Source organism: Lotus japonicus, chromosome 6 (assembly GCF_012489685.1).
Source record: "Lotus japonicus ecotype B-129 chromosome 6, LjGifu_v1.2".
Lineage (NCBI taxonomy): Eukaryota > Viridiplantae > Streptophyta > Magnoliopsida > Fabales > Fabaceae > Lotus > Lotus japonicus.
Genome location: NC_080046.1, coordinates 24,492,889 through 24,564,977, shown reverse-complemented (window position 1 = coordinate 24,564,977; position 72,089 = coordinate 24,492,889). Strand labels below are relative to the sequence as shown.

Genomic DNA, 72,089 nt, shown 5'->3' with positions numbered 1-72,089 from the left:
TAGGGTTTGAGTTGTTTCAATGCTTTGATATTCTCATTTATCTCTTGTACTCTAACCTGTTATTTAGTGACTGTAAGGCAGATTAACAGGTGAATCATGCAATTTGGCCTGAGGACAGTCCAATTCCCATGGAGGGAGAAAGAGATCAAAGATTTAAGTAGAGAGCTTGGTTCAAAGCATTCGCATCATGAGGGAGTCCTTTTTTCACCGTTTTTAGTTTCCTTTTAATCGTGTAGTTTATATATAGCACTCGTGTTCCGGTTTCCATGATTCCCTGACTGTTTCAATACTTGCATGACTATTGTAAGAATTGCTTGATTTATGCTACAAAAATGAATGATTCCATGATTGAAATTGTGCTTGCACTCATTGATTCCATGACTTGATATGATTGCATGATTCACTTGGAATTCTTGAAGCATAACATGAAAATTACTTGAAAATCAGGGTTATTTGAAACTTTTTAGCCTGTGAGGGAGTGTTCCTATACACTGTGAGTTGAGAGAGCATCACTTCTTTGCATGGTTGATTTTGTTTGAGTCTCTGATATCATTGGCTGCATGGAATTGATAGGAAAGGATCAAGGCATATTTTGTTATGTATATATAGCTACTTAGCTAAATAGCCTTCCTATTTCAATAGAAGTCTATTTGTTACCCCTTTGAGCCTGAATGTTGAATGTTTTGTGTATTGTTCTTCACTATAACCCTATCCCTAAAAGAAAAACAACGACTTTCCTAAGCTCGATAGGCTAAGAGAGCATTCACTAGTGTGAGTTGTATGCAAGTTGGGGGGAGAAGGCTCTTGAGCTGAATTTTTTGTGCAATTTCAGATTCAATGTATTTGTAAACATTTTCAAATGTGAGTATGCTTGAAAAGAAAAAAAAAGGGCAAAAATAGAAAGAAAAAAAAATGCAACAAGAACAAAAAGAGAATAAAGAAGAGATTGATGAGAAAACAAAGGGTTGAGTTGAATTGAACATGGTGAATGGGAGTTGGTTTAAAGCAAGTTGAGGGGAGTGAATATCATGAATGTAAAGTGTGATTTCTCTCTTGACTTGTTGAGTTTCTTTGCATATCCTGAAAAACAAAACTCTTTGAAGCCTAGCCTCATTACAACCCTGTAAAGACCTTAGTGATCCTTGATTTTACATGTAGTTTTGATGATTGAGGAGACAAGTAACAATCTTGACTTATGTGATTCAGTGATGTACATGAGCGAAACACAGACCTTGCCTGATTTACATGCTATATCCTGACTCGATTGAGTGGTTTCCTGATCAAGAGTAATTGACTGCATGCCTATTGAGTTTCAGGTTGCATAAGTAGCTGTATTAATGTCATGCATTCTCTTGTGGGCATCATGTTTCTGTTTTGGATCATTGATTCAATCTTTGTGAGATCTTGCAAATTGAGCTTTGAAAAAGTTTAAGTCATGCTTGTTTGATTTAAGTCATTACCTTTTGTTTGAGGACAAACAAAGTGCTAAGTTGGGGGGAGTTGATAAGTGCCAATTTTACGTAGTTTTCCATTGTTATTAAGGCACTTGTCTATGTGATTTATGGAAATTATCTTGCAAATTGACTCTCTTTTGATTAGAATGTGTTTAAATGGAGATCCAATCTCAATTGTTGTTGTAGGGACATGAATCTAGTGAAGAGATGAAGATTTGGTCAAAAGATAAAGAGTTTTGGAAGGTTTGGGAAAAACCAGCTGAGCCCTTTAAAAACCAGCTGAGCCCTTTAAAAACCAGCTGAGTTCCTTTTATCCTGTCAGAAAAGGGCTGAGCGGCCAAGAAAGGGGCTGAGCGTCTTCAAGGCGGTTAAAGAAAACCCATCCCTAAAGTAACAGGGCGCTGAGTGTAACACCCCGATTTCGGTGGCGTCACTTTAGTAACCAAAGAAATAACTTAAGCGGAAAAACGTGAATTATTTTTTTTTGATAATGTAAGTTAAGACAGAAAGAGATGAAACTCTAAAACGAAGATAACAGAACTAATATACAATATGATTACAGCCCCCACTGTAAGTTGTAAACCACGTCACGAGTAAACCTCCAGTGACGGAAAGTAAAAGAGAGTAACGCCCGTAGGCAAAAGTACAAACCAAGGTAAAAATACTGTGTCCGCAACACTAAACCTCAAAATCTGAGAACAAGTTGGCCCAGCGGCCTAAGAAAAGACCCCCTAAATCCAACCAGCTCTCTGTGATCTCCATAGGAAACCACACAAAAAGCTACCGGTAGGAAACTACCCTGTCCCCAAAACTGAAGCATGACGGTCAGAGCATCGACACTACTCCTACACTAATCCCATCTCGAGTAAGTCGCTCGGTGGCCAGCGGGGTCGACCACCCCTGAACCGTAGTCCTCCTGATCAAGCTTCTTCAACCTAGTTTCCCCCTGAAGGGTGAACCATCGTGAACCGGTCCGCCATACTCAACTGACAATGGCGTAGTCCGCCCAAACACACACAGAAGACGCGAGGGTCAACTCCAAAGAATTATATAAATAATAAAACCAGATATATAGGGTAATAATTATTTAGCCTTTCAGGCTTATACGTTTAGGGATAACATCCTAGGGTTGCATATATCACAATGAATATAAAGATCATAATAACAATTAGCATGCCTCAAGTAGGATAAACAGGTACCAATCACACTCAGCAACTAAGTCAGCATGTATGTTGCATGAAATGCAATGCTGGGTAACAAAATGCATTCCGGAAGAAGGATGGACACCATCGAGTCAGCCCTAACACCGGCCAAAGTGGGACCATTCCGCTCGGGCGTCTCTTACACCACACAAAAGTAGTCAGATCAGCAGTGAACCCGTAGGTCTGCCATTCCGTCTGCTACTGAGGACCACCGTAGTGTCCTAAATATGGAAATCCGGGTCTTATGACCATTTTGGAATCCACCGAGGTCCGGTAATCCGCCGTGTATTAACCTCAAAATGAGTGCATGAATGCAAGTGGTTAGCCAAACAACGTCTCCGACCTCACTCGACACGTCGTCACGTGTTCTAGCTAACTTATTGTCTCTAAAAAGCCTACCCTAAGGCAAACGTCGATTCTGCGACAAAATGAATTAATCAAAAGAAGAAGAATGTACTTGGGAACTCATGGTTCCCGGCTAAACTTTAGATTGCCAATCAATAAACTGCTCATCGAGCGAAAAGGTACCGAAGTACTTGGAAACTTATAGTCTCCGGCTAAACTTTAGATAGCCAAACAATAACCTGCTCAACGAGCGAAAAGGTACCGAAGTACTTGGAAACTTATAGTCTCCGGCTAAACTTTAGATAGCCAAACAATAAACTGCTCATCGAGCGAAAGAGTATAAGCATACTCGGAAACTTGTAAGTTTCCTCAAGACTTGGACTCGACGACACTTCTCATATCTTCAAGACTAATATTCAGGCTCTAAGCTCTTATCTAAATGTTGTTATCATTTGTTCAAGGGGTTTAGAGATTGATTAATGTCTTATGAATTTTCTTTGAGAAAATAGATTTCGTTTAGTCTTATGATACTTCCTATGAGTTTCAGGGATCCCATAATCCCAATTAATTTCTGAGAAGGTCTCGATCCATTAAAATATAACAAGGTCCGAACTTCGTTCGTCCTTTCAAAACTCTCTCAAAATCTCATAAAAATTCGGCATGACTTGCCCGTAATCCTCACTTTCCAGAAACATAGGCACGAGTGGAATAACATCAATGAAACAGCTCAACCAATAGGCATAAACAGCATATTCCAACACATCCTAAGTTAACCATGTAGCACATAGCATGTGAATCATTTAGCACACAATATCATGGCATCAAGTACTCAACAAGTTCGGCCGAAGCCTCAGAAATCATTTCAGACATTTAGCAATTAGGTGCATAACACATAAATCAAGTCGAATTTCATCGACACCTAAAGCATTATCTAGTAATTCAGAGAGTAGCCCTCACCTGTAACTCCTCCAGCGTTTTCCTCACAACCTCCTTCACGTTCCTCGCCTTGATCTCCAGGAAACTCCTCAAAAGAACCTTAAGCCAAAATCACAGAAATCAACACATTGAGTCAGAAACTCAGCAAGCAATAAGTCCTAGGGTTACACGGTACATTACAAACTCTGTGGTACGACAATCTAACGCGTTAAGACAAGTTTTCGAAAAAGTCGGATTTCCTCCCCCCTTGGTATAGCTCTCGGCCACTTTCCTTAATTGGGAGGGTCGATTTTTCTTCGATCAAACTTGGTTCCTAGGTTAACATAAGCCGTAACTAAGACGGTTCTAAGCTCGGAAAAATTTTCGGATCGAAAACTGATATAGGGGCAGTTTGGTCATTATTTTTAGCTCAGAATTTCAAAATTGGATTTTTGAAAGACAAATTGGATGGGGACGTCCACAACGACGTTTATGACGACAAATCCTACTAGCACTAAGCCAAGTCGATAGATTAGAGCGTAAAGGTTGCGACTTTGCCGAAAAATGGGTATTTAGGGTAGAAATTGATCCCGGCGGCATTTCGTCGACATTTGACAAAATCTAATCCGCAGAACACGCTCAGGAGCATGCAGGGAAGAAGTTTAGACGCTGAAATCAGCTGATTTGAACAGTTTTTCAAAAACCTCAAAATTTTGAACTCAGAAAGTCGCAGGAGAAATGGACAGAAACGACGATTCGAAGGAGAGTATAGATTACCTACCTCGAGGTCTTCGATTAGTGACGATCGGTGAAGCAAACGGGCAAGAAACGACGAAGATCTGGATCTCTCTCTCTCTCTAGGAACTCGCGGTTTTGGGGGTGGGGAAAATGGGTTTTTTGCAAAAAATCTAATTTTTCAAGCTATTTATAGGTTTTGGAAAAAACGGAAAAAATGATTTTTTTGCGATTCCGATTTTTCCTGCGCGTTCCTCTGCGCATTCTAAGATAGGTTCTGGCGACAGAATTCCAGAACTCAAAACAGGATTCTTGGAATTAAACCAAAAGATCCAAAATCGGCATAAGTCGGTGTAAGTCGGTTTATCCCGAAAAACTACTTTTTGCAGTGATCGTCGGATGAGAAAACTTCCTTCTGAAGAAAGATTAGGAATGATGAGAGAAGTAGGAGAACGCGGGTGGAATCTTCATTTGCAGCTCCGAATAGAAAAAGTCTTCATCGTCTGTCGATCTTAGGTTTCTCGAACTATCAGGGATTCCGTTTCGGCAAACTTCCGAGAATTGGAATTTGACGTTCGTACTTTCCAGAATTTCGCATCGAAATGATTGTTTAAGGACGGAAAAGAGAAGTTCTAACATTTCTCTGAGGATTTTTGGAATTAGTTTCCATCGTGTCCTAAAGCGTAAATTAACTATTCACTAATACCTTTGACCTAGGATTAAGCGTATGTTAGTCGTGCTATAACTCTTTCGGTTTTTCGATACATTCTTGGACTTTTCCTGAACCTCTTTCCTTCCCAAATTTATCTTAATCAAATAACTTATTTATTTTATTCACTTATCCAAAGCGTTAAAACTTGGGCCTTACATTACTACCCTCCAAAAAGAAAGTTTCGACCTCGAAACTTAAGGGTCAGTAAAAAGTTCTGGGTACTGTTCCTTGATCTTTTCCTTCAGCTCCCACGTCGCATCGCCGGTGTCCTTGTTCCAAATAACCTTCACTAACTCGATCTCTTTTCCCCTCAACTGCTTTATCCTTGTGTCACCAATGCTGATTGGCGGTGTCTCGAAAGACAAGTTATCCTTCAACTCAATGTCATCCAGCTCGATAACATGTGTCGGATCAGCAATATACTTCCTCAGTTGTGTCGCATGGAATACATCGTGAATGTTTGATAGAAAAGGCGGTAGTGCGATCTGATAAGCTACCGGTCCTACACGACGAGTAATCTGATAAGGTCCAATGAACTTTGGCGTCAGCTTTCTTGACTTGATTGCTCGACCAACTCCTGTAGTCTGGGTAACTCGCAAAAACACATGATCCCCTTCTTCAAATTCCAGGGTTCTGCGCCTTTGGTCTGCATAGCTCTTCTGTCTACTCTGAGAAGCCTTCATCTTTTCCCTGATCTGTTTAATCTTCTCAGTTGTCTGTTGCAGAAGTTCCGGTCCTACTAACAAATTCTCTCCATCTTGATACCAACATAAAGGTGTTCTACACTTGCGGCCATACAATGCCTCATACGGTGCCATACCTATGGTCGTATGAAAACTGTTGTTATATGTGAATTCAATCAGTGGCAATAGGGTGTCCCAACTGCCCTTATTGTCTAACACGCAAGCTCGTAGCAAATCCTCCAATGATTGGATAGTTCTCTCAGTTTGCCCATCAGTCTGTGGATGATAAGCAGAGCTTAATCTCAGCCTCGTTCCCAAAGCCTCATGAAGAGCTCCCCACAGATGTGAAGTAAACTTCGGGTCTCTATCGGAAACGATACTTGTTGGCACTCCATGAAGTCGCACAATCTCAGCTATATAAATCTCTGATAGCTTATCCACGTTGTACGTAGTTCTCACAGGTATGAAATGAGCTGACTTAGTCAATCGGTCCACGATTACCCAAATCGAATCATATCCCTTTTGAGTTCTTGGCAACGCCACGACAAAATCCATCGATATGCTATCCCATTTCCATTGAGGTACATCCAAACTTTGTAGCATACCCGAAGATTTCTGATGTTCCACCTTCGCCTTTTGACAGATTAAACATGCAGCTACATATTCTGCCACTTGTCTCTTCATCCCTGGCCACCAAAATTCACCTTCAAGTCCTGATACATCTTTTTCATTCCAGGGTGAATGCTCAACTTGCTTTTGTGACCTTCGTCCATAATCAACCTCCTTAAGTCAGGGTTGTTAGGTACGCACACTCTATCCTTGCATCGCAGGATATTGTCACTCCCTACCTTGAATTCCGGGTCCTTACCCTGAATTACTAAATTCTTATTTTCCGAGTAAAAATTCATCTTGTAACTGTTGGTCTCGGATTTCTTCCATCAATCCATTGGTGATCTTGATCATCCCAAACTTCAGTTCTCCCTCAGATGCTCTCACATCTAAGCTCAAATCTCAAAATTGTTCCAGCAGTTGCAGCTCCTTAACCATCATTGATGAGATATGCATCTTCCTGCTCAATGCATCAGCAACGACATTAGCCTTTCCAGGATGGTATTGTAAGGTAATATCGTAATCCTTGAGAAATTCCATCCAGCGTCGTTGTCTCATGTTCAACTCCTTCTGGTCAAACAAGTACTTTAAGCTCTATGTCGTCCTGCTCGACCACTCGTGTCGGTTCTATGTTGGAAATAACATTGGTTGACGCTACGTGCAATTGCACAACCTTAACCACTTGATCCTTTACTTTTGTTCGTCCAAAAATTCTGCTTAAAATCAGTACACCTCTGGCATTCCAGAGTGAATGTTCAACCTGTCCTCGTGATCTCCACTCATGATTCAAAACTTAACTCGGTCGCTCTATAACTCATAGACGAACTATTCCCTTGGAATCTACTAGTCCATTAACGTCGATTCCAACTTCGTAACTATCCTCATTCGCACCATGAAATCAATCTTCTACTTAGTCATCACTCAAAGTAAAACTCGACGTGAGTCTTAATACCTTGTGCATCGCTAGACCCAGTCCCTTTTAACCTCCATTCATCAGCAACTTATAAGCTAATCATCATCTTAATATCTTACAATCCATCGTTGTCATCTCCCCTCTTTCGAGACTTCCCTTACTCGAACCATAAAACCAACCTTCACTTATTCACAACCCACTTTACAATTACCTAAAATCCTTAACACTTCCCCCAAATCCGAACTTATTCCCTAGAAGATCAAACCATAGCTGTACCTCAGGAAACTTAACTAGTCATTTTATCATCCGATCCCTCAACATTCGGAGGTTTAACTACAATCATTAATGCCAACACCACTAAATCTCTGATTCGAACATGATTTTCACCTCCCAAGGTCAATCTTAACCCTTAAATCCTCACTTAACTTAGTGAAATTCACTTGCTAACCCCAGCATGCAATATCGGAATCCATAACAAAGTTCCATTCACTCTTAGACTCTAAGAAATTTGTCCACATATAACAACCTCAAGTATTAATCTTAATACTAACTCTTTATTTCCGTAACTAGATCGTCCTCCCATCAATCCGATACTTAGTCTCTCGATCAAAACCTGACAAACCTTGAGTCCTACGCACTTAAGACAAGAATTCATAGACTTAAAACCTAAACTTTCACCACGTTTGGACCTCAAATGTCCTTTAATTCTTCAATACTTCTTAAATGAATATCCATTTCTTAAACTATAACTCCTCCCCAAAGGAAATCAATTACTTAACAAAAACTTTACTTCCCAACTCAACTAATCCTCGATCCAATCAAATTAATCTTACCAATCCATCTATCAAAGTCCATTGCCAGTTCTGATTCCGAATATCACCCCCTCAATATTAAGTTGATCAGGCCTAATACATCGAAGGTGAAGATTTAGAAAAACCCACTGGAACAGTCAATGAGTTCCTAACATCCAGCAGTCACAAAGATCTTGATATTAAATCCTCAATGATGCCGCTACGGAACTACACGCTCTCGACATCATACATATACTATCCATACGGAATCTCCCTGAGATTCATCCTTCAGCTTCTAGCTTCTTGTTAAACGCACCGGTGCAAAACTACTTTCTAGGCTTAACGTGTTATTCTAAACCTCGTGTAACTTCTATAGTTTAAACACGAGCAACGGTCAAATAAAGTATTATTAGGCGTAATAACTATAAAGTCAAAGCTCGACAGTAAGGGCAAGTTAGGTGTGTTGCACGTTCTACGAGAGTAATGAAGCGTATTATACTAGAATGAGAAAGAATAGTTAGAAGGTTACCATCGTTTGTGCGCTCTCCTCTGACTAGTCGACCAGCTCCCTCGCCGCACGAGATATAGACTCCTCCCCGTGCAGCAGGATGTCTTCCTCTTACCGTAGGCACAGATGGCTCAACCCTGGTTACATTGCAATCCTTGGCTTGATGCCCCGGGCGATTGCAGTTGAAACATAGAGGTCTCCCGTCTGGACACTTGTTAGAGTGGTGCCCCACCTTCTTGCACCTGTAACACGTTACTTGCTTCCTCGCCCCTTTAGATATGGCAGGAAGTTTACCCTTCATCTTGTTGTCAGACGGTCCCGCTTGGAACGTCCTACAGTTCACGGCCAAATGTCCACGTTGTTTGCACTTGAAGCATTGTGGTCCAGTCACTGAGCACTGAAAGGCGTAGTGTCCAAGTCTCCCACAACGGTAGCATGTCACAGCCTCCTGGAAATTAGTTGCGGTCGTTAACTTGCGTGATCCTTGGGTAGGGTCTCTTCCCTCGGGATGCTGGTATGGCTTCCACTGCCGGTACTCCTGTGGATCTGACCTCACTGGTCCTCCAGCTCCAGCTCGATCCAATCCACTATGCTGGTACTTGGACGCCTCGATTAGCGGTTGAGGTCGTTCACGTGCAGCCTCCTCAGCGCGTCTGTAAGCGTCCTCAGCAGCCTGATTCATCATTGCCTCAATCATGGTAGCTATTGCCTTTGCCATCCTGTCAGGGCTTACCATCCTATGCTTAGTCAAACAAACAGTTAGTACTCATCATCGGATAGCATCTAACATACTATACAATATGATCAAGCAATAACTTCAATCAATTCTAAGCGAGAAATCGCTTGGCAGACAATCAATTTTTACTCTTTGCAGAGTCACACAACCTAGCACAGAAGACCTAGTCCCCAAAGACTCCCGAAAGACTCGACTAAGCTCTGATACCACAAATGTAACACCCCGATTTCGGTGGCGTCACTTTAGTAACCAAAGAAATAACTTAAGCGGAAAAACGTGAATTATTTTTTTTTGATAATGTAAGTTAAGACAGAAAGAGATGAAACTCTAAAACGAAGATAACAGAACTAATATACAATATGATTACAGCCCCCACTGTAAGTTGTAAACCACGTCACGAGTAAACCTCCAGTGACGGAAAGTAAAAGAGAGTAACGCCCGTAGGCAAAAGTACAAACCAAGGTAAAAATACTGTGTCCGCAACACTAAACCTCAAAATCTGAGAACAAGTTGGCCCAGCGGCCTAAGAAAAGACCCCCTAAATCCAACCAGCTCTCTGTGATCTCCATAGGAAACCACACAAAAAGCTACCGGTAGGAAACTACCCTGTCCCCAAAACTGAAGCATGACGGTCAGAGCATCGACACTACTCCTACACTAATCCCATCTCGAGTAAGTCGCTCGGTGGCCAGCGGGGTCGACCACCCCTGAACCGTAGTCCTCCTGATCAAGCTTCTTCAACCTAGTTTCCCCCTGAAGGGTGAACCATCGTGAACCGGTCCGCCATACTCAACTGACAATGGCGTAGTCCGCCCAAACACACACAGAAGACGCGAGGGTCAACTCCAAAGAATTATATAAATAATAAAACCAGATATATAGGGTAATAATTATTTAGCCTTTCAGGCTTATACGTTTAGGGATAACATCCTAGGGTTGCATATATCACAATGAATATAAAGATCATAATAACAATTAGCATGCCTCAAGTAGGATAAACAGGTACCAATCACACTCAGCAACTAAGTCAGCATGTATGTTGCATGAAATGCAATGCTGGGTAACAAAATGCATTCCGGAAGAAGGATGGACACCATCGAGTCAGCCCTAACACCGGCCAAAGTGGGACCATTCCGCTCGGGCGTCTCTTACACCACACAAAAGTAGTCAGATCAGCAGTGAACCCGTAGGTCTGCCATTCCGTCTGCTACTGAGGACCACCGTAGTGTCCTAAATATGGAAATCCGGGTCTTATGACCATTTTGGAATCCACCGAGGTCCGGTAATCCGCCGTGTATTAACCTCAAAATGAGTGCATGAATGCAAGTGGTTAGCCAAACAACGTCTCCGACCTCACTCGACACGTCGTCACGTGTTCTAGCTAACTTATTGTCTCTAAAAAGCCTACCCTAAGGCAAACGTCGATTCTGCGACAAAATGAATTAATCAAAAGAAGAAGAATGTACTTGGGAACTCATGGTTCCCGGCTAAACTTTAGATTGCCAATCAATAAACTGCTCATCGAGCGAAAAGGTACCGAAGTACTTGGAAACTTATAGTCTCCGGCTAAACTTTAGATAGCCAAACAATAACCTGCTCAACGAGCGAAAAGGTACCGAAGTACTTGGAAACTTATAGTCTCCGGCTAAACTTTAGATAGCCAAACAATAAACTGCTCATCGAGCGAAAGAGTATAAGCATACTCGGAAACTTGTAAGTTTCCTCAAGACTTGGACTCGACGACACTTCTCATATCTTCAAGACTAATATTCAGGCTCTAAGCTCTTATCTAAATGTTGTTATCATTTGTTCAAGGGGTTTAGAGATTGATTAATGTCTTATGAATTTTCTTTGAGAAAATAGATTTCGTTTAGTCTTATGATACTTCCTATGAGTTTCAGGGATCCCATAATCCCAATTAATTTCTGAGAAGGTCTCGATCCATTAAAATATAACAAGGTCCGAACTTCGTTCGTCCTTTCAAAACTCTCTCAAAATCTCATAAAAATTCGGCATGACTTGCCCGTAATCCTCACTTTCCAGAAACATAGGCACGAGTGGAATAACATCAATGAAACAGCTCAACCAATAGGCATAAACAGCATATTCCAACACATCCTAAGTTAACCATGTAGCACATAGCATGTGAATCATTTAGCACACAATATCATGGCATCAAGTACTCAACAAGTTCGGCCGAAGCCTCAGAAATCATTTCAGACATTTAGCAATTAGGTGCATAACACATAAATCAAGTCGAATTTCATCGACACCTAAAGCATTATCTAGTAATTCAGAGAGTAGCCCTCACCTGTAACTCCTCCAGCGTTTTCCTCACAACCTCCTTCACGTTCCTCGCCTTGATCTCCAGGAAACTCCTCAAAAGAACCTTAAGCCAAAATCACAGAAATCAACACATTGAGTCAGAAACTCAGCAAGCAATAAGTCCTAGGGTTACACGGTACATTACAAACTCTGTGGTACGACAATCTAACGCGTTAAGACAAGTTTTCGAAAAAGTCGGATTTCCTCCCCCCTTGGTATAGCTCTCGGCCACTTTCCTTAATTGGGAGGGTCGATTTTTCTTCGATCAAACTTGGTTCCTAGGTTAACATAAGCCGTAACTAAGACGGTTCTAAGCTCGGAAAAATTTTCGGATCGAAAACTGATATAGGGGCAGTTTGGTCATTATTTTTAGCTCAGAATTTCAAAATTGGATTTTTGAAAGACAAATTGGATGGGGACGTCCACAACGACGTTTATGACGACAAATCCTACTAGCACTAAGCCAAGTCGATAGATTAGAGCGTAAAGGTTGCGACTTTGCCGAAAAATGGGTATTTAGGGTAGAAATTGATCCCGGCGGCATTTCGTCGACATTTGACAAAATCTAATCCGCAGAACACGCTCAGGAGCATGCAGGGAAGAAGTTTAGACGCTGAAATCAGCTGATTTGAACAGTTTTTCAAAAACCTCAAAATTTTGAACTCAGAAAGTCGCAGGAGAAATGGACAGAAACGACGATTCGAAGGAGAGTATAGATTACCTACCTCGAGGTCTTCGATTAGTGACGATCGGTGAAGCAAACGGGCAAGAAACGACGAAGATCTGGATCTCTCTCTCTCTCTAGGAACTCGCGGTTTTGGGGGTGGGGAAAATGGGTTTTTTGCAAAAAATCTAATTTTTCAAGCTATTTATAGGTTTTGGAAAAAACGGAAAAAATGATTTTTTTGCGATTCCGATTTTTCCTGCGCGTTCCTCTGCGCATTCTAAGATAGGTTCTGGCGACAGAATTCCAGAACTCAAAACAGGATTCTTGGAATTAAACCAAAAGATCCAAAATCGGCATAAGTCGGTGTAAGTCGGTTTATCCCGAAAAACTACTTTTTGCAGTGATCGTCGGATGAGAAAACTTCCTTCTGAAGAAAGATTAGGAATGATGAGAGAAGTAGGAGAACGCGGGTGGAATCTTCATTTGCAGCTCCGAATAGAAAAAGTCTTCATCGTCTGTCGATCTTAGGTTTCTCGAACTATCAGGGATTCCGTTTCGGCAAACTTCCGAGAATTGGAATTTGACGTTCGTACTTTCCAGAATTTCGCATCGAAATGATTGTTTAAGGACGGAAAAGAGAAGTTCTAACATTTCTCTGAGGATTTTTGGAATTAGTTTCCATCGTGTCCTAAAGCGTAAATTAACTATTCACTAATACCTTTGACCTAGGATTAAGCGTATGTTAGTCGTGCTATAACTCTTTCGGTTTTTCGATACATTCTTGGACTTTTCCTGAACCTCTTTCCTTCCCAAATTTATCTTAATCAAATAACTTATTTATTTTATTCACTTATCCAAAGCGTTAAAACTTGGGCCTTACACTGAGCGGCCAGAAAAGGGGCTGAGCGGTCGTGCCAGATTTGCAATTTAAAAGGAAAATTTAAATCATAACAGAGGAGAACTTCTGGGACCAGAACTGAAACCCACAACTTTGGGAAAGATAGAACTCGAAGGAGAGCATCAAGGGAGGTATAGGAGACTTGGGAGAAGGCTTTGGAGCCGATTTCATCGCCGTGGAACCGTCACGTATTCGGTTTTTCATCGTTCTTCTTCTCTTTTATGATTGTAAAGCTATCCATGGAAATGGATAGCTAATTTCTCATTTGTTGGGATTGGAACTAGTTGTTTTGGGAGAGGGTGTTTGGCATCTTTCTCATGTATCTTTCCCGTAATTCCCAATTTGGGATTAGGGTTCTTCATCAATAATACTTCTACATTTTCTAGGTTCTATCACCAACATGTGCTGAGAAAGATAATTGCAATCCTTGGCCGAGCATCCATTATCATCTTCTTACTTGCATTGACTATTTTCATAAGCGCAAACAGCTTAGGTAAATTCTGTGATTTTTATTGAGCTTTCTTTTTCAACATTTTTCATTTCTTTTAATGACGTTTATTTATTCTTCTTTTATTGTATCACAGGTGGGGTGGGAATAGAGAACATGATTGAGAAGATGGAGAACCATGAGTATATGGGGTTTGAAAACCTCTGCGATCATTCTTAGGTGTGTTTTGTCTGTATGACTAGAGAGAGTAGTTATTCCCACTAGTTATTCCAACTAGTTCTTAGGTGTGTTTTGTCTGCATGATGGGTGGTCAATATGATCCTGATAGAAGAGTGGGATGAACCCGATTGATGGTCAGGATGAAACTCATGGAGGATCAAAATTGTCATGATGGATGGTCAAAATAAAATTGCTGTTAGATTATATTTATATAAAAAGGTCAAGAGTTACTTGTCAGAAAGTCGACCATGTTGAATCAACACATCGTTAGCTAATCTCGATCTTAAGTTCCTAATATTAGCTAGTTTAAGCAAGATTATTGATATGTCAAAACAACATAACTAGGCATATAAGACTTTTAAGTTCTTAAGATTATATATTTCGGTTAAGATCAACTTGTCGAAACAACCTAATAAAGCTTCCAAGGTTGATAAGTTACAAAGATTAGCCAACTCGACGTGTTCATACAATTTAAAGTTTAATTGGATGTATGTGTAAAGTGTAAACAAAGTTTACACTGTCAGTGCATATACATTTAATCATTCAAGTAAAATAACTGATTTTATTCCACTAATAATTAAATAGAGATTAATTTACACGCAGAACCACAACACTTAGTTGGGGTATGATACGAGACGTGACGTTGACCAATGACATTTAAGTGGGTGTCTCTTCTTTTTCCCATATTTGTTTTAAAATGAAACAAAAATTCAAATACAATGTCAGATGTCAGTTTTCTATTGGTACATATCAAATCGCGTCAGTCATGTACCATATAATGAGGGTATGATAGAATTCATCTAAAAATTAACATCAATGAAATGAAATAACCTGATTTTAAATTTTGGCGCTCAAAATTTTAATTTTCCCGCTCAATTTTTGATTTTTTTAGATTGAAACACTGATTTTAGTCAATTAATTTTACGTGTCAGCTCTTTTTTTTGGCTTATTTTAATCTTTCTCCTCCTTTCAGAGTTCCCTTCATAATGCTCTGTTTGGTAGGGAAAAGAGAGATAGAGAAGAGAGAGTTTCAATAGAGAGAAATATGTGAGAATTATAGTAGATTTAGAGGTTGTTTGGTATGATAAAAATAGAAGAGAGATAGAGAAGAGAGAAAGTTACTTTTTGTGCACAATGACATCTTTACCCAAAATATATAATATTACGACTTCATTATAAACATATATATGAAATAAATTTGTAAATAAATATAATATATATATATATTTATATAAACACATTACACACTGTTTTGTATTTTTTTATTTTAAAATTAACATTAAATTATTAAGATGAAGTTGTACGTGGCAATTAAAATTGACTTCTTTGCGTATTTTTATCACAAATAACAGTAATAAGGAGTGCAAATTCATATAAGACAAAAGGGTACAAATGGAAAGTTAAAAGCTTCGCCTCCTCATCTCTCATCTCCTTGGCATGAATTGGCCAACCACATGATTCAAATGGAATTGGACTAGATTCTGCCAAATAAAATTGGAGAAAAGAAAGGCTATTTGGGGATTTATCGTCCTATCATCTTCATCACCATCTTCATAATCATCATCATCTACCTCATTAATCTTCTCCTCGGTCTCTCCCCAATCTTCATCAAAAAAATTCCAGAATTTAAACTAATTTCACAATCACAGTTCATAATTCACATTCCTCAATCTAGAATCTCAACCTCTAAGCTTTTCATTAACTGGATCTGAGGTTTATTGAACCAAAGTTGAACCAGATCTGAGATTTATCTTCCAAAAAATCCAAATTCATTAACCTGATTTGAGAAAGAGAAAAAAAAAAGGATTTTTATGGAGATAAAAAATATGGGTTTCGAACCATCAACAGAAAGAGAAGTTTAATTATAAACACCGAAAATTGATATCGTACAAAATAAACGTTGAATATTACTTCTTATAGTTTGTTCAACCATGTCTTCCAGTAATTCCTTGAAACGCTGGTAATTGGAACTTCTTGACAAAGGCTTGCTTTTTCTTCTACTTTGTCTCAACATGGGTGTGATAGCAACAGATTTCAGTATTTTTTGTCGTTTGGACGGTTTCTGGGCTCAATCTTCAACCTTTTCATCGTGTTCATGAGAGCCACCACGAGCATTAGTTTTCTGACGAGAATCACGACCTTAAAACGTGTTTTTCTCCATCGTCTGACCTCCGATTGCGATAATTCCACCACCGTTGTTTCCATGGAAGAAATACGCATCAGCCTTCGTGATCTGTTCATCTCCGACGAGGAACTCTGCCGCAGCCGCCGCCACACCTTCATCTTCTCCGGCGAGCCAAATCTGGAAAACAAGAATTACTTAACCATTAATTTCCAGATTTTTCCAGAATTTGTTTTCTTGGTTCTTTTTCCTTCTGATTTCAATTCTAAGCTTCTTTTAGGCATTTTTCAACATGAAAAGCATACTTTTGAGACTTTAATTCACAGTTTCCAAAATTAATCAAAAACTCAAGTTGGAGAATAAGTTTGATTAATTTGAGCTAAAATTAATGGTTAAGTAATTGTTGATTGTTATTATTATAAATACCCTCAATCATGTGGATATTCATAATAAGGAGCACAAACATGTGAACCCCATGGATAATCATAACTAGGGTAATCTATTTGAGTGGCCATCTCAACCGAAGTTTAGATATTATTCTATAGTAACTTCTCGACCACTTTAAGCATTGTAAGGCCCAAGTTTTAACGCTTTGGATAAGTGAATAAAATAAAAAAGTTATTTGATTAAGATAAATTTGGGAAGGAAAGAGGTTCAGGAAAAGTCCAAGAATGTATCGAAAAACCGAAAGAGTTATAGCACGACTAACATACGCTTAATCCTAGGTCAAAGGTATTAGTGAATAGTTAATTTACGTTTTAGGACACGATGGAAACTAATTCCAAAAATCCTCAGAGAAATGTTAGAACTTCTCTTTTCCGTCCTTAAACAACCATTTCGATGCGAAATCCTGGAAAGTACGAACGTCAAATTCCAATTCTCGGAAGTTTGCCGAAACGGAATCCCTGATAGTTCGAGAAAACCTAAGATCGACAGACGATGAAGACTTTTTCTATTCGGAGCTGCAAAAGAAGATTCCACCCGCGTTCTCCTATTTCTCTCGTCAATTCTGATCTTTCTTCAGAAGGAAGTTTTCTCATCCGACGATCACTGCAAAAAGTAGTTTTTCGGGATAAACCGACTTACACCGACTTATGCCGATCTTGGATCTTCTGGTTTAATTCCAAGAATCCTATTTTGAGTTCTGGAATTCTGTCGCCAGAACCTATCTTAGAATTTACAGAGGAATGCACAGGAAAAATCGGAATCGCGAAATAATCATTTTCCCGCGTTTTCCATTTCCTATATATACTTTGAAAAATAGAAAAAACAAAAAAAAACCATCACCTGCACCCATTTTGGCCGTGGCTTTCAAGGAGGAAGGAGGAGAAGAAGAGTTTTTCCGTTTCTTGCCCGTTTGCTTCACCGATCGTCACTAATCGAAGACCTCGAGGTAGGTAATCTATACTCTCCTTCGAATCGTCGTTTCTGTCCATTTCTCCTGCGACTTTCTGAGTTCAAAATTTTGAGGTTTTTGAAAAACTGTTCAAATCAGTTGATTTCAGCGTCTAAACTTCTTCCCTGCATGCTCCTGAGCGTGTTCTGCGGATTAGATTTTGTCAAATGTCGACGAAATGCCGCCGGAATCAATTTCTACCCTAAATACCCATTTTTCGGCAAAGTCGCAACCTTTACGCTCTAATCTATCGACTTGGCTTAGTGCTAGTAGGATTTGTCGTCATAAACGTCGTTGTGGACGTCCCCATCCAATTTGTTTTTCAAAAATTCAGTTTTGAAATTCTGAGCTAAAAATATTGACCAAAATACCCCTGCGACAGTTTTAACCCGATAATTTTTCTGAGAGTTTCCCTGGCCTAGATATCGCCTAAGAATACCTAGGAATTGATTTAGATCGAAGAAAAAGTTCGAAAACCCTATTTTCCATAGTGGCCGAAACCTATTTGCTTGGGTACCGTGTCCAAAAATAATTTTTGGGTCTCTATGACCTGAGCCATTGCGTAGCTCTTTCAATTGTCGAAATTTTGGCGCCGGTTTCGTGTCATTCCGAGTTCTGTAGCTCGAGTTATGCACGTTTTAGCGAATAAAGTGTTTTTGCACAAAACTTGAATCGAGTCAAAACTCATCCATTCGGGGAAAGCCCTTTCATTCGTGCCTAAGTGTTGTACTCTGAAGTTTCTTGAGCTTTGTCTAACTCTAGTTAGTATTGTTTCGATTATGTCGACTTAATTTGATTGATTTCTGCTTTGTTTGCTCTAAGGTTCGTTTGTGGAAACCTTGGGCTTGACTGAACAAGCTTGTGAGCGAGACCTGCACCGCGAGACTAGAACAACTCGAGGTTAGGGCAACTTACTTACTAGCTATCTCCTTGTAGGCGTCGATCAATTCGACTGGGTTATTGTGTTGATATTGAATATTGCTTGGATATTGTTTATCGCTTTATGGAAAAATGTTTTCTGAGAGGCTTCGGCCGTTTGCTGGTTAATCTAGGATGTGTTGGAATATGCTGTTTATGCTTATTGATTGCGCTGGTTTAGTTATGCTATTCCACTTATATCTGTGATACTGATGAGTGAGGATAACGGGCAAGTCATGCCGAATTTTATGAGATTTTTGAGAGAGTTCGAAAGGACGAACGGAGTTCGGACCTTGTTATGTTTTAATGGATCGAGACCTTCTCAAGGAATTGTTTGGGATTATGGGATCCCTGAAACTTATAGGAAGTATTATAAGATTAAAAGAAACCTATTTTCTCAAGGAAAACTCATAAGACATTAATCAATCTCTAAAACCATTGAATAATGGTAACAACCTTAGATAAGAGCTTGGAGCTTGAATATTAGTTTGAAAGATGAGAAGGGTCGCCGAGTCCAAGTTTAGAAGAAACTTACAAGTTTCCGAGTATGTTGATACTCTTTTGCTCGATGAGCAGTTTATTGTTTGACTATCTAAAGTTTAGCCGGAAATTATAAGTTTCCAAGTACTTCGGTACTCTTCGCTCGATGAGCAGTTTATTGTTTGGCTATCTAAAGTTTAGCCGGGAACTATGAGTTCCAAGTTCATTCTTTCTTCTTTTGATTAATTCATTTTGTCGCATAATCGACATTATCTTCGGCTTAACGGGCGCGAATCCTTATGTTCAACCCGACGGGTTGGACCGATTCGGCAATAATCGTTTGACACGCGTGAATCCTTATATTCAATCCGAGGGATTGGATCGATTCGGCGGTAGTCACTCGGGCACGCGTGAATCCTTATATTCAATCCGATGGATTGGATCGATTCAGCCATCGCCATATAAACTCGCGTGAGTCCGTGAGTTCAATCCGAGGGATTGGACCGATTCAGCGATAATCTTTCGACACGCGCGGATCCTTATATTCAATCCGAGGGATTGGATCGATTCGGCGATAGTCATTAGACGCGCGCAACGTCCGTATGTTCGACTCTAATGAGAGAACCGACTTGGCGTTGTCATTTACTGCGTGTGCGAGTCCTTGTGTTCGACCCAATGGGTTGGATCGACTTGACATGCCTATTTTTGGGATCAACGTTTGAATTGACATTGCATGCATACATGCACCCAATATGGAATTGTTGAGATAATGCTTATTGTATTGTTGAGATATTATTCATTGAATTGTTATTAGAGCCTTGATAACATGCTAAGTATATACCTTAGGGTAGGCAATACAGAACATATAAATATATATATACAACATATATATATACATACCCCCTTATTCTTCACATGCTGTTTGTATTATCTACTATATTCCGTGAGTTGACCCTAGCGCCGTGGCTTTGTTTGTATGTTTGTGTTTGGGCGGTCGGCCTGCTGCCAGACGTTCAACAGATGATTCAAGAAGGTTCGTCGTTCGGGGAGGACCCGGAGCGAAATGACTACTACTGAGCCTTCGACGTGGACCCGGACTTCATGGAAGATCAGATGAGGGTCGAAGATAGTGGTGTAGGATATGGGTGGTTAGAGTTACTGATTTTGGTTGTCATGGTCATAGCTCTGATTCATCAGTTGTATTTTGGGGCAGGGTAGGTTCCCGACTATTAGCTTTTTGTGTGATTCCCTTCCATGAGGATCACAGGGAGTTTGTCGGACGTAGGAAGTCTTTTGAGGCCGTTTTGGGCCGACTTACTTTCGTTGGAGGACTGTACTCAGAATACTTAACCTTTGTTTTAGTTTGTACATATTTGGCCACGGGCACTACCTTTCCGTCACTGGAGGTCACTCGTGACGATGTTTAGTTGCAGCGAGGGCTGTGCTTGTATTGTATATTAATCGCTGTTAATCGCGATTGGGTTGAGTCTTTATTTCGACAAGTCTTTTTATTTAAACAAAACAAAAAAAAAATACCTGCTTTTTCCGCTTTATTTTATTTTGAGTTACTAAAGTGACGCCACCGAAATCGGGGTGTTACATTGTGGTATCAGAGCTTAGTCGAGTCTTTTGGGAGCCGTGGGAAATAGGTCTTCTGTGCTAGGTTGTGTGACTCTGCAAAGAGTAAAAATTGATTGTCTGCCAAGCGATTTTTCGCTTAGAATTGATTGAAGTTAGTACTTAATCATATTGTATAGTTATGCTAGATGCTATCTTATGGTTAGTACTAACTGTTTGTTTAACTAAACAGAACATGGAGAACATGAACCAACTCGCTGGGGCAATGACTGCTATGGCCCAGGCAATGACAAATCAAACTGCGGAGAACGCTCAGTTGCGTGCTGACAAAGCTGAACGTGAGCGACATAAGCGTGAGAGGGAGGTAGCCCTGGACCAGAATAGGGGATTGAATGATTTTAGAAGGCAGGATCCACCCAAGTTCACAGGTGGGACTGACCCGGACAATGCGGATCTATGGATCCAAGAGATTGAGAAGATTTTCGAAGTACTACAGACTAGTGAAGGGGCCAAGGTGGGCCTGGCAACTTATCTGCTGCGGGGCGATGCTGAGTACTGGTGGAGGGGTACCAGAGGAATGATGGAAGCAAATAATGTGGAAGTGAACTGGGCTTCATTTCGTGCTGCTTTTCTGGAGAAGTATTTTCCAGATAGTGCTCGTGACGAGCGTGAGGCACAGTTTCTGACTCTTCGTCAGGGTAGCATGTCCATTCCGGAATATGCTGCTAAGCTGGAATCGTTGGCCAAACACTTTCGATTCTTCCGCAATGGGGTTGATGAACCCTACATGTGCAAACGCTTTGTGAATGGGCTGAGGCCTGACATTGAGGACTCAGTGAAACCGTTGGGAATCATGCGCTTCCAGTCCTTGGTTGAGAAAGCCACAGAAGTGGAGTTAATGAAGAACAAGAGGTTGAATCGTGCTGGAACTGGAGGACCAGTAAGGTCAGGTCCTCAGAACTATAAAGGAAGAGGTAAATTCCAACAGAAGAAGCCGTATCAACGCCCTTTGAGGGAAGGTTTTACCTCGGGGCAGTATAAGCCCATAAATGCTACCGGAGGAACAGGAAACAAGACTTCGGGCCAAGGAGTAACGTGTTACAGGTGCAAGAAGGTGGGGCACTACTCTAACAAGTGTCCAGACGGGGGACCTCTATGTTTCAATTGCAACCGTCCGGGGCATCAAGCCAAGGATTGCAATGTAACCAGGGTTGAGCCATCTGTGCCTACGGTGAGAGGAAGACATCCTGCTGCACGGGGAGGAGTCTATGTCTCGTGCGGCGAGGGAGCTGGTAGACTAGTCAGAGGAGAGCACACGAACGATGGTAACCTTCTAACTATTCCTTCTCATTCTAGGATAACATGCTTTATTACTCTCGTAGAACGTGCAACACACCTAACTTGCCTTTACTGTCAAGCTTTGACTTTATAGTTATTACGCCTAATAATACTTTATTTGACCGTTGCTCGTGTTTAAACTATAGAAGTTACACGAGGTTTAGAATAACACGTTAAGCCTAGAAAGTAGTCTTGCACCGATGCGTTTAACAAAGGAGCTAGAAGTTGAAGAATGAATCTCCGAGAGATTCCGTATGGATAGTATACGTATGGTGTCGAGAGTGTGTAGTTCCGTAGCGGCATCATTGAGGATTTAATATCAGGGTAATTGTGACTACTGGATGATAGGAACTCATTGACTGTTCCAGTGGGTTTTTCTAAATCTTCACCTTCGATGTATTAGGCCTGATCAACTTAATATTGAGGGGGTGATATTCGGAATCAGAACTGGCAATGGACTTTGATAGATGGATTGGTAAGGTTGATTTGATTGGATCGAGGATTAGTTGACTTGGGAGGTAAAGTTCGTGTGAAGTATTTGTTTGCTTGCGAAGGAGTTATAGTTTTAAGAAAAGGATATTCATTTAAGAAGTATTGAAGAATTAAAGGACATTTGAGGTCCAAACTTGGTGAAAGTTTAGGTTTAAGTCTATAATTCTTGCCTTAAGTGTTTAGGACTCAAAGTTTGTCAGGTCTTGAAACGAGAGACTAAGTATCGGATTGATTGGAGGACGATCTAGTTACAGAAATAAAGAGTTAGTATTAAGATGAATACTTGAGGTTGTTATATGTGGACAAATTTCTTAGAGTCTAAGAGTGAATGGGACTTTGTTATGAAGTCCGATGTTGCATGCTGGGGTTAGCAAGTGATTTTCACTAAGTTGAATGAGGGTCTTAGGGTTAAGATTGACCTTGGGAGGTGAAAATCATGTACGAATAAGATATTTAGTGGTGTTAGCATTAACGATTGTAGTTAAACCTCAGAATGTTGAGGGATCGGATGATAAAATGACTAGTTAAGTTTCCCGAGGTACAGTTATGATTTGATCTTCTAGGGAATAAGTTCGGATTTGGGGGAAGTGTTAAGGATTTTAGGTAATTGTAAAGTGGGTTGTGAATAAGTGAAGGTTGGTTTTATGGTTCGGGTAAGGGAAGTCTCGAAAAAGGGGAGATGACAATGATGGATTGTAAGATATTGATATGATGATTAGCTTATAAGTTGTTGATGAACGGATGTTAAAAGGGATTGGGTCTAGCGATGCACAAGGTATCAAGACTTGAGTCGAGTTTTAATTTGAATGATGACTAAGTAGAAGATTGATTTCATGGTGCGAATGAGGATAGTTACGAAGTTGGAATCGACGTTAATGGACTAGTAGATTCCAAGGGAATAGTTCGTCTATGAGTTATAGAGCGATCGAGTTAAGTTTTGAATCATGAGTGGAGGTCACAAAAGCAAGTTGAGCATTCACCCTGGAAGGAAAAAGATGTATCAGGACTTGAAGGTGAATTTTTGGTGGCCAGGGATGAAGAGACAAGTGGCAGGATATGTAGCTGCATGTTTAATCTGTCAGAAGGCGAAGGTGGAACATCAGAAATCTTCAGGTATGCTACAGAGCTTGGATGTACCTCAATGGAAATGGGATAGCATATCGATGGATTTTGTCGTGGCGTTGCCAAGAACTCAAAAAGGATATGATTCGATTTGGGTAGTCGTGGATCGATTGACTAAGTCGGCTCATTTCATACCTGTGAGGACCACGTACAACGTGGAGAAGCTATCAGAGATATATATAGCTGAGATTGTGCGACTTCATGGAGTGCCAATAAGTATCGTTTCCGATAGAGACCCGAAGTTTACTTCACATTTGTGGGGAGCTATTCATAATGCTTTGGGAACGAGGCTGAGATTAAGTTCTGCTTATCATCCACAGACTGATGGGCAAACTGAGAGAGAACTATCCAATCATTGGAGGATTTGCTACGAGCTTGCGTGTTAGGCAACAAGGGCAGTTGGGATACCCTAATGCCACTGATTGAGTTCACATACAACAACAGTTTTCATACGACTATAGGCATGGCACCGTATGAGGCATTGTATGGCCGCAAGTGTAGAACACCTTTATGTTGGTATCAAGATGGAGAGAATTTGTTAGTAGGACCGGAACTTCTGCAACAGACAACTGAGAAGATTAAACAGATCAGGGAGAAGATGAAGGCTTCTCAGAGTAGACAGAAGAGCTATGCAGATCAAAGGCGCAGAACCCTGGAATTCGAAGAAGGAGATCATGTGTTTCTGCGAGTTACCCAGACTACAGGAGTTGGTCGAGCAATCAAGTCAAGAAAGCTGACGCCAAAGTTCATTGGACCTTATCAGATTACTCGTCGTGTAGGACCGGTAGCTTATCAGATCGCATTACCGCCTTTTCTATCAAACGTTCACGATGTATTCCATGTGTCACAACTGCGGAAGTATATTGCTGATCCGACGCACGTCATCGAGCTGGATGACATTGAGTTGAAGGATAACTTGTCTTTCGAGACACCGCCAATCAGCATTGGTGACACAAGGGTAAAGCAGTTGAGGGGTAAAGAGATCGAGTTAGTGAAGGTTATTTGGAACAAGGACACCGGCGATGCAACGTGGGAGCTTGTAACACCCCGATTTCGGTGGCGTCACTTTAGTAACTCAAAATAAAATAAAGCGGAAAAAAGCAGGTATTTTTTTTTTGTTTTGTTTAAATAAAAAGACTTGTCGAAATAAAGACTCAACCCAATCGCGATTAACAGCGATTAATATACAATACAAGCACAGCCCTCGCTGCAACTAAACATCGTCACGAGTGACCTCCAGTGACGGAAAGGTAGTGCCCGTGGCCAAATATGTACAAACTAAAACAAAGGTTAAGTATTCTGAGTACAGTCCTCCAACGAAAGTAAGTCGGCCCAAAACGGCCTCAAAAGACTTCCTACGTCCGACAAACTCCCTGTGATCCTCATGGAAGGGAATCACACAAAAAGCTAATAGTCGGGAACCTACCCTGCCCCAAAATACAACTGATGAATCAGAGCTATGACCATGACAACCAAAATCAGTAACTCTAACCACCCATATCCTACACCACTATCTTCGACCCTCATCTGATCTTCCATGAAGTCCGGGTCCACGTCGAAGGCTCAGTAGTAGTCATTTCGCTCCGGGTCCTCCCCGAACGACGAACCTTCTTGAATCATCTGTTGAACGTCTGGCAGCAGGCCGACCGCCCAAACACAAACATACAAACAAAGCCACGGCGCTAGGGTCAACTCACGGAATATAGTAGATAATACAAACAGCATGTGAAGAATAAGGGGGTATGTATATATATATGTTGTATATATATATTTATATGTTCTGTATTGCCTACCCTAAGGTATATACTTAGCATGTTATCAAGGCTCTAATAACAATTCAATGAATAATATCTCAACAATACAATAAGCATTATCTCAACAATTCCATATTGGGTGCATGTATGCATGCAATGTCAATTCAAACGTTGATCCCAAAAATAGGCATGTCAAGTCGATCCAACCCATTGGGTCGAACACAAGGACTCGCACACGCAGTAAATGACAACGCCAAGTCGGTTCTCTCATTAGAGTCGAACATACGGACGTTGCGCGCGTCTAATGACTATCGCCGAATCGATCCAATCCCTCGGATTGAATATAAGGATCCGCGCGTGTCGAAAGATTATCGCTGAATCGGTCCAATCCCTCGGATTGAACTCACGGACTCACGCGAGTTTATATGGCGATGGCTGAATCGATCCAATCCATCGGATTGAATATAAGGATTCACGCGTGCCCGAGTGACTACCGCCGAATCGATCCAATCCCTCGGATTGAATATAAGGATTCACGCGTGTCAAACGATTATTGCCGAATCGGTCCAACCCGTCGGGTTGAACATAAGGATTCGCGCCCGTTAAGCCGAAGATAATGTCGATTATGCGACAAAATGAATTAATCAAAAGAAGAAAGAATGAACTTGGAACTCATAGTTCCCGGCTAAACTTTAGATAGCCAAACAATAAACTGCTCATCGAGCGAAGAGTACCGAAGTACTTGGAAACTTATAATTTCCGGCTAAACTTTAGATAGTCAAACAATAAACTGCTCATCGAGCAAAAGAGTATCAACATACTCGGAAACTTGTAAGTTTCTTCTAAACTTGGACTCGGCGACCCTTCTCATCTTTCAAACTAATATTCAAGCTCCAAGCTCTTATCTAAGGTTGTTACCATTATTCAATGGTTTTAGAGATTGATTAATGTCTTATGAGTTTTCCTTGAGAAAATAGGTTTCTTTTAATCTTATAATACTTCCTATAAGTTTCAGGGATCCCATAATCCCAAACAATTCCTTGAGAAGGTCTCGATCCATTAAAACATAACAAGGTCCGAACTCCGTTCGTCCTTTCGAACTCTCTCAAAAATCTCATAAAATTCGGCATGACTTGCCCGTTATCCTCACTCATCAGTATCACAGATATAAGTGGAATAGCATAACTAAACCAGCGCAATCAATAAGCATAAACAGCATATTCCAACACATCCTAGATTAACCAGCAAACGGCCGAAGCCTCTCAGAAAACATTTTTCCATAAAGCGATAAACAATATCCAAGCAATATTCAATATCAACACAATAACCCAGTCGAATTGATCGACGCCTACAAGGAGATAGCTAGTAAGTAAGTTGCCCTAACCTCGAGTTGTTCTAGTCTCGCGGTGCAGGTCTCGCTCACAAGCTTGTTCAGTCAAGCCCAAGGTTTCCACAAACGAACCTTAGAGCAAACAAAGCAGAAATCAATCAAATTAAGTCGACATAATCGAAACAATACTAACTAGAGTTAGACAAAGCTCAAGAAACTTCAGAGTACAACACTTAGGCACGAATGAAAGGGCTTTCCCCGAATGGATGAGTTTTGACTCGATTCAAGTTTTGTGCAAAAACACTTTATTCGCTAAAACGTGCATAACTCGAGCTACAGAACTCGGAATGACACGAAACCGGCGCCAAAATTTCGACAATTGAAAGAGCTACGCAATGGCTCAGGTCATAGAGACCCAAAAATTATTTTTGGACACGGTACCCAAGCAAATAGGTTTCGGCCACTATGGAAAATAGGGTTTTCGAACTTTTTCTTCGATCTAAATCAATTCCTAGGTATTCTTAGGCGATATCTAGGCCAGGGAAACTCTCAGAAAAATTATCGGGTTAAAACTGTCGCAGGGGTATTTTGGTCAATATTTTTAGCTCAGAATTTCAAAACTGAATTTTTGAAAAACAAATTGGATGGGGACGTCCACAACGACGTTTATGACGACAAATCCTACTAGCACTAAGCCAAGTCGATAGATTAGAGCGTAAAGGTTGCGACTTTGCCGAAAAATGGGTATTTAGGGTAGAAATTGATTCCGGCGGCATTTCGTCGACATTTGACAAAATCTAATCCGCAGAACACGCTCAGGAGCATGCAGGGAAGAAGTTTAGACGCTGAAATCAACTGATTTGAACAGTTTTTCAAAAACCTCAAAATTTTGAACTCAGAAAGTCGCAGGAGAAATGGACAGAAACGACGATTCGAAGGAGAGTATAGATTACCTACCTCGAGGTCTTCGATTAGTGACGATCGGTGAAGCAAACGGGCAAGAAACGGAAAAACTCTTCTTCTCCTCCTTCCTCCTTGAAAGCCACGGCCAAAATGGGTGCAGGTGATGGTTTTTTTTTGTTTTTTTCTATTTTTCAAAGTATATATAGGAAATGGAAAACGCGGGAAAATGATTATTTCGCGATTCCGATTTTTCCTGTGCATTCCTCTGTAAATTCTAAGATAGGTTCTGGCGACAGAATTCCAGAACTCAAAATAGGATTCTTGGAATTAAACCAGAAGATCCAAGATCGGCATAAGTCGGTGTAAGTCGGTTTATCCCGAAAAACTACTTTTTGCAGTGATCGTCGGATGAGAAAACTTCCTTCTGAAGAAAGATCAGAATTGACGAGAGAAATAGGAGAACGCGGGTGGAATCTTCTTTTGCAGCTCCGAATAGAAAAAGTCTTCATCGTCTGTCGATCTTAGGTTTTCTCGAACTATCAGGGATTCCGTTTCGGCAAACTTCCGAGAATTGGAATTTGACGTTCGTACTTTCCAGGATTTCGCATCGAAATGGTTGTTTAAGGACGGAAAAGAGAAGTTCTAACATTTCTCTGAGGATTTTTGGAATTAGTTTCCATCGTGTCCTAAAACGTAAATTAACTATTCACTAATACCTTTGACCTAGGATTAAGCGTATGTTAGTCGTGCTATAACTCTTTCGGTTTTTCGATACATTCTTGGACTTTTCCTGAACCTCTTTCCTTCCCAAATTTATCTTAATCAAATAACTTTTTTATTTTATTCACTTATCCAAAGCGTTAAAACTTGGGCCTTACATTACTACCCTCCAAAAAGAAAGTTTCGACCTCGAAACTTAAGGGTCAGTAAAAAGTTCTGGATACTGTTCCTTGATCTTTTCCTTCAGCTCCCACGTTGCATCGCCGGTGTCCTTGTTCCAAATAACCTTCACTAACTCGATCTCTTTACCCCTCAACTGCTTTACCCTTGTGTCACCAATGCTGATTGGCGGTGTCTCGAAAGACAAGTTATCCTTCAACTCAATGTCATCCAGCTCGATGACGTGCGTCGGATCAGCAATATACTTCCGCAGTTGTGACACATGGAATACATCGTGAACGTTTGATAGAAAAGGCGGTAATGCGATCTGATAAGCTACCGGTCCTACACGACGAGTAATCTGATAAGGTCCAATGAACTTTGGCGTCAGCTTTCTTGACTTGATTGCTCGACCAACTCCTGTAGTCTGGGTAACTCGCAGAAACACATGATCTCCTTCTTCGAATTCCAGGGTTCTGCGCCTTTGATCTGCATAGCTCTTCTGTCTACTCTGAGAAGCCTTCATCTTCTCCCTGATCTGTTTAATCTTCTCAGTTGTCTGTTGCAGAAGTTCCGGTCCTACTAACAAATTCTCTCCATCTTGATACCAACATAAAGGTGTTCTACACTTGCGGCCATACAATGCCTCATACGGTGCCATGCCTATAGTCGTATGAAAACTGTTGTTGTATGTGAACTCAATCAGTGGCATTAGGGTATCCCAACTGCCCTTGTTGCCTAACACGCAAGCTCGTAGCAAATCCTCCAATGATTGGATAGTTCTCTCTCAGTTTGCCCATCAGTCTGTGGATGATAAGCAGAACTTAATCTCAGCCTCGTTCCCAAAGCATTATGAATAGCTCCCCACAAATGTGAAGTAAACTTCGGGTCTCTATCGGAAACGATACTTATTGGCACTCCATGAAGTCGCACAATCTCAGCTATATATATCTCTGATAGCTTCTCCACGTTGTACGTGGTCCTCACAGGTATGAAATGAGCCGACTTAGTCAATCGATCCACGACTACCCAAATCGAATCATATCCTTTTTGAGTTCTTGGCAACGCCACGACAAAATCCATCGATATGCTATCCCATTTCCATTGAGGTACATCCAAGCTCTGTAGCATACCTGAAGATTTCTGATGTTCCACCTTCGCCTTCTGACAGATTAAACATGCAGCTACATATCCTGCCACTTGTCTCTTCATCCCTGGCCACCAAAAATTCACCTTCAAGTCCTGATACATCTTTTTCCTTCCAGGGTGAATGCTCAACTTGCTTTTGTGACCTCCACTCATGATTCAAAACTTAACTCGATCGCTCTATAACTCATAGACGAACTATTCCCTTGGAATCTACTAGTCCATTAACGTCGATTCCAACTTCGTAACTATCCTCATTCGCACCATGAAATCAATCTTCTACTTAGTCATCATTCAAATTAAAACTCGACTCAAGTCTTGATACCTTGTGCATCGCTAGACCCAATCCCTTTTAACATCCGTTCATCAACAACTTATAAGCTAATCATCATATCAATATCTTACAATCCATCATTGTCATCTCCCCTTTTTCGAGACTTCCCTTACCCGAACCATAAAACCAACCTTCACTTATTCACAACCCACTTTACAATTACCTAAAATCCTTAACACTTCCCCCAAATCCGAACTTATTCCCTAGAAGATCAAATCATAACTGTACCTCGGGAAACTTAACTAGTCATTTTATCATCCGATCCCTCAACATTCTGAGGTTTAACTACAATCGTTAATGCTAACACCACTAAATATCTTATTCGTACATGATTTTCACCTCCCAAGGTCAATCTTAACCCTAAGACCCTCATTCAACTTAGTGAAAATCACTTGCTAACCCCAGCATGCAACATCGGACTTCATAACAAAGTCCCATTCACTCTTAGACTCTAAGAAATTTGTCCACATATAACAACCTCAAGTATTCATCTTAATACTAACTCTTTATTTCTGTAACTAGATCGTCCTCCAATCAATCCGATACTTAGTCTCTCGTTTCAAGACCTGACAAACTTTGAGTCCTAAACACTTAAGGCAAGAATTATAGACTTAAACCTAAACTTTCACCAAGTTTGGACCTCAAATGTCCTTTAATTCTTCAATACTTCTTAAATGAATATCCTTTTCTTAAAACTATAACTCCTTCGCAAGCAAACAAATACTTCACACGAACTTTACCTCCCAAGTCAACTAATCCTCGATCCAATCAAATCAACCTTACCAATCCATCTATCAAAGTCCATTGCCAGTTCTGATTCCGAATATCACCCCCTCAATATTAAGTTGATCAGGCCTAATACATCGAAGGTGAAGATTTAGAAAAACCCACTGGAACAGTCAATGAGTTCCTATCATCCAGTAGTCACAATTACCCTGATATTAAATCCTCAATGATGCCGCTACGGAACTACACACTCTCGACACCATACGTATACTATCCATACGGAATCTCTCGGAGATTCATTCTTCAACTTCTAGCTCCTTTGTTAAACGCATCGGTGCAAGACTACTTTCTAGGCTTAACGTGTTATTCTAAACCTCGTGTAACTTCTATAGTTTAAACACGAGCAACGGTCAAATAAAGTATTATTAGGCGTAATAACTATAAAGTCAAAGCTTGACAGTAAAGGCAAGTTAGGTGTGTTGCACGTTCTACGAGAGTAATAAAGCATGTTATCCTAGAATGAGAAGGAATAGTTAGAAGGTTACCATCGTTCGTGTGCTCTCCTCTGACTAGTCTACCAGCTCCCTCGCCGCACGAGACATAGACTCCTCCCCGTGCAGCAGGATGTCTTCCTCTCACCGTAGGCACAGATGGCTCAACCCTGGTTACATTGCAATCCTTGGCTTGATGCCCCGGACGGTTGCAATTGAAACATAGAGGTCCCCCGTCTGGACACTTGTTAGAGTAGTGCCCCACCTTCTTGCACCTGTAACACGTTACTCCTTGGCCCGAAGTCTTGTTTCCTGTTCCTCCGGTAGCATTTATGGGCTTATACTGCCCCGAGGTAAAACCTTCCCTCAAAGGGCGTTGATACGGCTTCTTCTGTTGGAATTTACCTCTTCCTTTATAGTTCTGAGGACCTGACCTTACTGGTCCTCCAGTTCCAGCACGATTCAACCTCTTGTTCTTCATTAACTCCACTTCTGTGGCTTTCTCAACCAAGGACTGGAAGCGCATGATTCCCAACGGTTTCACTGAGTCCTCAATGTCAGGCCTCAGCCCATTCACAAAGCGTTTGCACATGTAGGGTTCATCAACCCCATTGCGGAAGAATCGAAAGTGTTTGGCCAACGATTCCAGCTTAGCAGCATATTCCGGAATGGACATGCTACCCTGACGAAGAGTCAGAAACTGTGCCTCACGCTCGTCACGAGCACTATCTGGAAAATACTTCTCCAGAAAAGCAGCACGAAATGAAGCCCAGTTCACTTCCACATTATTTGCTTCCATCATTCCTCTGGTACCCCTCCACCAGTACTCAGCATCGCCCAGCAGCAGATAAGTTGCCAGGCCCACCTTGGCCCCTTCACTAGTCTGTAGTACTTCGAAAATCTTCTCAATCTCTTGGATCCATAGATCCGCATTGTCCGGGTCAGTCCCACCTGTGAACTTGGGTGGATCCTGCCTTCTAAAATCATTCAATCCCCTATTCTGGTCCAGGGCTACCTCCCTCTCCCGCTTATGTCGCTCACGTTCAGCTTTGTCAGCACGCAACTGAGCGTTCTCCGCAGTTTGATTTGTCATTGCCTGGGCCATAGCAGTCATTGCCCCAGCGAGTTGGTTCATGTTCTCCATGTTCTGTTTAGTTAAACAAACAGTTAGTACTAACCATAAGATAGCATCTAGCATAACTATACAATATGATTAAGTACTAACTTCAATCAATTCTAAGCGAAAAATCGCTTGGCAGACAATCAATTTTTACTCTTTGCAGAGTCACACAACCTAGCACAGAAGACCTATTTCCCACGGCTCCCAAAAGACTCGACTAAGCTCTGATACCACAATGTAACACCCCGATTTCGGTGGCGTCACTTTAGTAACTCAAAATAAAATAAAGCGGAAAAAAGCAGGTATTTTTTTTTTGTTTTGTTTAAATAAAAAGACTTGTCGAAATAAAGACTCAACCCAATCGCGATTAACAGCGATTAATATACAATACAAGCACAGCCCTCGCTGCAACTAAACATCGTCACGAGTGACCTCCAGTGACGGAAAGGTAGTGCCCGTGGCCAAATATGTACAAACTAAAACAAAGGTTAAGTATTCTGAGTACAGTCCTCCAACGAAAGTAAGTCGGCCCAAAACGGCCTCAAAAGACTTCCTACGTCCGACAAACTCCCTGTGATCCTCATGGAAGGGAATCACACAAAAAGCTAATAGTCGGGAACCTACCCTGCCCCAAAATACAACTGATGAATCAGAGCTATGACCATGACAACCAAAATCAGTAACTCTAACCACCCATATCCTACACCACTATCTTCGACCCTCATCTGATCTTCCATGAAGTCCGGGTCCACGTCGAAGGCTCAGTAGTAGTCATTTCGCTCCGGGTCCTCCCCGAACGACGAACCTTCTTGAATCATCTGTTGAACGTCTGGCAGCAGGCCGACCGCCCAAACACAAACATACAAACAAAGCCACGGCGCTAGGGTCAACTCACGGAATATAGTAGATAATACAAACAGCATGTGAAGAATAAGGGGGTATGTATATATATATGTTGTATATATATATTTATATGTTCTGTATTGCCTACCCTAAGGTATATACTTAGCATGTTATCAAGGCTCTAATAACAATTCAATGAATAATATCTCAACAATACAATAAGCATTATCTCAACAATTCCATATTGGGTGCATGTATGCATGCAATGTCAATTCAAACGTTGATCCCAAAAATAGGCATGTCAAGTCGATCCAACCCATTGGGTCGAACACAAGGACTCGCACACGCAGTAAATGACAACGCCAAGTCGGTTCTCTCATTAGAGTCGAACATACGGACGTTGCGCGCGTCTAATGACTATCGCCGAATCGATCCAATCCCTCGGATTGAATATAAGGATCCGCGCGTGTCGAAAGATTATCGCTGAATCGGTCCAATCCCTCGGATTGAACTCACGGACTCACGCGAGTTTATATGGCGATGGCTGAATCGATCCAATCCATCGGATTGAATATAAGGATTCACGCGTGCCCGAGTGACTACCGCCGAATCGATCCAATCCCTCGGATTGAATATAAGGATTCACGCGTGTCAAACGATTATTGCCGAATCGGTCCAACCCGTCGGGTTGAACATAAGGATTCGCGCCCGTTAAGCCGAAGATAATGTCGATTATGCGACAAAATGAATTAATCAAAAGAAGAAAGAATGAACTTGGAACTCATAGTTCCCGGCTAAACTTTAGATAGCCAAACAATAAACTGCTCATCGAGCGAAGAGTACCGAAGTACTTGGAAACTTATAATTTCCGGCTAAACTTTAGATAGTCAAACAATAAACTGCTCATCGAGCAAAAGAGTATCAACATACTCGGAAACTTGTAAGTTTCTTCTAAACTTGGACTCGGCGACCCTTCTCATCTTTCAAACTAATATTCAAGCTCCAAGCTCTTATCTAAGGTTGTTACCATTATTCAATGGTTTTAGAGATTGATTAATGTCTTATGAGTTTTCCTTGAGAAAATAGGTTTCTTTTAATCTTATAATACTTCCTATAAGTTTCAGGGATCCCATAATCCCAAACAATTCCTTGAGAAGGTCTCGATCCATTAAAACATAACAAGGTCCGAACTCCGTTCGTCCTTTCGAACTCTCTCAAAAATCTCATAAAATTCGGCATGACTTGCCCGTTATCCTCACTCATCAGTATCACAGATATAAGTGGAATAGCATAACTAAACCAGCGCAATCAATAAGCATAAACAGCATATTCCAACACATCCTAGATTAACCAGCAAACGGCCGAAGCCTCTCAGAAAACATTTTTCCATAAAGCGATAAACAATATCCAAGCAATATTCAATATCAACACAATAACCCAGTCGAATTGATCGACGCCTACAAGGAGATAGCTAGTAAGTAAGTTGCCCTAACCTCGAGTTGTTCTAGTCTCGCGGTGCAGGTCTCGCTCACAAGCTTGTTCAGTCAAGCCCAAGGTTTCCACAAACGAACCTTAGAGCAAACAAAGCAGAAATCAATCAAATTAAGTCGACATAATCGAAACAATACTAACTAGAGTTAGACAAAGCTCAAGAAACTTCAGAGTACAACACTTAGGCACGAATGAAAGGGCTTTCCCCGAATGGATGAGTTTTGACTCGATTCAAGTTTTGTGCAAAAACACTTTATTCGCTAAAACGTGCATAACTCGAGCTACAGAACTCGGAATGACACGAAACCGGCGCCAAAATTTCGACAATTGAAAGAGCTACGCAATGGCTCAGGTCATAGAGACCCAAAAATTATTTTTGGACACGGTACCCAAGCAAATAGGTTTCGGCCACTATGGAAAATAGGGTTTTCGAACTTTTTCTTCGATCTAAATCAATTCCTAGGTATTCTTAGGCGATATCTAGGCCAGGGAAACTCTCAGAAAAATTATCGGGTTAAAACTGTCGCAGGGGTATTTTGGTCAATATTTTTAGCTCAGAATTTCAAAACTGAATTTTTGAAAAACAAATTGGATGGGGACGTCCACAACGACGTTTATGACGACAAATCCTACTAGCACTAAGCCAAGTCGATAGATTAGAGCGTAAAGGTTGCGACTTTGCCGAAAAATGGGTATTTAGGGTAGAAATTGATTCCGGCGGCATTTCGTCGACATTTGACAAAATCTAATCCGCAGAACACGCTCAGGAGCATGCAGGGAAGAAGTTTAGACGCTGAAATCAACTGATTTGAACAGTTTTTCAAAAACCTCAAAATTTTGAACTCAGAAAGTCGCAGGAGAAATGGACAGAAACGACGATTCGAAGGAGAGTATAGATTACCTACCTCGAGGTCTTCGATTAGTGACGATCGGTGAAGCAAACGGGCAAGAAACGGAAAAACTCTTCTTCTCCTCCTTCCTCCTTGAAAGCCACGGCCAAAATGGGTGCAGGTGATGGTTTTTTTTTGTTTTTTCTATTTTTCAAAGTATATATAGGAAATGGAAAACGCGGGAAAATGATTATTTCGCGATTCCGATTTTTCCTGTGCATTCCTCTGTAAATTCTAAGATAGGTTCTGGCGACAGAATTCCAGAACTCAAAATAGGATTCTTGGAATTAAACCAGAAGATCCAAGATCGGCATAAGTCGGTGTAAGTCGGTTTATCCCGAAAAACTACTTTTTGCAGTGATCGTCGGATGAGAAAACTTCCTTCTGAAGAAAGATCAGAATTGACGAGAGAAATAGGAGAACGCGGGTGGAATCTTCTTTTGCAGCTCCGAATAGAAAAAGTCTTCATCGTCTGTCGATCTTAGGTTTTCTCGAACTATCAGGGATTCCGTTTCGGCAAACTTCCGAGAATTGGAATTTGACGTTCGTACTTTCCAGGATTTCGCATCGAAATGGTTGTTTAAGGACGGAAAAGAGAAGTTCTAACATTTCTCTGAGGATTTTTGGAATTAGTTTCCATCGTGTCCTAAAACGTAAATTAACTATTCACTAATACCTTTGACCTAGGATTAAGCGTATGTTAGTCGTGCTATAACTCTTTCGGTTTTTCGATACATTCTTGGACTTTTCCTGAACCTCTTTCCTTCCCAAATTTATCTTAATCAAATAACTTTTTTATTTTATTCACTTATCCAAAGCGTTAAAACTTGGGCCTTACAGAGCTGAAGGAAAAGATCAAGGAACAGTATCCAGAACTTTTTACTGACCCTTAAGTTTCGAGGTCGAAACTTTCTTTTTGGAGGGTAGTAATGTAAGGCCCAAGTTTTAACGCTTTGGATAAGTGAATAAAATAAAAAAGTTATTTGATTAAGATAAATTTGGGAAGGAAAGAGGTTCAGGAAAAGTCCAAGAATGTATCGAAAAACCGAAAGAGTTATAGCACGACTAACATACGCTTAATCCTAGGTCAAAGGTATTAGTGAATAGTTAATTTACGTTTTAGGACACGATGGAAACTAATTCCAAAAATCCTCAGAGAAATGTTAGAACTTCTCTTTTCCGTCCTTAAACAACCATTTCGATGCGAAATCCTGGAAAGTACGAACGTCAAATTCCAATTCTCGGAAGTTTGCCGAAACGGAATCCCTGATAGTTCGAGAAAACCTAAGATCGACAGACGATGAAGACTTTTTCTATTCGGAGCTGCAAAAGAAGATTCCACCCGCGTTCTCCTATTTCTCTCGTCAATTCTGATCTTTCTTCAGAAGGAAGTTTTCTCATCCGACGATCACTGCAAAAAGTAGTTTTTCGGGATAAACCGACTTACACCGACTTATGCCGATCTTGGATCTTCTGGTTTAATTCCAAGAATCCTATTTTGAGTTCTGGAATTCTGTCGCCAGAACCTATCTTAGAATTTACAGAGGAATGCACAGGAAAAATCGGAATCGCGAAATAATCATTTTCCCGCGTTTTCCATTTCCTATATATACTTTGAAAAATAGAAAAAACAAAAAAAAAACCATCACCTGCACCCATTTTGGCCGTGGCTTTCAAGGAGGAAGGAGGAGAAGAAGAGTTTTTCCGTTTCTTGCCCGTTTGCTTCACCGATCGTCACTAATCGAAGACCTCGAGGTAGGTAATCTATACTCTCCTTCGAATCGTCGTTTCTGTCCATTTCTCCTGCGACTTTCTGAGTTCAAAATTTTGAGGTTTTTGAAAAACTGTTCAAATCAGTTGATTTCAGCGTCTAAACTTCTTCCCTGCATGCTCCTGAGCGTGTTCTGCGGATTAGATTTTGTCAAATGTCGACGAAATGCCGCCGGAATCAATTTCTACCCTAAATACCCATTTTTCGGCAAAGTCGCAACCTTTACGCTCTAATCTATCGACTTGGCTTAGTGCTAGTAGGATTTGTCGTCATAAACGTCGTTGTGGACGTCCCCATCCAATTTGTTTTTCAAAAATTCAGTTTTGAAATTCTGAGCTAAAAATATTGACCAAAATACCCCTGCGACAGTTTTAACCCGATAATTTTTCTGAGAGTTTCCCTGGCCTAGATATCGCCTAAGAATACCTAGGAATTGATTTAGATCGAAGAAAAAGTTCGAAAACCCTATTTTCCATAGTGGCCGAAACCTATTTGCTTGGGTACCGTGTCCAAAAATAATTTTTGGGTCTCTATGACCTGAGCCATTGCGTAGCTCTTTCAATTGTCGAAATTTTGGCGCCGGTTTCGTGTCATTCCGAGTTCTGTAGCTCGAGTTATGCACGTTTTAGCGAATAAAGTGTTTTTGCACAAAACTTGAATCGAGTCAAAACTCATCCATTCGGGGAAAGCCCTTTCATTCGTGCCTAAGTGTTGTACTCTGAAGTTTCTTGAGCTTTGTCTAACTCTAGTTAGTATTGTTTCGATTATGTCGACTTAATTTGATTGATTTCTGCTTTGTTTGCTCTAAGGTTCGTTTGTGGAAACCTTGGGCTTGACTGAACAAGCTTGTGAGCGAGACCTGCACCGCGAGACTAGAACAACTCGAGGTTAGGGCAACTTACTTACTAGCTATCTCCTTGTAGGCGTCGATCAATTCGACTGGGTTATTGTGTTGATATTGAATATTGCTTGGATATTGTTTATCGCTTTATGGAAAAATGTTTTCTGAGAGGCTTCGGCCGTTTGCTGGTTAATCTAGGATGTGTTGGAATATGCTGTTTATGCTTATTGATTGCGCTGGTTTAGTTATGCTATTCCACTTATATCTGTGATACTGATGAGTGAGGATAACGGGCAAGTCATGCCGAATTTTATGAGATTTTTGAGAGAGTTCGAAAGGACGAACGGAGTTCGGACCTTGTTATGTTTTAATGGATCGAGACCTTCTCAAGGAATTGTTTGGGATTATGGGATCCCTGAAACTTATAGGAAGTATTATAAGATTAAAAGAAACCTATTTTCTCAAGGAAAACTCATAAGACATTAATCAATCTCTAAAACCATTGAATAATGGTAACAACCTTAGATAAGAGCTTGGAGCTTGAATATTAGTTTGAAAGATGAGAAGGGTCGCCGAGTCCAAGTTTAGAAGAAACTTACAAGTTTCCGAGTATGTTGATACTCTTTTGCTCGATGAGCAGTTTATTGTTTGACTATCTAAAGTTTAGCCGGAAATTATAAGTTTCCAAGTACTTCGGTACTCTTCGCTCGATGAGCAGTTTATTGTTTGGCTATCTAAAGTTTAGCCGGGAACTATGAGTTCCAAGTTCATTCTTTCTTCTTTTGATTAATTCATTTTGTCGCATAATCGACATTATCTTCGGCTTAACGGGCGCGAATCCTTATGTTCAACCCGACGGGTTGGACCGATTCGGCAATAATCGTTTGACACGCGTGAATCCTTATATTCAATCCGAGGGATTGGATCGATTCGGCGGTAGTCACTCGGGCACGCGTGAATCCTTATATTCAATCCGATGGATTGGATCGATTCAGCCATCGCCATATAAACTCGCGTGAGTCCGTGAGTTCAATCCGAGGGATTGGACCGATTCAGCGATAATCTTTCGACACGCGCGGATCCTTATATTCAATCCGAGGGATTGGATCGATTCGGCGATAGTCATTAGACGCGCGCAACGTCCGTATGTTCGACTCTAATGAGAGAACCGACTTGGCGTTGTCATTTACTGCGTGTGCGAGTCCTTGTGTTCGACCCAATGGGTTGGATCGACTTGACATGCCTATTTTTGGGATCAACGTTTGAATTGACATTGCATGCATACATGCACCCAATATGGAATTGTTGAGATAATGCTTATTGTATTGTTGAGATATTATTCATTGAATTGTTATTAGAGCCTTGATAACATGCTAAGTATATACCTTAGGGTAGGCAATACAGAACATATAAATATATATATACAACATATATATATACATACCCCCTTATTCTTCACATGCTGTTTGTATTATCTACTATATTCCGTGAGTTGACCCTAGCGCCGTGGCTTTGTTTGTATGTTTGTGTTTGGGCGGTCGGCCTGCTGCCAGACGTTCAACAGATGATTCAAGAAGGTTCGTCGTTCGGGGAGGACCCGGAGCGAAATGACTACTACTGAGCCTTCGACGTGGACCCGGACTTCATGGAAGATCAGATGAGGGTCGAAGATAGTGGTGTAGGATATGGGTGGTTAGAGTTACTGATTTTGGTTGTCATGGTCATAGCTCTGATTCATCAGTTGTATTTTGGGGCAGGGTAGGTTCCCGACTATTAGCTTTTTGTGTGATTCCCTTCCATGAGGATCACAGGGAGTTTGTCGGACGTAGGAAGTCTTTTGAGGCCGTTTTGGGCCGACTTACTTTCGTTGGAGGACTGTACTCAGAATACTTAACCTTTGTTTTAGTTTGTACATATTTGGCCACGGGCACTACCTTTCCGTCACTGGAGGTCACTCGTGACGATGTTTAGTTGCAGCGAGGGCTGTGCTTGTATTGTATATTAATCGCTGTTAATCGCGATTGGGTTGAGTCTTTATTTCGACAAGTCTTTTTATTTAAACAAAACAAAAAAAAAATACCTGCTTTTTCCGCTTTATTTTATTTTGAGTTACTAAAGTGACGCCACCGAAATCGGGGTGTTACAAGCATGAACTTAATGATGATTATACTCTTTGATTTGGACCCTGGACAATTATGACACACTTCAAAGAACCCCATGTCAAAGAGGAAATTATAGAACATGGACTTGTGAACCCCATGCATAATCATAAATAGGGTTATCTATATTAGTGACCCTCTCAACCGAAGGCTGGGTATTCTGTAGTCCGATTAAACTAGGGTTTGTGAACCACATGGTTAAACTTTAGAACATGGACTTGTGAGCCCCATGGTTAAACTAGAGTTTGTTATTTTATAGTCTTGACTAACTTAGGGTTATCTATTCTAGTGACTCTCTTAACCTAAGATTAGTCATTCTATAGTCCATAGCTAGGGTTAGTTGTTCTAATGACCTTTTTAACTTAAGGTTAGTTATACTATTGTCCTGATTAAATCAGGATTAGTTATAGTCCATAGCTAGGGTTAGTCACTTGACTGTTGATACGAGCTAACGCTCGCTTAGAACTGCTAACTCAGAGGTGTTAGCTATATATGACTTTGTTCTCATATCGAGTAGTTGACTCTCACTTTAACTTAAATATTATGAGTTACACTCACTTTGACTTAATAACTCGAACAAGAGGAGATGACCTAAGTAAGTCGAGTGACTATTACCTTGACCGTTGATACGAGCTAACGCTTGCTTAGAACTGCTAACTCATAGGTGTTATATCTATATATGACTTTATTCTTATATCGAGTAGTTGACTCTCACTTTAACCTAAATAAGATTAGTTACACTCACTTTGACTTAATAACTCGAATAAGAGGAGATGACCTAAGTAAGTCGAGTGACTCTTACCTTGACCGTTGATACGAGCTAACGTTGGCATAGAACTGCTAACTTAGAGGTGTTAGCTATATATGACTTTGTTCTCAAATCGAGTAGTTGACTCTCACTTGAACCTAAATAAGACGAGTAGTTGACTCTCACTTGAACCTAAATAATAACTTGAATAAGAGGAGATGACTATCTCTTTGACCTAAGTGAATTCTAACGTATATATAATTTTCATTTTTTTTTCTTCCTATTATTCCACTCATCATCTCTCTTTATTAGATGAGGTGGAGGTGAAATTAATATGTAAAATATATTAGAACAATTGTTTGTTCACACCTCAAAGATGATGTGGAAAGAGGTGGAGAATGATAAAAATAGGAAGAAAAAAAAAGTAAGAGAGATAAAAAAATAAAAATTTGTGGAAATGAAGTGTATAAAAAATAAGGTGTGAATATCATTGTTGACTGAATTATTATTCTAATAATTCACATGACCTGGCGGGAAACCCTTTCCCTCTAGCTAACAAGCTTTTCATTGAAATCAATTTCCGTACAGTTTGCCGCCTAACAATTAAAAATCTTTAGTTTAAGAGTATCCCAATGTAGGTACAGAAAAGTGGTGATGGCATTGCAACCCTGTCACCTTTTGCACAGAGTGTGTGTACTAGAGCAATATCACACATTCACACGCCACAAATTTCGTGTGGTTATCCATGGTCGTTGATTATGTCTATGGATTTGGGACTACATGAAGTGATTTGATATGCACCCTGATTTTCTAAGTTGGAACTCTTGATGATTGAACCGCGGGACCCTCGTCTTGAACAAGCTGGTTCAACGTATCTTAATATCCTTCTATCCTTATGTGTGTTTTTTTATGGATGTAGTATGTGTCTCACCATCCAGACTTTTAATTATTAAATAGCCTTGCTCATGACACTCTCATGCAGTGTTATCAGACTCGGACCGGTGATCGACTCGGTCGAGACATTGGGTCAATGAGTCAATGGTTCAACCACTGGGTCATTGGTTCGATTGTTTGACTCGGTTTATATTAAAAAATTATAATAATTTAAAATATTTAGTATATCATATATATAAAATAATATGCATTCTTCCTAACAAGAAGCAAAGTGGTGTAGTGGAAATTTGGATTAGCTTTCTTCCCTCTAGGTCCTGTGTTCAAGTCCTAGCTATGACAATTTTTTTAAATAACTCTCAATTAAATATCATTTGACCAAATAATTAACATTAAATATAAATTAATTACAGTTTGACCATTAAAAACAGTTTTGAAAAAAAAGGCAAAATCAGAAAAAAAAAAAAAAAAAAAACTGACCGGTTCATAAAAAACTGGCTGAGTCGCCGGTTTATTCCCTGAACCGGCCGGTTCATACCGGTTGAATTGCATGGCCGATCCATTAAATGGCTCGGACCGGTCAGGGGTTCGGTTCCCGGTTCAACCGGTCGAACCGGCCGGTCCGGTCCGAGTTTTATAACACTGCTCTCATGTTAGATGTATGTATCTCATTTTCATGGATGTAGTATGTACTTTTATGGTGTTTAGAATGGATGTCGTATGTATCTCATTTTCAGCCACATTTGTGTCACATAACCAGTATTTACACGGTTAGTGCGTATATGTTTAATCATTCAACTAAATAACTAATTTTATTCCACTAATAATTAAATAGAGATTAATTTATATGCACTAACAGTGTAAATAAGTTTTACACAATGATTTAATCATATCTCATTTTGCTAGCTCAAAATTAATTTTAAATTTAATAGTATTTAAAATTGAAAATAGAAGATTGTGATTAAATGATTGTGTAAAACTTTTTACACTGTCAGTACATAGAAATTAATATCAATGAAATAACCTGATTTTAATTTTAGGGGCTCAAATTTTTAATTTCCCTCTCATTTTTTGATTTTTTTGAGATTGAGACACCGATTTTAGTCAAAATGATTACGTGCCAGGTCCTCTTTTTTTGGCTTATTTCAATCTTTCTCTGTCTTTAGAGTTCTCGCTCTTTCTTCTTTTAGTTTCCCTCTTTAATTTTTTTGACTTATTCATCTGCCAGGACTCAATTGGAGAGAGAAACATTAAAAAATTATAGAAATCTTATCTCTATTGTACTTCAGATTTCATGTCTCGCTAATCCGTCCTCTTCATCTTACTCTCTCACTAACAACGACGGAGACCTCGTTCCTATCTACGCCAACAAAGTTGGTCCATTTCTCAACCCCAGATTCGTCCCTTTCTTCGATCTCCTCTTCATTCGATCTCATCCACCCCAATGGCTTTGCCTTGCACAGATCCACATGCATTCATTTCATTTGGAAGGTCAAATTCTTGAGCTGCATTTTCTTCTCATTTCACAATTTTTTGATTTTACCTTTGAATTTTGCTATCTGCAGGCTGGTGATTCAGTTTGAGGGGTGTTTTAGCTTTTCTTTCCCTTCTTCACGTTAAAATTGGATTTTTTTCTCATTGGTGTTGAAGGGAAAGAGAACGAAATTTCAAGCCAAACTTTGGTTAAACTCTGGCAATTTTTCATTCAATTGTTTGTTTGAACATATTGGAATTTGAAAATGAGTATGGTTTCCGGAGTCATTTCCCGTCAAGTTCTGCCTGCTTGTGGCAGTCTTTGTTTCTTCTGCCCTACCATGAGAGCCAGGTCCAGACAACCTGTCAAGAGGTACAAGAAGCTCATCGCTGAGATTTTCCCTCGTAATCAGGTTTGCTTTTTTTCTTCTTCTTCTTATTTTGTTCCATGAAACTCTAATCATGTCACATCTCATTGCAAAAGCAGTTGTATGTTGAGTCCTTATAGCGAGAAGCTCGCTTCTGTGAGTAGCTTCTCAGTGTCAGAATTGGTTCTGAGAAAAGAGAAATTTACTCGAAGATGTTATTACCTACTTTGGTGTTAATGTGATGTTTCACTGTGGTATTTAAGTAGGTTATTGAAGTTGGAGGAAGGCAACATTCCTATTTAAGTTATTCAAATGTTTGTTCCACTGTTACATGATAGTGGCCTTCAGCTTTATGTAACATAAAATTAAAACATGATATTCATATGTCTCTTCAATTGGCTTACTTGTTCTTTTTACTTGTATTTGTCTCACAAAATGCCTTCTGTACTGATTTCGTCTTTATTGTATTTTTGAGTTTTCAGGAGGAAGGGGCGAATGATAGGAAAATAGGAAAACTATGTGATTATGCTGCCAAAAATCTTTTACCCATCCCAAAGGTATGGGGTCCTTTAACTGTAGCACACAGAATGTACGATATCATTTTTCAGTGACTATATTATAAAATTGTTTTCATTGTTTTATTAAGAAAAGCTTAAGTTTCTAAATGCTTAAAAGTTGTTGCTATGCTGACTAAAGTTATATAATTGGTGACCAGATTGTGAATGCCCTTGAGCAAAGGTGTTACAAGGAGCTACGAAATGAGAATTTACATTCAACAAAAATAGTCATGTGTATTTACAAGAAATTTCTGTTTTCTTGTAAAGAACAAATGTAAGTTTCATATCCATCTTATTTTTATGCTTCTATGAGATGGCCTTTTACGTTTATGTTAGAATATCTTTTATATTTATGGTAGTGTATCATGTATATATGATAGGATCTATGAGGAGCAATCTTAGGAACTAACTTAGGGGTATATATCTGTATTATTAGTCTTGAATCATTCTAATTAATAGTCCCTCGAAGTGCTTGCGGTGTCTCTGCATTCCTTTTCCATTGAGTGTTCTTCTTTGTTCTTTTACAAACTCCCCATATTTTTTTGTCTTGACCAAGGACCACAACCTACAGCCATGAGACTAATCCCTTGCCCCACGGTTAGCGCACTAAGCGGTAGGGGCTGCCAAGGAGTTTTTCTATTCGCAAGAGTTGGGATTCGAACCCCCAACCACTTGCTTAAAGGATGAAGTGCTGAACCTCTACACCAATTCACTTGGTTTACAAACTCCCCATATGTATTGATATTTTTTATTTTTTTTTGAAATTATGTATTGATTTTTTGTTGATATCAGCAGAGTAGAACGATTTTAGCTGCTTTCCTTTAATAAAAATGTGCTCTGTTTTTCGGGTTCCTATCTGTTTGTTTACAACCAAATACTGCAGAACAGGACATTCATGATTCAATCTCCTTAAAATTATATTATTATCTTCATCAGTTTGTAGTATTATCAAGATATTATAAGATTTTGTTTTTTAATCAAACTTATAATATGTATATATGTCATTTTGAATTAATTGAACTGCTTTGCTCTGTAGGTTCAGTTTATGGGCGAACACTCTCTCATATATCAGTTGAGTTTGATAATGTAAGTTATCTTATGCTTTTTGTCTTCAACTAAGTTATGCACATCATTGTCATAAAACTTTCATCTTGAAAAGAAGTTGGTTCCATGCTACAATTGCTTAGTAATTTCCATCTACTATATTGTTTTCATCCTTTTATTTGCTCTACATGACTATTACAGATTACTATTTTGATTTGAACTGTGTATCTGAATTGTATTTGCCTTTTTGTAGCTTACATTTTTTGAAAGGGTTTGAAATATGATATTTACTAAAAACTGAATGCTTATTCAAACTGTTTTCTTGGTTTGACACATGATTCTGAAATGGAATGGAGGGTTTAATTTAAAGCTAGAGTGCAGCATGGTTTATTAGCCTGCATGCTTTAGCGGTTTAATGGTTTTCCAAATGCTTTGTACACGTTACTTTAGGCATGGTTATTGTGTTAACCGACATCTCAACCGACATCTCATGCTTGCGTTAACATTGTTTCAGTCCTTTTATTTTGTGTTCTCTTTTATTTACTTTACTTTCTTTACACTTGCAGGAAGCAGCCCCATTGATCCTGGGACTTGTCATTGTGATTTTCACATCTAGCTAAAGCTTCTGTTCCCAATAGTGTATAGACCTGTCACAAAGTGTGATTACTCAGAAATTGTAAATGAGTAATTGATGAGAATGAGTGATATTTCGTATAAAGCGTGACATAAAACCTCCTCATCTCATCTCACCTTTTGTTTTTCCCAAAAGTGGTAGAACTATTCATAAGAATGACAAATGACATGATAGATAGTTATCGCATCAACTAGACTACTCACATCAAGTTTCCCATCCTGCCTCGACTTTGTGTCAATAAACACTTAAACTTTAAGTTACTGTTCACTTCAGCTTTATATTGACGTACTTAACAATGCACCACAATTTGATGTCAAAGTGTTCTTGAACTTTATATCTACGCGCTTGATGATGCACTTTAAGTCAACTCGCTTCATGATGCATATTATCTTACGGGTTATGGTTCTACCAGACTATGGTTTCCGCGGGTTTATACTTTTCACAACAATGATATTTTCACATCTTATTTTTAATACACTTCACTTTCACCTATTTTTATTTCTCTCTCTCTCTCTTATCATTTATCACATCTCATACTTTTTCTCATACTTTTTCTTTTCTTTCTATCTCTCTCCTGCTTCCACCTCTCTCCACCTCCTTCACCTCAAAGGGACGTGTGAAGAGAACATTATTCCAATTATCTTCACGCTTCAGCTTTGTTCTACATGCATCCTGTTTTGCAATTGTCATTAATCAGTGTGTGGATATGAAGTGATTGTGCATAATGACATAAAGTTGATGGCGTCGTGTAGCGTGTTGATTTAAAGTTAAAGTACATCGTGAAACGCGTGAACATAAAGTTGAAATGCATTGTAAAGCGCGTGAATATAATCAGAACCTATATCTTCATTGGACGGTGGTGGATCTGCTTGGATGATGACAACGTCAACCATTCAAAACCGATATTTTTAGCTCGAACCCATTTGTACCTGACCGATGAACAACCCTAGTAAAATCTGTAATTTTAATGCCAAAAAGTAAAATAGTTTTCATTTTTTTTCCATTACTCAAATAATCAATGCAACAACGGCAAATCACGTAGTAAAATAAACTGTATCAAACAAGATGGAGGATGAAGACTAGAAATTAGAGGGAGCAGAGAAGAGAATTGAAGCAAGAAGATGAAGAAATGAAAGCATTGTTCTCAAGTAATAAAATGAATTATTGTACTGGATCCACAAGAATTAGTGTGTGTTTGGATCAGCATTAGCAGAATTGGATTTAGCCAGAATTGGATCTGGTCAGAATTGGATCTGATAAACGTGAGTTTGAGTGACGTGATTTATGTTTGGATACATTTATCAAGAATTGATTCTCATAACAAAATTTTGTTTGGATAACTTTGGTTAGAATTGATTTTGATTATGTAATGACCAAAATGGGTATGAATATTTTAATCATTATACAAGACTTGCGTCATTTTTTAACTTTATATTAATATGAATTAATTTATTATTTAATTTCACTAAATTAATTAATTATATATATTAATGGTATTTAAATTGATTTCATTATTCACAAAAAATGATGTTATTAAGTTAATAATAATATATCAATGTATGCTATTAAAAAGTTTATTAATTTAGTTTCATTGAATTAATTACAATATATGAATGGTATTTAAATAAACATAATACAACAATTAAACATATATTAATTTATTTTTTAATCTTATACTAATTAACTACATGGTGAATAGAAAACAGAATCTATAACTACTACAAAGGGATAACTTTTGGCCACTATTCACATTAGGGTTTTTCAGAAATGCTTCGCAGGTGCACCATAAGGATCCTTTTTGTTACTTTTTGTTTTTTTATTTGGTTTAAATTGAAGTTTTAAAATTTATTAGGTTATGCTTCAAAAGTTATTTTTTGTTTGTATTTACTTTGGTTGAGTATGATGGAAAAATTTCATATTGTTAATTTATAGCTCTTTGTAATAATTATTTTGGTATATAATATTTATAATGTGGATATTAATATTGATTGTGTAGAGTATTTAAAAAAATATTGATAGTATAGATAATTGTGGGCTTAAATTATAGAAATAAAAAATTATGAAATTAAATATTGAGATTAATATTAATTTTATATATGATACGAAATTAATAATTGTGTGTCTAAATACTAGAAATAAAAAAGTGGTACCCTAACGTTTGTTTTTTTAAGTTGTGACAAACAGGTTCTGAATCTGACCCAAGCCTATTCGTTCAGAAGAAGAAGAACCAAGGGTTACTAAAAAGAGAGCTCTTTAAGCCACCATGTTCGTTCTGAACAGTGGCAACTACTTCAGAAGCTCTGAAGATGGAAGCTCTCAAGAAGTTCTGAAGAACTCAAGTCAGAAGTTCTGAAGACCAGATGTTCCAGTGGAACGGTCCAGAAGCAGAAGACTCAAGTTCTGAAGACCCAAGCTTTTCTAGCTCTGACGATCAGAAGTTCTGAGGAACTTGTTCAGAAGCAGAAGTTGCAAGGTCAGAAGAATCCAAGCTTCAATCTCACGATGATCAGAAGCTTCACCAACGTTCATCTGAAGCTCCTTGATCTCAAGTCAACCGGTGAAAGGACAGGTCGCTTTCACAGTACAACGTCGTAAAATGGCTGAACTTGTTTTGTTCGTTAGGTGTTTGTAGACTTTCTTTTAAATCGGCCAAAAGGTTGAAAAGTGATCAGTGATTTTTTGCTGAACCTTTTAGAGGAAATTTTTGTCATTTACCTTTTTGTTGGTGTTAACCAAAAGGTTGAAAAGTGATCAGTGATTTTTTGCTGAACCTTTTAGAGGAAATATTTGTCATTTACCTTTTTGTTGGTGTTAACTTTTTGGAAAACTTTTTTAATGTTTTGTGAGAAAAAAACTTTTATGGGGTTCATTTGCTTTTGATCATGGGTATAAAAGGGACTGGTGTTGAATGGATATCAGGCATAAACGTTCAACATTATTCTGAGAACAAAAATTTGTGTCTTTAAATTGGTAATTCGTTTTTGGTTTTTGATGGCATCGTCTGTTGCAATTGATCCCGTTGTGACCCTGTGCCCTCCAAATCACAATTGGAGGATCAAAGTGAGAGTTGTTCGACTATGGATTGCTGATGGGTTTGCTGGGGAAAACAAACCTGCTTCAATGGAGTTGATTTTACTGGATCAACATGTATGTGTGATGTTCTTTTACGCTTTGTTTTTTTTTTATTGTTAGTATTGTGATATTGTGATTTTTTTGCTGAATATGTATGTTAATTTTTCTTCATGTCCCTTAGATTGATTTTGTTATTTGATTGTACTTCAGATAATAATGTAATATTATGTGTCATTTTAGGGTGGAAAAATCCAAGCAACTGTGAGGAAGCTCATGTTTTGGAAGTGGGGTGAACAGTTCGTGGAAGGAAATGTTTATATCATTACATTTTTTCACTTGATCCCCAATTTGGGTGCCTATCGACCTACTGATCATGCTTTTAGGATTCTTTTTAATCCTAAAACTAAGATCATTCCAGCTGAGAGTAGCATTATCCCAAGGTGGGGATTTTCTCCGAAGGATTCTGCTCAACTTAATGATGATGGCTTCCAGACGGAATACTTAGTTGGTGGGTGTTTTTTAACAATGAGCCTAGGCTATAGATTTTGTTTGAAATTTTCTCATCCAAATATTTCGATGTAGATATGATTGGTTTGTTGACAGCTACCTCTGAGGAAAGGACTTATGTCAAGGATGACATTGTTACAAAGATGATGTTGCTTGAAATTAGTGATGACAAGTATGGCCTATCTTTATTTAAGAAGGATTTTAATATTTGCTTCAGCCTTCTGTTGTAAGTTATTTCCTGTTACTATTTTGTATTTATATGTGTGTATATTTTATTTTTTAACAGAGGAAAACTGGAGTGTGCCCTTTTTGGAGAGTATGTTCAGATTGTATTGGACTACCTTAGTTCTAATCCTTTGGAAAAGCCTGTTGTGGTTCTCCAGCTTGCAAAGCTTAAGTCATTTAGAGGTACTTTTTTTATTTATACAAGGAATGATAATCATATTGGATTTCCACTTAATTTATGTTGTTTTTATTATAGGTAAGAATGTTCTTCAGAATGTAATGAAAGCATCGAGGATTATCTTTAATCCTGAGGTTGCTGAAGCTGAATCTTTGATGGACCGGTTAGTTTTGAGATGTTTGTTATTTATAATTTTTAGGTTGACTTGTTTCTGAATTTTCTGATTTGTCTTTTGTTTTATTGTAGCATATCTGGCCTTAATATGCAGGCCAATCAACCTGTGGGGCATATTATTTCTCCTAATCCTTCTGTTCCAATTTTTGAAGATTTTATGAACAACTATCCTAAGAAAACTATATGTGCTTTGAATGAAACTACTGAGGTATTTTGCTATTTTTGTTTTCCAGATTTAAGGTTATTGGTTGTGCAAAGTTAATAGGGTTATTTCTCTGGTTTGTTTGCAGGATGGATTGTTTATTGTTTATGGAACTGTGGTTGGTTTGTTGCAAGATGATCCATGGTGGTATTTTACATGCAAGTGTCACAAAGCTGTGACTTTTGATGATGGATTATATTTCTGCCCCGGTTGCTGTAAGCATGTTATGGATGTTTCTGCAAGGTGCTGTTCTTGTGACCTGAAATATGAATAGTGTTAACTTTAATTGAATTTTTGATATTTTTAGTAACCAATTTTTTGCTTTGTAGATACAAGATTAAGCTTGAGGTGTTTGATGGCACTGATTCTGGAAATTTTCTGTTGTTTGACTCTGATGCTCATCATCTCATTAAGAAGTCTTGCAAGGATATGTTGGGAAATTTGAAGGTATCCATTTTATTTTTGTCAGATTAGATAACCCGCAAGTAAATAATAATATGGAACACAATTTGTGGCAGATGTGAATGCTTATTTTAATATATTTTGTTCTTGTGTATAATGAATGAATTTCATTTTATTATTGTAGGATCCTAAATCTGCTGAGATTACTCCCTTGATGGAAGAACAATTGGTAGGGAAAGAATTGCTGTTTAAGGTGGAGAAGAAATCTAATAATTTTTTCCAGTTTGATGACTCTTATTGTGTGAAGCGTATTTGTGATGATCCTTCTATTATAGAAGCCTTTAAGGCAATTTCTGCTGCCCAGACTTCAAATTTGGTAAACCATTGAATAGATTAATTTTGTTTTCAATGGGTTTTCTTGTGTTTATTTGGAATTTGGAATTGATTTCTGACTGATGATATATTTTGATGATGTTTAGGCTAGATGCCCCACTCCTTTGACTGTTGTTAATTCTGCTGGAGATAAGGTAGCAGTTGAGGACCCCTCTGAGTCCTGTGTGGTTTTATCCCCTGAGGTTCTAACCCCTTCTCTTGGTAGTGATCCTTCATATGTGGGAAGCTCTGCTAACATTTTCAAGAGGAAGGCTGATGAAGATTGTAAGAAACCTCCAACTGTTCCTAAACTGAAGATGAAGAATGTCAAAGTGGAGAAGAAGTAGTTATATTAGTATGAAATAATAACCAGTGTAGTGTGCTTCTTTTGATCTATGGGTCATCTAGCAGTTTGGTGGTTTCTCTTTTGTGGTATGTGTGATGATAATGGCATGGGTATATTTTGGGAGTTATTATGGCCTATTGTAAAATAGGAGTTTGGTGTTGTGGTTAAGTATGTTACTAAGTACTATGGTATGTAACTTGCACTGGTTTGCAACTATGTTGCAGTTGTTAATTAATGAAATATGTTGCTGTGTATTCTTTGTGACTTTTTATATTTTCTATATTTGGTTAGTGTACAATAGAAGAACATTATAATTAGAAATAATGTTTATTGTTTAATTGGTTAAAATACAATATATTTACATTGTGAAGCTGATTTATCAGAGTCAGAGGGAAAGCACAGATCCTCTGATCGTTGTATCTTCTGATTCTCAACTCAGAGGGAAGTACATGGTCTTCCGAGTTTCTTGCTTCTGAACATCAGAGCCTTCACTCTTCAGAGTCTGGATTGTCAGAGTCTTCTACACCATTAGAGCTTCTGAGTCGTCAGAGTCGTTAGAGGAATTCCTTGCCTTTGTGGAGGAAGTACAAGAGCTCAGCCAGTTTGAACTGAAGCTGCTGGAAGAGAAAGAAATCATAGAAAAGAAGCTCAAGACTTCAGAAGAAACTCTGGAGAGGGATGAGCTAAAAGACAGTCTCAACAACATCCAGTATTCACTGGATCGTCTGGAGAAGAAGAGGTCAGAGCAGCGCCAGGAGTGCAGAAGAATGAGGAGGGATCCTCCATTCTAGACTTTAGAAAAAGAAAATGTATGATGTAAACATATGATGATTATGAATAAAGAAAATATTTTGCAAGCACAGAGTGACAAATATATATATATATATATATATATATATATATATATATAGATAATCACAAACGAACAAAGCAAAATAAAAAAAGAACTAAAAATTAAACAGAAGTTAAAATCAAACAAAGTTAAGAGGGAAAAACGAAGAGATCCTAAAGCTAAGGTTTATCAGTGCGACGCAGAAGTTCCATCATCATTTGCTTCATGTCAATCAGCATGGACTCATGAATATCAAGACGTTGTTCCATGATGTCGAGTCTGGACGAGCTTGACTGTGTAGAACTGGAAGGAACATTCTGAGCAGCTTGAGGAGCTGGAATGGAAGCAGAAGCAACAGGAGTAAAAACCACTGGTGCAAGTGCTTGGCATCTAAGTGCTTCAGCTTCAGCTTCAAGTCTTTCTGCCTCTAACCGAGCTTGTTCAGCTTGAGCTGCTGCTTGACGTGCAGCTTCTTCTGCTTGTTCTTTCTTTCTTCTGGCCTCTTCAATAGCTTCAAGAAGCTTATGTCTCTGTTGTTGTTCATGAAGAGCCACTCTTCTGGCAAACCTCTGCTTAGCAGCTGCTATCCTCTGATCCCTTTCAGCAATGAGATGACTCATCATAGCAGGGACCTGAGCAACTAACCAAGTACTCAGATTATCTCATTCCTCAGCAACAGAGTCAGGATTCTCACTCAGGTCAGTGTGACCTTGCACGTTGCGTAGCATCAAAGAAGCTTCTTGATTAAACACATTGATGCACTCGGAGAGAGAGGTGGGTCTGAGGTGAGTGTAGGGAACTATGGAGAGGTATTGGTCTGGAGAGGTTGGGTGATTGCTGTTGTGTGCCTCAGAAACACCTTGAGGAGAGCTAATGTTAAAGTTTTGAACATGTTGTTCAGAGGCATCAAGGTGAGGTTCAGAGGTTTCAACCAGAGGATTGGGTGTTCTGGGTCTGGTTGAACTGGCTCTTGTTGGATAGGGTCAGGTTGAGCCTGTTGAGCTAAAGGGTCTGCCTCATGTAAAGGATTGGCCAAGATAGGTTCATCTGGGTCAACTAGACGTTCAGGTCTAGGGCCAGGATATCTCCTAGGGCTTGGACAGGTGAGGTAATACTCTTCTAGGGAAGACACCTTTTCTTTTCTGACCTCCATGAATTTCCGAATGGATTCAGAGTTGTTGGAAGGGGAGGAGTCAGCAACATTGATTGGGAATGATACAGGTGTATAGGCAGTAGATGAATCTGTATCAGTGGTTTTGGGAACCAGACGTTCTGATGCTCTGGGGACAGAGTGATCAGAAGTTCTGGGTTCAGGTTCTGGTTGGTTAAGTTCTGGTTGGTCAGGGATGATGGGTTCAGAAGTTAATGGGTTGTATTGGATGGTAATAGGTGAGGTTGGATCAGAGGGTCCGGTAGGTTGGTTCTGAAGCATATTCCAGAGAGGTGCTTCATTTGGAGAAGGTTGGAAAAATGAAGACCTTGGTGAATTGGGTGGTGAAGTGGTTTGTGTGGCTGGTTGGGACTCTGGGATAGGAGTGAGTGGGTTGGAGGAATGTTTCAGCATAGCAGAGATGGGGAGTGCATCAAATGTATCTAAATCATCATCAGAAGCAATAGCAGACTTACTTGATGATCGTGCTGAAGACCGAGTCACTCTGACAGGAGTCTCAATCCTTCTGATGACTTGAGCAGCAGGTTCCACATTTGTAGGCTTCACCACAAGTCTGACTTGTTTCTTCTTTTTCTTAGGACCAACGTTATCATCACCACCAGCATCAGGCTTGATGGTTTCATCATGTTTCCTCTTTGGCTGGTCAGCCTTATTCTTCTTCTTCTGAGAGCCATCAGATTCCTCACAGGATTCTTCTAAGACCATCTTCCTCTGAACTTTCCTCTTGGGAGAAGAGTCAAACTCTTGAGCTGGCGGCAGTCTTCGGAAGAATTCATCTAGATCAATTTCAAAGCCTTGAGCCCTTAGGTCTTCAACATAGCACCTAATAGCTTCTGGGTTGTCTGCCTGTGTCCACAGAGGGTAGTCATTCAGAGGCACCCTTCTCTTTCTGATTTCAGAAGATGTGTCTTCATGAGCTGGGGCGATTTTCTTCTTGACCATACCCATCTTCTTTAGAGAATTGGCAGTGAAGACATCACTGACAATGGTGGTCAGATCCTCTATGCATCCAGCGTTGACCAGATCTCGCACAAGGTTGCTCTCAATGAAGAGATCTGATAGCAATCTCCCAAAAGGGATATACTTGATTGCTGATTTGATGGAGGCAGTAGTTCTGGACTTCTTGATACACTCCTTCAAGTAAGAGAACAGGAAGTAGGGAAGGCAGATCTTCTGCTTGTCTTGAATGAAAAATAACATCGCCTTCTGGCTGAAGTTTATGTAATCTGGGGAACTGCCCTTTGGTCTCTGGTTGATACAGTTGAGCAGAATCTTGTGCCAGATTCTGAGCTTGGGATGAAGGTCCAGCACCTTGTAATCAGTCTTGCCCGGTTTGTATGTGGTGTACAGGGCCTTGTTGGTGATATCCTTCGTTTTGGGTTTCAGCTTCGATTCAGTGAGTTGAAATCGATACCCATGTGCAGACTCTTCACCCAGTAGGTTCACGAATGATTTCTCTGTAACTATGATCCTCCTTCCAAGAATGTGGGATACCACCTGAGTGTCATCGCAGTCAGCGTGTTTCCAGAATTCCTTGACCAATATGTCATACACCGGTCCTCGAAGCCTGTTGAAGTAATTTTCCCAGCCTTGAACACGGACTTCAGGACGAATGTCATACCCATTTGCAGCAAGATTGTCTAGGTCGAATCTCCATTCTGCCAGTACTTGAAGTTCTTCAGGAGCATACACACAATGAACGGCACAGCCCCGTTCTGCAATCGGAATTACTTGCTCTTGACCTTGATCAGGAGCTTCAGGACCCATTTGGCCTGTAGCTTGACCCACAACCAGGTGAGGGAAACTTGTTGCTTCAGCGGCTTCACTTCTGGTTTGTCTCAACATTGTTGGAGCGGTTGAAGGTTTTGGGTAGAAGATGAAGGTTAAAGATGAATAGAGAGCGAGAGAGAGATTGTGGGTAAGCGGTTTTTGAAAAAACAGAAGAGAGAGAGTAAAAACCGAAAGTGTAGGAGATCGTGTGTGTATAGTGGGTTTTGTCAAATAACCGTTGTTGATTCAAAAAGCATTTTAAGATCAACGGTTAAAAATTAAAGACATGATAGTAACAGTAAATACACGTATCACACACAGGAGAGAAGCACATGTACACACATCATGACAGACTGTCACACGTGCACAAGGAACTATGCATCAGAGATACTGACACACGTGTTACTGTCTCAGCTTCAGAGTCAGCACCAATGGGTACATACACTCTGATGGAGTTACCTTCTGGACTACATCTTCTGATCAAGAAGTATCATAGTCAGAGGTTCTGGTCGATCTTCACTCTGGACAAAAGTCCCTATTCAGATTTTTCAGAATAAAATTAAATCTATCCTCTGCTAAGGGCTTTGTAAAGATATCTGCCCATTGATGGTGAGTATCAATAAACTTCAGAAGAAGTACGCCCTTCTGTACATAATCACTAATAAAGTGATACTTTACCTCAATGTGCTTTGCCCTTGAATGTAAGATAGAATTCTTACTCAATGATATTGCAGCAGTGTTATCACAATAGATAGGGATATTGCTCTCAAGGATCTGATAGTCTTCCAGCTGATGTTTCATCCAGAGCATCTGGGTGCTGCATATTGCTGCTGAGATATATTCTGCCTCTGCAGTTGATAGAGCAATTGTTGATTGCCTCTTGCTTTCCCATGAGACTAAATTGCTTCCCAGAAATTGACAATTTCCAGAAGTGCTTTTTCTCTCTGTTCTATCTCCAGCATAATCAGCATCACAATAACCTGAAACGAGCACATAAGTGAACACTAAATAATATATCTGGCCTAGATGCAGTTAAGTATAGAAGTGAACCTATCATACCACGATAGAGCTTCTGACATACTTTACCACCACTTTCATCTTCTTTCTCCAGAATGCATGTAGGATGCATTGGAGTCTTGGCCATTGTAGATTCCAGCATATTGAAGTTCTTCAGAAGTTCTTTAGTGTACTTGCTCTGATGGATATATGTTCCTTCTGGTGTTTGATCAACTTGTATTCCCAGAAAGTACTTGAGTTCTCCCATCGTACTCATCTCAAATTCAGCCTGCATCATCTTAGAAAATTCTTTGCATAGAGATTGATTAGCAAAACCGAATATAATATCATCAACACAGATTTGCACAATTAAGATATCATCTTTATAAGTTTTGCAAAAGAGAGTTGTATCTACTTTACCCCTTACAAACTCGTTGTCCAGAAGGAATGAGCTGAGTCTTTCATACAATGCCCTGGGAGCTTGCTTCAGACCATAGAGTGACTTCTTCAATTTGAACACATGGTCTGGCTTCTTCTCATCTTCAAAACCTGGGGGTTGATGAACATAGACTTCCTCTGAAATATAACCATTTAGGAAGGCACTCTTCACATCCATCTGATGAAGAACTATGTTATGATTCACTGAGAAAGAGATCAACAGTCTGATTGCTTCTAGTCTTGCTACTGGAGCAAATGTTTCTGTGTATTCTATTCCTTCCTGCTGGCTGTAGCCTTGAGCAACTAGAATTGCCTTGTTTCTGACTACATCTCCTTTCTCATTCAACTTGTTTCTGAACACCCATTTTGTAGACTTCTGATCAGGGGAGCGCTTCGTATAGGAAGTTGTGAAGCTGATTGATCAGAGTCAGAGGGAAAGCACAGATCCTCTGACCGTTGTAGCTTCTGATTCTGAGCTCAGAGGGAAGTACATGGTCTTCAGAGTTTCTTGCTTCTGGACATCAGGTAACTCTTCAGAGTTTGGATTGTTAGAGTCTTCTACACCATCAGAGCTTCTGAGTCTTCAGAGTCTTTTGGTTGCCAGATCTTCTGGATCTCCAGAACTTCTGGTGACTGAGTCAATATCAGAGTTTGTAAGACTTCAGATTTTCTGAAGCTTTTCCACTGTTCAGAGTGAACATGACGAATGCGAAAGCGTTGCTTTGGTCACTCTTTATGCACAGTGCTTCTGATTTGTGTGAGACAGAATCAAGGTCAGAGCCTGTAAATAGCACACTCAGAAAAACACGTTAGAGTACCATAATTGTTCACATCATATTGTACTTAACTGTGACATTTCTGCCATGGGTTACCTTTTTCTTGTATGGAAAACTGTTTTATAGGTTGGTACTGCTAAAGGTGAGTAGTCAAGTGACACTCAGTGCAAAATTTATTTTTGGTCTTTCTATATTGGATCATTTGAAATTGTGTATCTCCTTTTAGTCAGAAAAAGTTGTTTTCTATTTAAAATTACTTTTTCTAGCAATTTAACTTTAATGAAAAGAGTTTAAGAAAGTCGTTTATAAGCTGGTGTCAATGGCAGACAAGTGAGATCCTCATTTCTATCATATTACCATTTGAAATCCTATTTTGTCTAATTTTCTGGGAATTATGAATGCATTTGATAGAGTGGTTGACCTCTGCCCACCGAGCTCCAAATGGAAAATAAAAGTGAGAGTTATTCGTAGGTGGTTTTTACCTGCTGTTCTTATAAATGAAGCACCATCTACTTTGGAGATGGTTTTTATGGACCAAAATGTATCTATAATTTAGCTTTTTCATATTTTACTATTCAGCTATTAGAGTTGAATAATATTGCCTAACCTCTATTTTAATTAGGGAGATAAAATACAAGCATCTTTAGGGAAGGCCATGTTCCGTAAGTGGGCTCACCAATTTGTTGAAGGCAGTGTGTATGAGATATCCTTTTTGATTGTTTTGCCTGCTAAAGGATCATTCCGTGCTACTAAGCATGCGTATAGGTTATTATTTAGTGGGAAAACGAAGGTTATTGAGTCGGACTGCAATTTAATTCCAATGTCAGGATTGTCACTTAGATCTTCTGAAGATCTTAATTGTCCTGAAATTCAAACTGATTTTTTAGTTGGTAAGTTAACTACTTGATTTGCATGATTTTCATGTTTATAACTTGCAGAATTGTTTTATTTTGGTTGTAATTTTATTTTTATGATTATTGATGTCAGATATGGTGGGGTTGTTAACTGCTATTTCTACTCAGAGAATTCAATTAGGTGGATTGGAAGAAATGAAGATGATTATGATGGAGTTATCTGATGAGAAGTAATTTCTCTAATATTTGGGATTATTCAGAGAGTCTTTCTAATTGTATGTTAAAAATTAGTTTATTTAAGTGTTGATATCATCTAATTTATAACATTTCTAATAGGGGTAAAGTTGTATTTCTTGTGCTTGGGGACTGTGTGAGGATTGTGACTGAATATTTATTGATTCATACCAATGAGAAGCCTGTGGTTGTTGTCCAATATGCCAAGATTTAGAAATGCAGACGTAAGTTTAACTGGTTTGTTGATTGTTTGAACACCAGTTTCTTTCATGGCTTTGTATTTAATTTATGCTTATTTTGAGATATAGATGGTTGGTCAATTGGTGCATAAATTTTTTACTCGCTGTAGGTGCAAATTTGCTTCAGACATTGATACCTGCTGCTAAAATTAGCTTAAATGCTGATATTGACGAAGTTATATCGTTTAAGAACAGGTATGCAAAAAGTTTTTGATTTGATTAATCAAATGTAAATAATTTTATTTTATTGTATTTGAAAATACTGATTAATGTATTCAACCATATTTTTATAGGATTCTTGCAAGTGGTATAGATGTTGGTGGACCTGTGGGTGATCTATCTTTTCTGAATTCTTCGTATCCAAAGATTGATGAAATTAGAGTGATATATCCAATTCAGGTATTTTGCTGGTGGAAAATGGATTGTTAATTCTAGATTTGGGTATAGTCTTGTCATTTGAAGTTTGTTTGTTTGATGCACTAATTGATTGAGGTGTTTGGATGTTTAGGACTTGAAGGATTTGGATTATGTGTGTTCTTTCTATGAACCAATGGGACATAATGGACTCTGTCTTAATGTCGATGAAAACTATTGCAATGTTTATGAAGTGTGTGATTTCGGCAGGTCCATAGTGTTTAATTACTATGACATATGGGAAGCATATGAAGCTTCTTCTTTTTGTGAAAAAAAGGCAGTGGTATGCTGATTGATTAGTATGAAATCTAAAGTGCAGTTGGTGTTTTTAATTATCTGTATGTTAGTTTAAGTTTTTATATTCTTTGGTGAATGCAGGCAAATATTTCTTGTGGGGGTTTAGCTTTTGAATTTGATAAAACCGAAGATGTTGTTCAACATTTTGTAAGCACAGAAGGTGGAAGTGAGGCCTCTAATTCTATTATTGGAAAATCTTTGTTACCATGCAAAAGGTTGTCTGTTGAGGGATCTTCTAAGGATGATGAAGAAGGTTGTGAGAACAATTGTGCTGATGTGAAGGCAAGGAAGATTTAGGTGACATCAAATTACTTGGAGTGTTAGGTTGGAGTAATATTCAGTACTATAGATTTGTATTTTTTTGGGGTTGATGTTGGAAGTATCTAATGTAAGCTATTTAGTATTTAAATTTCTTAGAAAGATGGAATATGGTGTTTATTGTATATTGTAGTTGTCTAATTTATTTTGTTATCAAAGTTGTATGCCGTAATTTTCCTTCTAAGTGGACTGGAAGTTTTTAGTTTTCTACATTTTAAGAATTATAAGACTATTGTATCTTGATTTGTAGATGTCATCTGATAAAGATAATAAAGGGAGATAATATGTTGAGAGTCATGGACCATTATATTTTATTTAACCTTTGTAATTTTTATTTATATCTTTGTTTTATAAGTAGTTCATATTTTGATTTGTTCGATAAAGCAAATAAGGTTAAAATATATTTTATGGTTTTTTATTTTGTTTGGGATTTGATTAAAAACGATCGAATGCGTATAATTGTTATAAGGATATTTTATTTAGATTTGATATTTATTTATTTAATTTATATGTGTTTTTTTCAGTTATATCGTGTGTAATTAATATATCATCTGGCCAGGGTTGTTAGTTAGGCAATTTTTTTTTTTAAATATGGTTGTTGCAATCTAAGTATCCAGGATATTGAAATTATTTTTAATAATTATTTATTTGTTAATATAAAAATATTTAATAAAAATAATACTAATAGTTTAGTTTAGTTATTTGAATAACTATTATTAGAATAGCATTAAAAGATTAGTGATTAACTTTTTTTTATAATTTGGAAACAATTAAGTGAAATTTAAATATTTTATATTAATTAAAAAATTGGTAGTATAAGTTATAATAGCATTATTTATTTTTTTATCAACAATGAAACGATTTAACTTTTAAAATTATAATATGTTAGAACTTGTATATTGTAAAATTTTATTTACTAGAATTTAAATTTATTTTCCTTGGTTATAATTATTTGTTATTATAATTCTTGAAGTTATTTTCAATATGATATTTATAGATCAAACAATATATTTAAAGAATATTTAAAATAAAACATGTGATATAGTGAACATCAAATACCTTTTTTGAGATTTTTTTATTTTTTACTATATTTGATAAATTATTTTGTAGTGAAGTTTATGTTTATTATTTATTAGTTAGTAATTAATGGTATTTACATAAAAAGATATTTTCCAATTTTAAGACAACTTTTTTTAATTGATATATAAATAAATTGTGATCTTGTTTTATTTTCTTTTATTTTATATAATAGTGATTGGGCTTTTTGTGTGGAAAAACTTTGAAAAGGATTTGACATTGGCTTCTGTTATATACACGTGTGGTTTGCATTCGGAATGTCAATAAGGGAAGATTTTGTTAGGTTTAGAAGGATCTGACATATGTGGTGTTCCCCTGTTTCGTATTTTGGGTAAGTTTCAGGTTGTAAAGGTGCTGCTGATTTTTGGGTAAATTGACAGGTTAGGGGCAAGGTGTCTGCCTTTTGAAGGGTTGTTTTCATGAAGTGGGCGTGAAAAGGGATATGGTGAATTCGAAAAGTCTTTTTGCCGCTTTGTCCATTATCTACTTGTTGAAGGTGATTTATATGTCATCTATCACACTCTCCAGTACGTGTCAGGTATTTGGTCTTGCTTGGTCTATTTCCTATTGTTGCTTTGTTGTCTTGTTCTTTTATTTAGTCACAATGGAGAGTTTGTTCTCTTGACCTATGTTCATTTATGAATGTTTCTGTTTTCTAAAATTATATAATTTCATTATGTTGAAACAGCTGTTTTCTGTTATAGAATTATGGGAATGGTTGTGGGAATTTTGTTGTCCAAATAATAAAAGAGGGTGAGTAGGAATAAAGTAAATTAAGTTATATAAGTTGTGTATGGTTTGCGCATTGAAATTATAATTTCAGAGTCTTCACTCTTCAAAGTCTGGATTGTCAGAGTCTTCTACACCATCAGAGCTTCTGAGTCTTCAGAGTCTTTTGGTTGCCAGATCTTCTGGATCTCCAGAACTTCTGGTGACTGAGTCCATATCAGAGTTTGTAAGACTTCAGATCTTCTGAAGCTTTTCCACTGTTCAGAGTGAACATGGAGAATGCGAAAGCGTTGCTTGGGTCACTCTTTATGCACAATGCTTGTGGTTTGTGTGAGACAGAATCAAGGTCAGAGCCTGTAAATAGCACACTCAGAAAAACACGTTAGAGTACCATAATTGTTCATATAAAAAGGTTAACTTGTAATCATCAAAACATAGAGTTGTACTACTAGATCAAAACTTGATCTTACAATCTTCCCCTTTTTGATGATGACAAAACTAAGATTTTTGATGAACAATTCTTAAACAATAAACTGAATTCACTCAGAGTTTAGGGATATAGAATAAGACTTATCCTGATGTGAATAGTTTATCTTGTTCATTCTGAATTCAAGCCACCACTTGATTCTGAGCTTAGCTCCCTCTGAATCTAGATTCTGAGCTAAATAATATAAGAGTTCAGAGTGAAAAACTTATGATATAGATGAAATAGAATAATCAGAGCACATAAGTATTCAGAGTCAACGGACAAGGTGTCAGAGTTTTGGGTCGGAGTCAAACTAATATCACTTCAGAAGAAGTGAAATGTATTCCTTGTATTTGCCCAGTGACACATCTATGGTCATAAAAGTGGAACTCTTAAATCTCCAAAAGAAAAATAAATCACACTAACACATCTTACACATAAAAAACTGGGTTGTACTCCCCCTTTTTGTCATAAGCAAAAAGCTTGGGGTGTGAAAAACTTAGCTTGAAGTACAAGGTACTCCCCCTTAGAGAATTTCTAAGTTTGAAGAAAAAATAAAATGATGTAAGAATCAGAGTTAGGCGAAATAAATAGAAGAGTTAATGCAAAAGAAGAACGTTTACCACCGGCCAAGGAAGTAATGAAAGGGGTCAGTTACCAAGAACTTAACCTCGAGAAACTGTAGAAGCATTAACTTTCAGAGAGAAAGTGAAGCCTGTTGGTCAATTCGCAAGTGTACGAATACCTCCGGGTTTTAAATTATCGAACCACAGGGAATTGGTGTGGCAATTCAGTTTAAGATTCAAGTCTAAGGTTGAAAAGCAAGTAAAATTCAGTTTTAATAATTGGTTGTTTCTTGAGTTTGTAAAAAGACAAGTAATCAAGTAATAAAGCGATTGAAAAACAGAGATGAGATTGCCTTGGGTTCTTGTTCAACTATTTCAGTTTTAGCAAACCTTCCTATTCAATTAATCCCGAGTCTCTCCTTGATGTTCTAGCCTAGTTAGTTATCTTTCGATGCCTCGCAAAGAAAACCCTTCCTAATCAAAAGATAGGTTCAATTCCTTGATAACCTAAACATTTGCTAGAAGCACTAAGCATACAAATCAGGCCAACAAACCCCAACCCTTCCTCTATTCCTAGTAGCAAGTATAGAAGGAGTAATCTCACAACAAGTCCCAATTCTATAACAAACTATCGTTATGATTATAGAAAAGTAAGAAGCTAGCATGCATTCAAGCTTGAAAGATAAAGCATAGAAGTGAGATTCAAGGGTTTACTCAGAACATCATGAATAGAAAAGGATTGATAGCTAAAACATTCAAAGTCTTACAAAGAACCCAAAGCAAAAGGGGTTTTTAGCCAAACATGGCTATGAAATCCATGCTAGAAAATAAAGATAAAACCTGGAACATAAGACCTAGGGAAAGCTCCCAAAGCTCCAGAACTCAAGCTCTCTCTTCTAACTTATGAAAATATCATAAAATGACAAAAGGTACAAAAGAAATGACAAAAAGCCTATTTATAGGCAAACAGGTCGAGTCTGGGCGCTCAGGCGCCAATTAAGCACGCCTGAGCGCCAATTCCAAGCCAAAACAAGCTCTCTGGAGGTAATTGGCGCTCAGGCGCTCAATCAGAAGCGCTCAGGCGCCAATTCCTTTCTAGCATCTTGTAAACATCGATCCAATTGGCGCTCAAGCGCTCAACACGAGCGCCTGAGCGCTCTCTACATGCTAGAAAGCCTCTTGACCTTCTTCTTAACTCCCCTTTAAGCCTCCCTTCAATTTTCCAAGCCTTTTGACCTTCTTTCTTCATCAGTTTTCAGACCTAGCTGCTTGGGAACAAAGCAAGGAAAATATCTAGGATTTCCAAGAGTTTATTAGCACAAAAGACCCTCAATTCAAGTAGAAAAGATATGCACGTCCTAAACTTACCTAAAATGTAAGAAAGGTCCCTATAAAACTATAAAATTACCAAAACAAAGTAAAAACTTAAAGAAAGATAAAAATGCATGAGAATGCATGAAACACTACATGAGACTCAACAAAAAGACTCAAAACAAACTAAGAAATGACCCTAAAAATACTACTAAACTAGGGTCATCAAAGCCTATATAAAGCGATGGAGAAAGAGGGTAAGCTTCACAACTGGAACAATTAAAAAAATGGCATCATACATGGAAGCACTTGAAGAGCTCAGAAGGAAGGCCTGTGAGGAGGACTTGTTCTTGAACATAAGGCATCCAGAGGGTACAACGACCATATCAGAGCTAACGAGGACACTGCTTGAGGAGGACCTTCGTCCAGAGCTGAAGAACGACTTGAAGGAATTTCTTGCCTTCGTGGAGGAAGTTCAAGAACTCAGCCAGCTTGAGCTGAGGCTACTGGAAGAAAGGAAGACCATAGAGGAGAAGCTCAAGACAACAGAAGAGGTTCTGGAGAGGGAAGATCTGAACGTCAGTCTCAACAACATCCAGTATTCACTGGATCGTCTGGAGAGGGAGAGGTCAGAGCAGCGTCAAGAGTGCAGAAGAATGAGGAAGGATCCTCCATTCTAGACTTTAGGAAAAATAAAATGTATGATGTAACGCAATGTATTTTAATCAAATTTGGGTTACCATAAAGTATTAGTGGGAAAATTATTTTGTTCTTACTTTAATAGTATAGTATATGTAAATACCTGATTTATGAAGTATGTATAATTTTGTTATTTGAATTTGGTAGTACGCTATTTATGATAGAGGTTATATGTATTCAGTACATAACATAGGGTACTTGACTAAGAGAAGTTCACATAGCATTGTAAAAAGTTAACATTTATTAGTAAATTTTTGTCATTCGTGGAAAAGTTTTTTTAGCTTATGTTTGTTCTAGAAGCTATATTGGTACGATGACAAAATATAAGGATGAAGAGTTGTTTTATCATGTAAAAAGTGTAACGCATTAAAATTTTAAAAAATTGTGTACTAGAGAAGTATTGACTTTTGTAATGAATTGGTTACTTTTTTGGGAAGAATCATTTTCATGAAAAAGTGACTCTAAGTATATTGGATTTAGTTTGCTATAGAGGTAATACCTTTAACACCCGCGGAGGCAAAAAAAACACATTTTCAGTATAAATATAGTACAAGTAGGTTGTAAAATTTCATTTGTGAAGAGCATGTAAGCTAGGTGATCATTGTGTTTTGTTTATTGCCCTTATTTTCTAAGCTCTTACCTTAGATTTGTTGTCCAAGAGAATAGGTAAGACTTGAAGTATAACCAGTGAGGAACAATTGGTTTTTTTCTGGCATATTCATTTAATTAGTATCATGTTTGTTAAATTTTTAGGTAATTAGTGTGGGCAGATTTGTGGTGCTTTGTCATGGCTGGTGTTCCTAGAAAATATAAAAGAGTAATGTCGTCCAGTAGCAAATCAACAGGTAAATATGTGTTCCTTCTATATCAATTGTGTGAAAGAATTATGATTAAAAGTGTTTGATATGAATATATGAAGAAGAGCTGAGCTTATTAATCCTTTGTGTTTTTTTTGGTAAGGTATTGGACAGGGATCGGTGCCCTCATTATCTGAAGAAAGAACAAGGGGTAACAAAAAGAAATGTTTTCCGAGAGGCCAAAGATATATGCGCCAAGAGAAATTCAGTTGAGTTAATTAACTTAGCATGTTAATTAGTAGTGATTATTTTGTTGTGAAGGTTTTTTTTACATTAGTTTTTATCTTTTGGTAGTGTGCTCAAGGGTTACCTCAAGTTTGGCTAATGACACTCTTTATGATGCTATGGATATTTCCTCGTCATCGGTGTCGACTAATACTGGTATTTTTTTCTAATGGTTTATAATGTGAAATTTTGAGTGAGTGAAAAATATATAACTTGATTTTAGAAATTTTTAAGATAAGTAATATTAACTGTCAAATGAACGAATTATCAAAAGTGGGATTATAAAGATAATTGTTTTTGAGTTAGTAGTTTAAATCCAAGGGGATGATTTTGTGGATTATAAAATATTACAATGGAGGTTATTTAGGTGTCATATGATATGATATGAATCTGAAGTTGAAGAAATTAATATAAGGTATACTTTTTTAAGTCCAGTACAAGAAGATGGCGCGTTTGATGTTGGTGTGGATAATTGGATTAGTAGAGATGATAAGCTGCCAGGGTATATAATTTAAATAATTTTATGGCCAATTTTTGGTGTCTAGGACAGTTCATTTCCATTTTCCAACCATGATTTTGATTTATAATTTAAAGTATTGTTTGGTAGACATTTGTGAATGGAATGTCACATTTGAGTTCAGTTCTGTGATTGTTATTTTTTTATGATGGAGCAGAAGAGAAGAAAATTAAATGCTCTTGGAATATCACATTTTTGTTCTTTAGAAAATGGTGGAACATAATGAAACACACTCTTAAAAATTTAAATGGTCCATATTGCTCCTAATTTATATTTGAAATATTTATCTCCAAATGGTTTTAAATTGCATCTTTTGTAAAAAAAACTTATTGACAAACTTAAATAAAAAATTATTTTATTCAAAAAATTCACTTAAAATAAAATCAATTATTTTTTTAAGTAAATATTTTTATGCATATCGCTTAACTTTTTGATCAATAGAGTAGAATTGCTTTTTTTTTAATGGAGGTTTTGAATAATGTTTATTATATTTTTTGTTCTACTCTTTGTATTTATGAAATAATAATAATTGCAACTATTTGTAGATGAAGTTCAAACATTTAGTGGTTGTTCATCAAGTGATGAAAGTGAAGATAGTGAAGATGGTGAACGAGATGATATGCCTTGCAGTAAAAATTTAGATGAGTTTGAGGGTAAATTATTGTTTTATGATATAAATTTGTAATTAAAGGTTGATTGTGAAAAATTTTCCATGTAAGTGTTATTGAATTTAAATGCAGAATATTCTGATATTGGAGACATGAAGTATGAGTGTCAGTATTGTGGGGCTTTGCATTGGTATGCTGAAGGAGTTAGAAAGAAAAAGAATAATATTCCCACAATTTTTTCTCTGTGTTGTCTAAACGGAAAAGTGTTAGTTCCTTTCTTCAGGAAGCCACCGACTTTATTATGGGATTTGATAATGGGAAATGATGTTCGTAGTCGGGAATTCTTGGCAAATATAAGAAGTTATAATAGTGCTTTTGCTTTTACTTCATTTGGTGGAAAAATTGAAAGTGGTCTAAATGACGGAGGCGGTCCACCACAATTTGTTATTAGTGGCCAAAATTATCATCGTATTGGTAGCTTGCTTCCAAATGTGGGAGAGACTCCTAAATTTGCCCAACTTTATGTTTATGATACTCAGAATGAGATCCAAAATCGAAGTTCACACTTTAGGTACGTAAATGCTATTTTTTCTTATGAATGTTGTATATTATGTTTTAATGTTATTAATATTTTTGTTTTATTGTTTAGGAATTCGGATGGAAGTTGTAAGCTAAACAAATCCTTAATTGAAGATCTTTTGGCAATGGTTGATGAGTGTAATGTCTTGGTGAAATCATTTCGAAAGGTACGTGATTTCATTTCTATCAACCCATTGTTAAGGATTTCTCTAAGATTGTTTAGGGCTAGACCCAAAGACCCAAGAGTGTACAATTTACCTTCTGTGGATGAGGTAGCTGGTTTAATTGTTGGTGATTTTGATTCTACTGATTGTGGTCGAGACATAGTTGTTAGTTCAATGGATGGTACTCTTAGAAGAATTCATGAGACACACACTTCATTTTTACCGTTGCAATATCCTTTGCTTTTTCCTAATGGAGAAGATGGATATAAAGAAGATATTTTGTTTCGCCAAGATGGAGATGGTCGTGTTTTTAAAAAGAGAGTACGAGTATCTTTGAGAGAATTTATTTCTTTTAGAATTCATGAAAGAATGAGAGAGGATTCAGTTATATTGCGTAGTAGAAGATTATTCCAACAATTTCTTGTGGATTGTTATTCGATGATTGAGGCTCAAAGATTGTCATATATCAAGGGTAATCAAAAGACAATACGTCGGGACTTCTTATCTGGATTGGAGGAGGCTATGGAGAAAGGTGATGTCGATTCAGCATCAGTTGGAATAAGGATAGTTCTACCTTCATCATTTACTGGTGGAAGAAGATATATGTTTAACAATTGTCAAGATGCAATGGCAATCTGCAAACATGTTGGATATCCAGATCTTTTTATAACTGTTACTTGCAACCCAAAGTGGCTTGAAATTCAAAGGTGTGTTTCTGAAAAAGGCTTGAATGCCTATGATCGCCCTGATATCTCGTGTCGGATTTTTCATATTAAAGTGAAGCAGTTAATGCGTGATTTGAGGAAAGGTCAATATTTTGGGAAAGTCTCAGCTGGTTAGTAATATTTCAATTGAATATAATATATATATATATATATATATGTAGATATTGAAAAATATTATATGGGTGATTAATTTATTTATAGGAATGTATACCATTGAGTTTCAAAAGAGGGGACTTCCACATGCCCATATACTTATTTGGTTAGCGCCTGGTTCAAAGCTAACAACACCAGAGAAAATTGATTCAGTTATATGTGCAGAGTTACCTGATCCAGTTGCTAGCCCGAAACTATTTGAAGTTGTTTCTATGTTCATGGTCCATGGTCCATGTGGAAGTAGTAGAAAAAATTCTCCGTGCATGGTAAATGGTCGGTGTTCCAAATTTTTTCCTAAGAAATATGTGGATAAGACCTCATTTGACATTGATGGTTATCCGACATATCGAAGGAGGAACACTGGTGTTTTTGTTGAAAGACGTGATGTTCAATTAGATAATGGGTATGTTGTTCCTTATAATGCAAAATTGTTGATGAAGTACCAAGCCCACATTAACATTGAATATTGTAACAAATCGAATTGCATCAAATACTTATTTAAGTATATCAACAAAGGAGTTGATCGGGTTACAGTTTCAATGAAAAATGAATGTAATGAAGGACAAAATGTGCCGGAGGTTGATGAGATCCAACAATATTATGATTGTCGTTATTTGTCTGCTTGTGAAGCTGCTTGGAGATCATTTTCATTTCGTATTCATGATCATTGGCCTCCCGTTCAGCGATTACCTTTTCATATGCCCAACAAACAAGTTGTATTATATGGTAATGAAGAACCAATTGATAGGGTCGTTCAAAGAGGTCAGATGTCTGAAACAATGTTTACTGGGTGGATGGTTGCTAATATGATATATGAACATGGTAGGCATTTGACATATGCTGAGTATCCGCAGTTATTTGTTTGGCATCCTAAAGATAAAGAGTGGCGACCACGCAAAAGAGGGTTTTCCATTGGAAGAATGAATTTTATACCTTTGGGGTGTGGGGAGGTATATTATTTGCGTTTATTGTTAAATCTACAATGTGGATGCACAAGTTATGCCGATTTGAGAACTGTTGATGGTGTTGTTCGAGTGAGCTTTCAGGAAGCATGTTCTGCCTTGGGATTATTAGAGGATGATAAAGAATTTATTGATGGATTAATTGATTGTGCTGAATTGTCAGGTGGTATGTCTGTTAGAAAGTTGTTTATGGTGTTGCTATTATCTAATTCAATTGTCACACCAGGAAAAGTTTTTGAGGAAACTTGGAGGTTGTTAGCCGATGGAATTCTTTATAAGCGAAGGAAATTACTTTGCAATCCATGTATTTTTTATTTATTTATGTATTTGTTTATATACATGTATATATTTATGTTTTGTACATGTCATTTCTTTGTGGTTGTTAAAGTAATTGTTATTTTGACTTTATATAAATTGTTTTATTTTATCTAGCTTTGCGTTTGGATGATCAGACTTTGAAGACGCTTTGTTTGGTTGAGCTTGAAAAAATGTTTGTTAATAATGGGAAAACACTAAAGGATTTTCCTGGCATTCCGTATCTTATTTCAGATGAAGTCCCTCAGTTTGAGAATGTCATGTTGTTTAACGAGTTAAGATTTGACATTGATGATATGTCAGTTAAACATAATGACCATTTGATGAAGTTGAATAATGGTCAAAGGAAAGTGTATGATGAGGTTATTGATGCAGTTAATAAATCAGATGGAGGATTTTATTTTGTCTATGGTTCAGGTGGTACAGGAAAAACTTTTCTTTGGAAAACTCTAAGTTATAGATTAAGATCTGAGCGGAAGATTGTGTTGAATGTTGCATCCAGTGGTATAGCATCTCTTTTGTTACCTGGTGGGAGGACTGCACATTCGTTATTTAGTATCCCACTTGTGTTAAATGAGGATTCATGTTGTAATATTAGGCTGGGTAGTAACAAGGCAGAGTTGCTTAAACATACAAGTTTAATTATATGGGATGAGGCACCTATGGTTAATAGGTGGGCATTTGAGGCTGTTGATAGAACCTTGCGTGATATAATGGAAGTTGGGGATGTTTATGGTGGGGGAAAGCCCTTTGGTGGAAAAGTTGTGGTTTTAGGGGGAGATTTTAGACAAACTCTTCCTATTATCCCGAAAGCAAGTAGGGAAGAAATTGTAATGGCTACTATTAACTCATCAAGACTATGGAAATTTTGCAAAGTCTTAAAACTTACTGAGAATATGCGTTTGCATGGGAATGATTCTTTACATGATCGTGAAAAATTGGTTGAATTTAGCAAGTGGATACTTGATATTGGTGATGGTAATTTGGGTGATTACAATGATGGTGAATGTGATTTAGATATTCCACATGACTTGATGGTTCCCTTTAAAGATGATGCTGTGTCAAGTATAGTTTATTCCACCTACCCTGATATTCAAAGGAAATTTTTTGATGAGGAATATTTTATTGATATAGCTATTCTTGCTCCCACTTTGGATATTGTTGATAGTGTGAACCAGTTTGTGCTTTCAATAGTACCTGGCAAAGAAAAAGTGTATTTAAGTTCAGACAGTGTAGTCAAAGTTGATGAAGATGTAGCCATTGATGCAAATTGGATAACCATTGAGTTTTTGAACGGCAATAAGGGATCTGGACTTCCTGATCATAGGTTGTGTTTGAAAATTGGAACGCCCATTATGTTAATGAGAAATATTGATGTTTCAGCTGGGTTATGCAATGGAACTCGGCTTATTGTGTTGGATCTTAGACCAAATTTGATTTATGGGAAAGTGCTAAATAGAAATAAAGCTGGCACAAAAACATACATCCCACGCATGACTATTGTTCCTTCTGATAGTGGTCTACATGTTAAAGTTCAACGTAGGCAATTTCCGGTGTGTGTTTGTTTTGCAATGACAATTAATAAGAGTCAAGGGCAGACGTTGTCTCGAGTGGGGTTTTTTTTACCGAGACCTGTTTTTTCCCATGGTCAACTATATGTTGCGTTGTCGCGTGTGAAATCAAGGGATGGATTGAAAAATTATGTTGACCAGACAGAGGTTCCGCCTTTGGAGCACACAAAAAATGTTGTTTACAAAGAAGTATTCAAAAATTTAAGCTGAGGTATGAAGATGAGTCAATTGCTAATTATATATGTTGGTCCCCTTATTTAAATTTAGTATAAGGTAGGTTTAGATAGTGACAATTTTTAAGCAAATACTATGATAAATAGTAATTTTATGATTTATGTTAACTCAATATTTATGGTAGTTATTTTATTTTCAAATGAATCTCCAGATGGGGAGGTCTCCTATGTACCATTTAATGGAAGGCATGGATTCTCATAAATGGTAAGTGATTTTAGGTGTACATTGCTTGAATGGATCTTGTAGCCGTGCTCTTGTATTGCTCAGTTAAATAACAGATTTGTTCAACTAAAATGAAGTATGGATGGCCGTATTTTGTACTCTAAGTGATGGTGTTGCAACACTCTCTTTTGGTGGAGGATATTGGTTTTTTTGATTGATGCAAACTGGTGAGCTCCCATTAGAATGGCTTTTGCTTCCTGGTTCCTTTTTCACAAGTCTACCTCTGCTGGTTATTTCCTGGAGGTACAGATTTTGTATTAAGAATTTGGTGGAAGGTTTGGTCTTGATTTTGG

The 72,089-nt window shown here is 38.3% G+C and overlaps 3 protein-coding genes across 3 annotated transcripts; all 3 read left to right on the top strand.

Moving 5' to 3' along the window:
* Positions 1 to 43,172: 43,172 nt before the first annotated feature.
* On the top strand, positions 43,173 to 46,277 carry LOC130726676 (protein SEMI-ROLLED LEAF 2-like). Its single transcript, XM_057577975.1, has 6 exons — positions 43,173 to 43,414; positions 43,489 to 43,809; positions 44,247 to 44,321; positions 44,480 to 44,595; positions 45,358 to 45,407; positions 45,932 to 46,277. The coding sequence occupies exons 2-5, from the start codon at positions 43,663 to 43,665 to the stop codon at positions 45,395 to 45,397; spliced, it is 378 nt and encodes a 125-aa protein (XP_057433958.1). The 5' UTR covers positions 43,173 to 43,414; positions 43,489 to 43,662; the 3' UTR covers positions 45,398 to 45,407; positions 45,932 to 46,277.
* Positions 46,278 to 48,910: 2,633 nt separating this feature from the next.
* On the top strand, positions 48,911 to 51,553 carry LOC130724046 (replication protein A 70 kDa DNA-binding subunit C-like). The gene is made up of 10 exons (XM_057575206.1): positions 48,911 to 49,146; positions 49,312 to 49,579; positions 49,654 to 49,750; positions 49,865 to 49,986; positions 50,060 to 50,144; positions 50,228 to 50,363; positions 50,446 to 50,600; positions 50,687 to 50,804; positions 50,944 to 51,135; positions 51,239 to 51,553. The coding sequence occupies exons 1-10, from the start codon at positions 48,991 to 48,993 to the stop codon at positions 51,476 to 51,478; spliced, it is 1,569 nt and encodes a 522-aa protein (XP_057431189.1). The 5' UTR covers positions 48,911 to 48,990; the 3' UTR covers positions 51,479 to 51,553.
* A 13,898-nt stretch (positions 51,554 to 65,451) lies between these two features.
* On the top strand, positions 65,452 to 71,550 carry LOC130725145 (uncharacterized). Its single transcript, XM_057576398.1, has 8 exons — positions 65,452 to 65,509; positions 65,816 to 65,902; positions 66,809 to 66,916; positions 67,004 to 67,061; positions 67,155 to 67,442; positions 67,521 to 68,449; positions 68,541 to 69,758; positions 69,887 to 71,550. The coding sequence occupies exons 1-8, from the start codon at positions 65,452 to 65,454 to the stop codon at positions 71,548 to 71,550; spliced, it is 4,410 nt and encodes a 1,469-aa protein (XP_057432381.1).
* Positions 71,551 to 72,089: the final 539 nt, after the last annotated feature.

Excerpts from the sequence above, each read along its gene's own strand:
- LOC130726676 (XM_057577975.1), top strand. The coding sequence starts at position 43,663 with ATGAGTATGGTTTCCGGAGTCATTTCCCGTCAAGTTCTGCCTGCTTGT. Across the intron at positions 44,322-44,479 it reads ATCTTTTACCCATCCCAAAG|ATTGTGAATGCCCTTGAGCA; the intron begins GTATGGGGTCCT and ends ATTGGTGACCAG. Across the intron at positions 44,596-45,357 it reads TTTTCTTGTAAAGAACAAAT|GTTCAGTTTATGGGCGAACA; the intron begins GTAAGTTTCATA and ends TTTGCTCTGTAG.
- LOC130725145 (XM_057576398.1), top strand. The coding sequence starts at position 65,452 with ATGGCTGGTGTTCCTAGAAAATATAAAAGAGTAATGTCGTCCAGTAGC. Across the intron at positions 68,450-68,540 it reads TTTTGGGAAAGTCTCAGCTG|GAATGTATACCATTGAGTTT; the intron begins GTTAGTAATATT and ends ATTTATTTATAG. Across the intron at positions 69,759-69,886 it reads GAAATTACTTTGCAATCCAT|CTTTGCGTTTGGATGATCAG; the intron begins GTATTTTTTATT and ends TATTTTATCTAG.
- LOC130724046 (XM_057575206.1), top strand. The coding sequence starts at position 48,991 with ATGGCATCGTCTGTTGCAATTGATCCCGTTGTGACCCTGTGCCCTCCA. Across the intron at positions 49,580-49,653 it reads CCAGACGGAATACTTAGTTG|ATATGATTGGTTTGTTGACA; the intron begins GTGGGTGTTTTT and ends ATTTCGATGTAG. Across the intron at positions 49,987-50,059 it reads AAAGCTTAAGTCATTTAGAG|GTAAGAATGTTCTTCAGAAT; the intron begins GTACTTTTTTTA and ends TTTTTATTATAG.